Here is a 72,089-nt window from a genome sequence, read left to right on the forward strand (position 1 = left end):
CTTTGGTTTTTCTATTACCTGCTTATTAAATCCAGTAAATTTTACATATCCTTCTCCCCAAAGTGCTAACTCTGTCCCTATGGTAAGTATGGAGCTTCTTGGTAAGTTTTAAGTACAGTTCAGCATTCCAAATAATATTTTAATTTGTGCCAGTTGTTTGCAAAGTTTATTTAGTGCAAAATGAAGAGGATTCAGGAATTTTGCTCTTAAGCCTACAAGTACTCCCAAGGACCTTATTCAACTAGTCCTTGACCTTTTCTTAGTGATGCAGTGAATGCTATCGCGCCAGGCCTGTAGTCAGGAAGACCTGAATTTAAATCCAGTCTCAGACTCTTTAGCTGTGTGACTCTAGGCATGTCATTTATCCCTGTTTGCCTCCCTAAGTTATTTATGAATAGAGAAAATCTTTATTTCTTAAGTGTTACCATTCATCTGATTCCTACAATTTAGTATCCACAAAGACCTCTGTGCCAAGGAACAGTTTATTCAAACCTTTGGATGGAAGACCATTCAAACTAATCCTAGGCTAAAAATTTTCTTGATTCCATCTACATGATGCCATGCTTGCTGGAATGGAGTTTTGCCATTTTGGAATAATGCCAGAGAAGCAATCATCATAATTTGATACAATTAGAGCCTTAAGGGACCTTCAAGAGAGAATGTGGAATTCAAGAAATTTCAATTTTTCTTTTTTTTTCCTTTGCAAAGCAATGGGGTAAAGTGGCTTGCCCAAGGCCACACAGCTAGGGAATTATTAATTGTTTGAGGCTGGATTTGAACTCAGTTACTCCTGACTCCAGGGCCAGTGCTCTATCCACTGGGCCACCTAGCCGCCCCAAAATTTCAATTTTTTCAATGGCTATCTTCTAGATAGGGTGGGGAACCCGAGTCACCCAAATTTATCTCTGCCCAGAGAAGCAGGTTCCTCAGATTTTATAATTTTCAACACATCTGCTAGGGATTAGTGACTTGATGATTTGCCATGATTCCTCCATGGGAGAAGGAAGAGCCAAACCATCTTTCTATGGCATCCTGAATTTTTGGGTAGTTTCCATGATAAGGGGTAAAAGACCCTTGTTATTATAAGGGGTAAAAGTTCCTTATTTCTAGGATAAAGAACAACTTCTTTGGATGCTAGGTGGTTCAATGGATAGAGCCCTGGGCCTGAGATCTGACTTCAGACACTTGTAACTATGTGACCCTGAGCAAGTTATTTAACCTTGTTTACCTAAATTTTCTCAACTATAAAATGAACTGGAGAAGTTAATGGCAAACCTCTCCAGGATCTCTGTCAAGAAAACGCCAAAGGAGGTAATGAAGAATCAGTTACAACTAAAATGACTGAACAACAATAGTCATGTCATATTATTCCACTACCAACACTCTTCATCCTAATCAAACTTGTTTTTTGCTTGTTCCCCAATACAAGTTGTTCCAACTCCTATCCCCATATCTTTACATAAGTGATTCCCAGTATTTAGGGTACACTTCATTTTCAGCATTGTACCATAGATTTTCTATCGCCTTAAAAGCACACCTCAGGTGCCAACTCTTATATGATGCCTTCTGCAATACCTCCCATTATAAATTACTATTTTTTAAAATTTCTTGTGTATGTTATTTCCTCCAATGAAAGCTCTCTGAAAACAGGAGATATTTAGCTTTTGTCTTTGTATTAATAGTGCTTGTTATGGGCTTTTAGATATTGTACATGGAAAAGGTTTAATAAATATTTACTGAACTGATTAAAATGAAGTCTCAAGATGTTATAATAAAAATGCAGTGTCCATAACAAAAAAACAAGCCACCATTTTTACACTGCTTTGGTCAAACCATATCTAGAATATTTTGTTCAGTTTGGAGCAACATAACTTAAGACAGACTTTGTATTTTTTTTCAGGTTTTTTTGTAAGGCAATGGGGTTAAGTGGCTTGTCCAAGGCCACACAGCTAGGTAATTATCAAGTGTCTGAGGTCAAATTTGAACTTAGGTACTCCTGACTCCTAGGCCAGTGCTCTATCCGCTGCGCCACCTAGTCACCCCTAAGACTTTGTATTCATAAATGCATTCAGATAAGGGCAAACAAGATTCCAAACCATGTCTTATGAGGAATGGTTAAAAAAAAATTAGGTATGCGGTTTCTTTTTTTCCTGGAAAAGGCAATGAGGGAATTGACTGGCTTTGAATTTTTCAGAGGGTTTCATGTTTAAGAAGGGTTAGGTTATTAGAGGGGGGAGGGTTTTCAGATATCAAAATCGGGAAAAATGAATGAGTGATATAGAGCAATAGATTTCATCGCAATGGAGAGGGAAAATTCCAATAATCAAAGCCATTTAACAATATATTTGGCTTCCTCATAAGTTACTGAACAAACATTTGTTAAGTGCCTACAAAATGCCAGACACTGGGCAAAGTGCTGGGTATTCAAAGCAAGGTAAAAAATAGTCACTATCCTCTTAGAAGTTCACAGTCTAATGGGTGCGATAATTTGCAAATAATTATTGTACAAACAAGATAAAATATAAGTTGGAGAAATTCAAATAGGGTAATATGATTAAGTGAGATACTGAATTTTCTTTTGCTAGAGTGATACAAGAAGATCTTGTAAGATCACTTTTTTTTGAGGGCTTTGTAGAAAGACTACCACATTGGGAGCCTGGAATAGAAGGTCTCAATGAATCTTTCTAAATCTAAGATTATAGAATTCAATCAATGCTATTAGTGTCCACCATAGGCATAGTATCAACATCAATTTCACAGCTGTATATAGGATTCTCCTGCCAAAACAGCAAGGTGGATTTTTTTTTTGCTTTTCAATTCTATCAACTAACATACATATGGATTGCAACTGGTATTGTCAAAATAAATAAATAAAGGTGAGGGGTGTGGGACAGGGAATACACTAAGCAAAATTAGAGATCCTTGAAGACAATTACTGAAATATGTACTAGCAAACTACTGTACTTGACATTAGGAGAAAATAAACTGTTAAAAAGGAATAATTTCTACCCCACAAATCCGACATAGCATGAGAAATAAGATAAGGAGAATACAAATTAGAATATGCTTGGTGCTTAGGAAAGTGGCTAATAGCAAAATGTTATAGGTCTGAGTAAGGAAATAACAATACTAGCTAGGACATCAGTGAGGGAAGTGTGGGTAGAAGATGTTGAGCCTAAGATAAGTCCTGAAGCAAGGAAAAGATTTTAGTACCAACAAATGAGACCATTCCATTCATTACAATGATGTGTTCAATTTATGGAGATGAGAAATGACAAGTATGAGAAAATTTGCATGGTCCAGTTTGGCAGGAATACTTCAAGTACTTGAAGAGAAGTTAATGAGACATGACTGGAAAGAAAGATCAGAGTCCTGATCATGTTGGACTGTGAATGCTAGGCTAATGAGTTATACTGTATTTGGTGGGCAATGGGAATCTAAAGAAAATTTTTGAGCAAGGAACTGATTAGATCAGAGCAATGCATGGGGAGGATTCACCTGGTAGCATTGCCAAATTGAGGAATGGATCAGGTTAAGACTAGAGCCTAAGGGACGGCTAGGTGGCACAGTGGATAGAGCACCAGCCCTGGAGTCAGGAGTACCTGAGTTCAAATCCAGCCTCAGACACTTAATAATTACCTGGGTGGCCTTGGGCAAGCCACCTAACCCCATTTGCCTTGCCAAAAAAAAACCCTAAGAAAAAGACAAAAGAAAAACAGACTAGAGCCTAGATGAAACAAAGATTTCCCTGATCTCTACTTGCTCTCCTACTGCCCCAGAATTCTTTGGGATCCTAAAGGGAATTTGAGGAGTATTTAGTATTGGTTCAAGCATACAAATACTTGTTCCCCCAATTTTATTGGTCATCTGTATCCCAATTTCATTTATCCACTTCACAACTAGATCAGCATTTTCAAAAGAATATTTCAGAGGTATAGAAGGAAGATGAACATCAGTACCCCCAAACATTTGGAATCCATTTTCCATCCCCCCCTCACACTACACAAATGTCTTGAGGCTGGAAGAGGCTTAGATTAACAGTTCAACTCTTTTTCTATATAATATAGTATCACAAAATTCTAAATCCAAAGTCCAATTTGGGACTTCCTTTCAATCCTGAATCAAAGATCAAAGTTGGCATGGTTTGAATTCCTAGGACTAAGGACTTTACCATCAGCACCAAGAACATTAAAGGACAAATAAAACATATCAAAATCCCAAATCTGATTCTCAATACCAAAGAACCTAAAAGGCATGGGAGGAAGGTGGCATTCCTTCTCAGCCCATTCAATACATAATGACTAAGATTCAAATGAACAGGAATTTCACCTATTAGATGCTGCCAGAAAGACACTGAGATAGTCCTTATACTTAATTTTGTTTTCTTCTGTATTTTAAAATTTAATTCAGCTAATGATTTATCTGTTCTATTTATGTTTTTACTAATTCATTTTTTACTTTTAATTTATCAATATTATCTGTTTTCAATATCAGTATTCAAATAAGGATTTATTGACTCATGAACTCTATAAAAGCTCTATAAAACTCTATAAAAGTTTTTAAATTGCATGCTTAATTCTTTGATCTGCTATTCATCTCTTTTTTTTAATAAATGTGTTGAGAGATAAAAATGTTTTCCTCAGCATTGCTTTTGCTGCATCCCAGGGCTTCTGATATATTGTCCTATTGTTATTATCTTTGGTGAAATTATTGGATTTTCCCCCTGATTTTTCCTTTGATCCACATGTTTCAGTCTCCAATTAATTTTTAATCAGCTTCAAAAGTCCCTTATTGGAATAAGATCTTATTGAATAATCATCTCTAAAATATGTTTAATATTTTCACATTTGTTTACAAAGTTTTATGCTCTAATTTTTTATTTATTTTTGTAAAGGTATCATAGTCAAGAAAATGTATATTTATTTCTATACTAATCAAGTACATTTGAGAAGTCTAAATATCTAACTTTTCCTTCATTTATTTTTTTATTTTGATTATTTTTTGTTAGACTTTCTAGATCTTCTAAGAGGTAAAATTGAGCTTTTTCACTATACTAGTTTTAATGTCTATTTCTCCCTGTAATTCATTTAACTTTTCCTTTAAGAATTTAGATTCTATAATATTTTGTAGATTATATATATATATATATATAGAGAGAGAGAGAGAGAGAGAGAATTGATAGTAACTCATTATCTACAATATATGCTGAAAGAATATTTTGTCCATTAATTTTTTAAATGAGGTTTAATTTTATTGTTGATTTGTCTGAGATCATGATTGATTCCAGTCTTGTTTTTTGGTTTGACCTCAGTTGAAACATAATGAGCTTTGCTTCAATTATGGATCTGTGTATCTTCTTTTCAAATTTATTTCTTAACAATATTGTAGGATTTGACTTTCTTATTCATTCTACTATCTTCTTTTATTTATGAGTGAGCTCATCCCATTAATTTACATAGTTATGAATGTTTCTTATGTATTTATTTCCCATCATCTCATACCCTTATGTTTCTTCCACTTTGTTTGCTACCCCCTTTTTAAGTGTTAGATTTTGCTAAAGACTAATTCCTCCCTTATCTACACTCAAGATTAATCTTTCCTTTCCCCTTTTTTTCCTTTCTCTCCTGTTTTGAGTGAAATGTATTTTTGTACACAGTTGTTTGTTCATATTTGTTCTTACTTTAATTCATCTGAGAATGAGATTTAACTGTCTTCTTCCTCTCCTTTCCTCTTTGGTGGCATAAGCTTCTACTTTTCCACCCTGATTATGAGATAATATTCTGGGGCAGGTAGATGGCACAGGTGATAGCCACCAGTCCTAGAGGCAGGAAGATCTGCAGACACTTTATACTTACTAACCGTGTGATCTTGGGCAAATCACCTAACCATATTCCCCCACAAAAATAAAAAAGAGAGAGAGAATATTCTCTATCTTCCCATTCTCATACCTAAGAGTATTCCTCTTTCCTTCCTTTTCTATTATTCATTTAAGAACCTCAATATATAGTAGACCATTCTCAGATGCAGCTCTAGTTTAAAATTTGGACTTCTACTTGACCTTAGGTATACCTATTCTCCTCTTTTAATCCCTGATCATTGGAATACTACCAGCAATCAAGATATGACCAGATCCCATTCCCAGTGTCCATAGACCTTTCTCTCTACCTATGCTGACCTTAAAAAATGACTCACTGAATTTTTCTTGGATTTACCAATCAAAATTTTCTGGTATGTTTTCTTTGTGGGGAAGTTGTATTGGACTATCTCTGCTACCTTCTTCCTGTTACTCTATCATCTTGGTTTTACCTTCCCAATGATCTTTTCAAGTCACCATACTGCCTTACTATAAATTGAGTTTGACTTGACATTGAATATTTTCTGTAGCCTAAAACAAAGAAGGTTCATTTATTCATACCCACCACAGAAATAAATCTTAGGTAGGAGCTGCCGAGATAATAGTAATTATGTGACACAATGCAGGATTAAGTACATTGTCATATATATATATATGATAAGGGATGATAATTAAAATAGTCAACGGGGATTCAAAAAAGAAACTGTATGATTGTGCCTCACTGTGTGATCTGGTAAGAAAAATATGGCAGAAGATAGTTCTGAAATCTGAAGAAGAAGGTAAAAATGTAAAGCTCAAGGCAGCAGGGTGTTTCTGCTGCTTTTCAAGGAGAGCAGATATAGTAGTATTTTGGATTTAGGTGACTCTTAAAGGTCATGAAAGAAATTTGCATATATTCTCTTTTTAGATATTTACAAAAACCCTGGAAGGTAAGTGCTATTATTACTATACCCATTTGAGGTTGCAAATGTTAAATTATTTATTTGGCTAATATGTACCTGCCTAAGGTAGGATTCAAATTCAGGTCCTTTTGATTTCAAGTTCAGAACTCTAGCCACAGTTCAATCTTATTCAGTGCCTTATGATTGTTCATTCATATTTACCTTTTTTGGCTTCTCTTGACTCCTTGTATTTCAAATTTCTTCTTCAGCTTTTTAAATCAGGAATGCTTGGAAATTTTCTATTTCATTAAAATGCATCCTCTTCTATCTCATGCAGGAATATGCTCAATCTTGTTGTAGATGGTATTGTTGGTTGTAAATCTACATTCTTTGTCTACTAGAATATCATATTCCTTTCTTTCTGTTTCTCTGGAGAGTGGCATCTAAATCTTGTGTACTCCTGATTCTGATTCTTTGGTTCTTGAATTCTTTCTTTCTGGCCACTTTTATTTGATCTGGGAACTCTGGATTTTGACTATTACATTCCTAAGCATTTTTATTCTGATAGTTTTCCCAGGAAATGACTGGTAGAATCTGTCTGTTTGTACTTTGCCCTCTGATTCTCAGAGGTCTGGAAAGGGTTTTTTTTTTTTAATGATTTCTTAAAATATGATATCTAGGTCATTTTTCCTAAAAAAAAACCCAAAGCTTTAAGGTAGATCTATGATTTTTAAATTCTCTTAATCTGGTTTCTAAATTTATTGGTTTTGCTTTGATATTCCATCAATGATTTTTTTTCAGTCTGTTGATTTTGTTTTGATATTTTTGATGACTCATGAAGTTGTTCACTTCTATTTAGTCATTTTAATTTTCAGGGAGTTAATTTATTTGATAGCATGATATATCTCTCAGCTTTAAAAGTAATTTTAGCTCTATTTTTAAAACTTTTTTTCCATCTCTTTCAGAGATTCTGAGTCAAAAAATTTCCAAACTGTTGTTCTTTGATTCTTTGCCTCTACGTGTCTTTGAGTTCTTTTCTGGTTTTTTGTCTTGACATACTTTTCACCATACAAGTTCTTTGTGTTAGAATTTTTTTGTTTGCTCACTCTTCCAGCTTACTTCTTTTCTTTTGACTTTAGATTATACTTGGGCTTTCCATACTTCTGGGAGTTATGGATGGAACTTTGGTTCCCTTTCTGATATTCTTTTGTGAGAATATTGTATTATTTAATTGATCTCAGACTTGGCACCTTCAAGCTTTCAGTTGCTTCCAAAGAGTATAATTGGGGCAGTGAATTACCATAAATTGACTATGGTTTCACACTTGTCTGTTTGGGACAGCTACATCAAAGAGGTTCTTTATTCATGTCAAGCATGTAAATAGATTTTAGGCAGGAGTTGCTGAAGTCATAGTGATAGCTTTCAAAATTATGAAGTCACAGAATTTAAAGCTGGAAGGCAACTTCTAGTCCAACCTCTTCATTTTTCAGATAATGAAATTAAAGCCTAGAAAGGTTAAGTAACCTGTCCAAAGTCACAATACTGCTAAGTGGCATAAGTGGGAATGAAAGCAAGGTCCTCTAATTACAGTGACTATTCTCTTTTCACTATTCCATGTAGCCTTCTTAATTCCTAAGAATTCCCCTTCCAATCCCCCCCACCAACTTCTAGTTAAGCATTAAAAACTCCACAAGTCTTTCTTCCATGGAATCTCTGTGGTCTTTAATTTTGTCCCTCTTTCTTTGAGATTCATTTTGCCCATATCTACCATCCAATTAAAATTCTGATAGCTGTTGTCTCCCAGCCTTTGAGATACTTCTCTTCTTTACTCACTGAAATCAATATATGCCTCACAGTCATTCTCTCTTCCCCAACTCCTGCCCTCATACTAAGAAACTTCAACATATAGATTGATAATCTGAAAACACTCTAAACCTCCAATTTCCTCAAATTACTAAAGTTTCAAGGTGAAACAAAACAAATTTTGTAGGTAAAGACACTATAACATATTAGGTGTTACAGGTCACTGATCTTTTCCTGTTTAACCAGCAGGAATCAACATTGAGCCATGAATATGATGAATGACTGAATAAATTCCAAAATTGATAACCAAAACTATTAAGGGACTGGGGACTTCTATTCTGGATAATGTTTCTTTTCAATCTTTATGAAATAATCTTCATGGTATTATTTTTGCTAAGAGGATAATTTTTATATTGGATACTATGATCTAAAAGGATCCTGAGAATCCTGATGGCTTAGAAAGAGAAAGGACTTAATTTTCTTATTGAAGAGATTATTTTTAAAGTAATAGCAGAAACATATGGAAGAGCACATTACTCTCAGTTATCCACAGCAAAAAAAATATGAGTGATTGAACCATAAGATTATAATCAAGAATTACAATTCACCAGAAAAAAAAACTATAGAACTTACTTTCATAATACCTAGGAGGAAATCCATATAATGTCTGAAATTTTACCTTCTCAATCATATCCTTAGAGTTCAAATCAAGATTAATGAATGTCTTTTGGGGAAAACAAGCCAAAAACACAGAAATAGGAATCAGGAAGCTTGGGTTCTAATAGTCAAAAAAATAACTGAGAACCAAAGGGGAAAAAAATTGGATTTGAAATCAGAGAACCTATCAAACCTTGCCTATCACATCTGGAATCCTAGGTGAATTGTATAAACTCTTTTGGCTTTGTTTTCCTCATCTATAATATAATGGGCTTGGCCTCAATTATCTTTCAAACTTGTTATATTCCAATATTCTTTAGCTATATATGGCACATCTTTTTTTTTTTAGGTTTTTGCAAGGCAAATAGGGTTAAGTGGCTTGCCCAAGGCCACACAGCTAGGCAATTATATTAAGTGTCTGAGGTCAGATTTGAACTCAGGTACTCCTGACTTCAGGGCTGGTGCTCTATGCATTGCACCAACTAGCCGCCCTTATATCTTTTAATATATTCACAGTCTAAGCATGATATATTTAGGAGGGCTCTTTAGAATTCTACTAGATCCCTAGAAAAATGGCAAATTCTGGTAACTGAATAAAAATGAACCTCTTGTTAGGAAAATATTTGTACATCCCAGCCCAGAAAGTTCTAGGGAAAAATGAGAAAAACTTTCTACATTCATTCATTAGCTTGACAAATATTTATTATGTTATATAATTATATTGGTTATGTCACATATCCTAACCCAGTCAGACTTTCTCAAAGATGGATAACTGATGGTAATAGAATACCTTAAGCTTTACGTTTTTCTCTGCATCTTTCTTTTTTTCTTCTCTTGCTTCCTTGAGATTCTTGTGGAATTAAAGGTTCTAAATTACCAAGTCTTAAATCCTTTTTCTAACAAATGTGTTTATAGATTTTTGTCCCCTAGGAAAGAGAGAAATAAAAGACTAAATAAAACAGTCCCTATGCCAAATAAGATTATGATGCATTATAAGTGATAATATGCACATGCACATATATAAGCATAATAGGAACAAGACCGAACTAAGAGAATAATGTAAAGTGACTACTCGACACTGCAATCTGGTGTAATGTAAGTGCTAATATTCTACTCAAACACTGATCTAGTGCACTCTCTAACAACTGAACAGGCATGGATCATTCAATAGCAAAGAATTTAACCAGGGGGAAAAGAGCTAACTAAATAATAGAGTCAAATTAGGAACAGAATCATTTTCAGTCCTTCAATACATGAATGGGAACACTCTCCCACCAATTCATGTTATAGGAAAGCTCATGGGAGAAGAAGGGAGAAGAGGATTGCACTGTGTATGGAACATCTGTCTAGGCTGAGTTTCCATTGCTGTATCTTCCATCTGTGTGTCTGTCTCCTTGTCTCTGCTTCTGCCACCTCCCTTGGTATGATCCCAGAGCCTTGATTATGTTATACTTACATAAGTTACCATTCAGGTATTATCTTCTGAGGCTGCTAATGGTGAGTGAAACTGTCATCTGCTACCATGACTTCTTATTCTTCCTGGTAATCTCCTGGAGCTATCAGGTTGCTGATTATTATTATTATTATTATTATTATTATTATTATTATTATTGCAATCTTATTTCTCTATTACTGAGAAAAACTCACAAATCAAAAAAGGCTTGGTACTAACTAGCACATTTTAAGGTCTTTTGTTAGACACATAGGAACATATCCATTTGATAGAGAAAATATACTAAAAAGTTCACTCAGAGACATTTCTCAAGACCATAATCTTGCCCTACCATGGAAATTTTCTCATTCCTCAACCCATGGCTTGGGCCAGAGTTAGTGATTTAATTGAACATCTTCCCTGCCGAAGGGTGCATGTCTTTGCTCTCCAAGTGATCAGTGTCTCCTACTGAGTCTTCCTAAGTCTTGGTGATAAACACATGCCCTTGCTCCACATTTGAGAAAAATGAAACTGATGAACCCTTAAGATCATAACCAAGAAATTTCTGGCAATTCCCCTTAAAGCACCAAGGCCAGTGTTCTATTCATTGTACACTTTTTTAGGGGTCTTTCCACCTTGTATGAAACCTCTGGCTGGAGCAAGCTAACTGCTTCAAGAAAACCCTATGCCAAGAGGGAAGAGGAATAGTAAAGCTGGTTAACTCTTGCTCTTTGCAAGTATTGCCAAGTATTAGTTTTGAGAGTATGGTATTGCTGCCATGACAATGGTCTTTGGCTTCTTAAAAGAGCAGTACAGAATACTTAGAGTACATAGAGATGTGACAATGGAAAGATCACTTCACTCCAGTGCAGAAGGATTTATGGTATCATTTAGACTTATGAGTATATTTTCAATGGGCAGAGAGTGAGGTATCCTGGAGAATGCTCTTCTAAGAATGAGGAACGGCAAAAGAGAAAAGGAAAGAAGATAGGGGACAACTGAAATGAATTCCATTTTAATCTGTGTTTGGACAGTCAAGCTCAATAGGAACATTAACCTCCAGGGCTACAAGAGTGGCTGGTTTAGAGAAGATTGCCTGCAAGGCAAAGATATTACAAAGAAAAAAAAACACAAGGTCAACATTGTTGAGCTACATTGTCATATAATCTGGGCTCCTTTTCTCTCTGTCTCTCTCTATAGCCTGAGTCCTAGCTATCAAAGGGCTGTTAAGGAAACAGGTTTGGGCATGATATAAACCTGAGGTATCTGTGTGAAGTACCCACCTGGTATAGTAGGGGAACTCTAGAGTACAGGGAAATGCAACCTTTTTGAAACTTTTCTGTACTGTGGGAGATGTTCTCCATTCTATGTAGCCTCTTTGTGATCTTCATTTCCTAAGTTTCCCAGGTTTTTGGTCACACCTTTGGGGCAGGAGAGACAGCTGCTGAGTTCCTTCTTAACCATTCCCTGGGGACTGCACCTGGGGCATGCACATTAGAGAATACCTGGATCAAGGTGCTAAACCACTCATTCCTCAAGCACCACCCTTGTCCCACCCATGAAAATGCATATAAGCAAAAATCTACCCAGACTGAAGTCTTTTTTCTTCTTGGCTCCTGGTCTGTCTGCTTCATCTCTTCTCTTAGCTGTATCAATGTGGTCTGGCGCATGTAGTTGGAATATGTCCCTGGCTCCATGCAACTGATTTATGTTGATCTAAGCCTCTTTTCCTTCCTTTGTTTCCTTTTTCATCATTTTAGCCTTTCTTAACCTCAATGTCTGCTGATCCACCTATCTTTTAAGAAACTCACTATCTTGTTGCTTCTCCAAAGAACTTAACCTGTGAATTGTAGTAAATTGTGTACTTTGTAGTAACTTGTAAATATGTGCAACTGTGAATTAAAGTCTAGACCATTCTTACCTCTCTGCACCAGAGTTGGTGAATTATTCACAAGTATGACCCCACATAGATCAATCTTTAAGCATCATTTCCTGATAAATTCAATTATTTTTTTACAAGGCAATGGGGTTAAGTGACTTGCCCAAGGTCACACAGCTAGGTATTAAGAGTCTGAAGATGGATTTGAACTCAGGTCTTCCTGACTCCAGGGCTGGTGCTCTATTTGCTTGCTCACACCACCTAAGATATGTGGATATATCAGATTTTGAAATCCTTTCCTTCCTTCAAGACCTGACTCAGACTTTACTTCCTTTCCCTATCTTTCCTTCAATGACTGTCCAGCTGATATTATCATTTTCTGCCTAAGATATCTTAGAGCATTATACTCTCAACTACTTCCCTTTTCCCTATAGCATATTCTATTCCTTATTAGGATTCTTGGGGTAAACATCTTATTTTCCCTGCTTTTTATCAGATTCATAAAAACAGAGATTATTCCTTTTTAACAATGTTTCTCCCTCAGAATATAGAGGAGTCTAGAAAATAAGGCATTTTCCTTTCCAATGTATATGTAAATTCATGAAGAATTATGTTCACTAAGATTTGGGGGGGGGGGGGCAGCTAGGTGGCTCAGAGGATAAAGCACTGGCCCTGGAGTCAGGAGTACCTGGGTTCAAATCCGGTCTCAGACACTTAATAATTACCTAGCTGTGTGGCCTTGGGCAAGCCACTTAACCCCATTTGCCTTGCAACCCTCCCCCCAAAAAAAAGATTATTTGGAGGAAAAAATTAATTGTACATGCATATCGTTTTTTTAAAAAATCATTCTTTTACATTCATTTTAAATGTTAGAATTGGTTAAAGGATTAGATGCAGAAACTCTACATTTTACTTGTTAGATTTTGAAGGTCACACATTTGTGAAATAGGTGGTTTTTAGCTTGATTGCAAAAATGGAAATATTTAAGTACAGTAAGTTTAATCATTTAACATGAATAAAAAATGAACAGAATTCTGTTGGGGTATAAGTTGATCATTTTAATGGATAAAGATTTTTTAAGAGGGTATGAGAGTTCATGAATTCATTAGTAAATAACAAGGTTGTTTGGTTAAGTATTAAATATTAAAAAGAAAAAAGTACTTTGTATTTATTCACTTATTTGTAAATGTTTCATATAATTCAAATGTAATGAAAGTTCCTTGAAAGCAAAGAATATTTGTTTCTGTTTTTGTAACCCTAGTATTTGGCAGAGGTTTTATCATCTGAGACATAAAACATGCTTAATAAGAGAAATTAATTGTATGTTATTATGTTAATAATGATATTAATTTAATTAAAATGATAATTATTAATGTTAATAATAATTAATTTGTGATCCACCTTTTTCCTCCTTTTTTGGTTGAGATCCAACTCTTGAAAAGATCACTTAGTCTCTGAAAGGCAGGATTAAATGATGAAATTACCCTAACTCCCAAGGCACATGCTTGTTAACTAAATTGGGCAGGACTTTACCGAGCTGGAAAATCTAATTTCTGCTTATATATAAACAGATGCTAGTCTGGATGAGCCTTTGCTCATGAGCCTAGATCCCCTTTATTAGAATTTAGAGCAACTCTGCTCCAGAAGGAGAAAACTATTCAGAAGGGTTCTGATGGAAAAGGCTTCCCCTTTCCAGATCTCTTGAGGTTGTGGAGGTTTATGCTTAAACTGAGTTCTCAGCTGTAAGAGTTGAGTTTTTTAAATATCCATTAATCAGAGATGAGATTCATTTGTCAGAGGCCTTCCCTGTCAGAAGTTGCATATCTGATTTAAAGCTTTTTAGAATCTCGACCTTGGTGTCTTTGGTTACATGAGAGAAACCATTGACCATTAATTTATTGATTATAAGGTAGCCTAACTGATAAGTTGATTACTAATGACCTAGAAACTCTCCCTCTCAGATCTGAAAAAGTTTCAAGCTGAGGGAATTCCTCTGTAGCTCTTAACAACTAATTTTATAAGGAAATTTCCTGACAACATATTGTAGGCTTTACTGGGTGAAACTGATAGAACAGATAATTGCAGTGATAATTTCTTATTTGTCTTCTGTTTTCAGAGGGGGAAAAAAACTTTTTGACTAGAGTCTGGATATTGTTGTAAATTTCATTGGTCAATGACCAATGCAAAACTGTCAGTGGTTCCCAGTGTTGAATGGAGAGGGAGAAAAAAAATCAAATCTTCAGTATGACCTAACACTTCTTCTGCCTCTTGTCCATTCAATTTTAGACAGGAGTCACAGCCTCGAGATCAGTAGGATTTCACAAGTTGAGTAGCAGATGATGTGCTCCAATTTTTAAAATCCTGAAGATAACACGTTCTTCATCACTCCAATTCATTTTCTAGATCAAGTTCAGATTTTCCTGCTTCCTAACTGTGTGGCCTTGAGCAAAGCAAAATCTCAGTAGCATCAGGTTTTCCAGCCACACGGCTAGCCCCTCAGTCCTCTTCAGGGCCGTGTCTTGAGAAGGTGTACGGGGAGCTGGACCGGGAAGCACATTCGGACCAGAAGTTTACATATGTCTTGGAAGAGCCCACGGTAGCCTGGCAAGAGTGCCGGTATAGAAGCGGGTCGTCCACTCAGAGGAGCTCATCGGGCCCTGCAGGGGGGAGGCGAGGGCAACGAAGAGACCCATGGCCTTGACCCACCCACCCACCCACCCACTCTCGGCTCCATCATCTGCCCGTGGTCCAAGCCGAAGCCCCGCGCTAGGGAGCCCAGCAGCTCCGGCTGCTTGCTCGCCGGTCTAGGCTGCCCTAGAAACGCACCAAGTCAAAGCACTGAGCTTAGGCAGAGGCTAGCTAGCGTCTTCGCTCAGAGTTCCGAGCTCGTACATCCAGACCTGAGGCACAGTGAGACTCAGCATTTTATCCATTCTTCACTCCAGTATTGCTCCCCGGCAACAGGTTGACCTGACCGGAGCCTGAGTAGCCTCTGGGCCGGCTGACTAGGCTCCAGGAGCCGGGGGAAAGCTATTCATTATGAAAAAATTTCAAGAGAGAGAGAGAATTAATAATCGGAGATATAAACAAAGAGTGTCTAAAAGTTGGCACAGGAGTTGTGCTTCAAAGGAGGCAAGGAAGACACAGGACAGAGGTGAGGAAGGAGTGGGTTCCAAACATTGGAGATCACATGCCAAGGCACAGGCTTCATAGAGGGAACACAGAAAAGGGGGCTCAGCCAGCAGACCTGCCTTACTAGAATGAAGAAAAGACTGTGGAAGACATTAAGTGCCAGTTTAAAGAAGTTGTACTATATCCCAGGAGCAAGAAAGAGTCTTTGGCATGCTACAAAGGCCATTTGGCATTTACAGAACCCAAAAGCCTAAAATTTCAGGATGAGGTAGAGACAAAGTTGTGCTCTTCTTGTTCCTGAACCTTGAAAGTTCAGCTACATGGAGAAATCATGTGATGAAAATGTGGAATCCTAAGGGACCTGCTTCATTAGGTGAGCTTATGTTTGGGAAATTCAGTGTTCACACTCTGCCCAGAGTGCAGTTGATGAAAAATATAATGGTCTTGAATTCCACATTCTTATGTTCTTTGAATGTCACTCCCTGTCATAAATCTATTATCATATAGTAATTATCCCACTGGACTCATTCCATGCAAATTATCTGGATCATCCAACTGGAATCAAGGATATTCTACCTAAGGATTCATTTGGTTGTTCTATGACTCAGGTCTAAATGAGCTACCCCTTGGCCCAGAGACCATTAGCAGAAAGTAAATTGGAGAAAGGGGAGGATGATTGGATTAGAACAGCAAAAAAATATAGAACTTCTCTATAGAAAATTTTCTGAGCTAAATTGGTATCTAGAGCCTAGCAAAGGGGACTAGTCCATGGGAAAAACTTGTTAAATATACCATAAAATGAATTTCAATTATCATTTGATTATTAATATTAATTTGTAATACAGTCTTCTGTGTTTAAAATACCTCTTAGTTTTAGCTCATATAGAAAAAACATTTCCAAAATTTTGCTGAAGAATGTGATCACATGTGAGCCCCTCCCTGGGTCTGGTTTGGAACCCACAATTTATGCTATAAACAAAAAAGCTAAATTGAACTGGTTCTAACTACCAAAAGTTACCAAAATCCCTTCATTAGAGTTCATGGCAGCCTAGCTGAAAAAGAACCTGATCAGAATAGCCAGATTGCTAGAGGGAATTCAGAACTTCTGACTAAGTCTCATTTCTTAGCTGACTTCAAATCCCATCCCTATGATTAGGAGAAATTAAAAGCTCTTAACCCACTTCTTCATTCAATATCCACCAATCAAGACTTTCTCTTGTCAGAAGAAAGAGCTGGATTTATACTGCTACATCTTAATGATTTGTTCTTAAGTATCTTTGGTTTCTGAGACCACTGATCATCAATTTATTGATAATTGGTTGCCTTAATTGATTTTTAATACTCAAAACTTTGTCATTCTGATCTTATTCATGACAATACCAAGTTTGGCCTGATGATACAACAATAGTGTAAGAGTGGTAGAGTGGAAAAAAATACTAAATTGGAAGAAAGAAGTAGATTTTAATCCTGACTCCATCAATTCACTGTGTGATTTGAGGAAAGTCATTCATTTCTCAGGTCTTTGGGTTTTTTTCATTTCTAAAATGAAGATGCTGGACTGGATAAACTATGAAGTCCTTTCCAGGTCTAAATATATCTTCTTTTGTTCAAGGAATTATAGTTTTTAGAGTCAAAAAGGACCTCAGTCATCATCAAGTTTTTCTCCTCTTTTATTCTTGAAGAGGACATCACATCAGGGAGTCGATGGCATGGTATGCAGGTAAATTGGATTTAAGTGAGGGAGGGCTGTGCAAAATCGCCAGCCTCATTTTTCTTCTGCAGCCATCTGGGTCCAGTGGTCAGATAAGGGTCTGGATCAGAGTTAACCCTGGAAGCAGTGGGAGTCCTTGGCTTTTCTTAAGCTCAGATCTTTAACACATCTACAAATGGAGCAAAGAATAGTCTCTTTTACCAAATCAAAAATAAGTCAACCTGGGAAAGGAAGACCCTCAGGGTTTCCTGGCCAAAACAGAAACAATTAGTATATACATTCACTCTGAGTAAATGAGGGCCCAAATAACGACTAAGTGGGGCTTGATCTGGAACCTATCGTTGGGCATTCCCATGAGACCCTATTGATTTGGTCTAAGGCATAATCACCCACTGCAACAACCTGATCATCCCATCTTACTGAGAAGGAACTTATGGCTGTCTGAAATAATCTATTCCATTGGTACGGATAATTCTAATTGTTAGGAATTCTTACCTCTTTGATCCTTCCACATGTTCTTCTTTGTTCTGTTTTTCTGAGCTAAAGGGACAAAATCTGATTCCCTTTCCATGTGACAGATATCCACTGTAGAGAAAACTCAAAGAGATTCCATCAAGGACACATTGAAACTTCCTGTAGTGGTGATGGGACTAAGGGAAGTCTTTTATTATCTACATATCTGCTTGAATTTTCTCCATGCCAAAAACAAATTGGCTAATAACTTTATGACTTACTTAATGGTAATTGTATCTTCCAAATGTGAAGGAACTAATGGAATACATGAATCTGATTCTCACAAGGAGTAATAAATTGACCATTGAGGAGGAGATGCTGGAAGGCATGGAGAGAAGTGCCCTCTCCTTCCTAGAGTTTGTCATAGAGAAGGATATGTTTGGACTCTGGATTTGGTGGGAGGTAAAGTTCAATAATTTTAGTATTAAAATTGGTATAAAATTCTATAGAATAAAATGTTTTAGGGGAAGTAGCACAGGAGAGATGCTAAAGAAAGAAATTCTAAGGACACAAAGAAGGAGGAAAATCTCAGTTAGAAAAGATGAGATTTATATAAATAGACCAGACAATTCACCAAACCTATTAAGTATTTTAAAAGAATTCTTTAAAATATGGAAGCAAGATCAGATAACAAAAGATGTGTATAAGTATGAGGTACAATCATATAGTGCAGGAATGTTAAAACTCAGAATGAATTATGGCTGGTGAATAAATCTAAGAATGACAAAATGGGCTTTATCCCACATTGGAAGGAAAAAGAGGATCAAAGAAATAATAGGACATTGTCTTGAGGTGGATGAGATGATAAATGTTGACAATAGAGAGTGAGTAAAGCCATTCAACACATTTTATTTTATTATTTTTATTTTTCTTCTATAAAAGAAAATAATCTTTGCAGCAGAAATGGCAGAACAAAAGTAACTAGGGAGGAGTCATTACTCAAGATGAAAGTGTCCAGTTGTCCTTGATGAGTTTAAGTTACCTGTCCTTAGTGAAATATTACCAGGTCCTGAAGGAACTGACAGATGTAATTTCTGAGCCATAGCCAGTGGTATTGAGAGACTATGGAAAAATGAAAGATACTATAAGACTAGAGGAAAGAAAATGTTACTCCTAATTTTTAAAAATTATATTTGTTGCATTTTAAGTTCCAAAAAGTTTCCCTCCCACTCTTCCCCATCCCACACTAGAAAAAGTCACCATTTGTCACAGAAATAAATATACACACACATATACATTTACATATATATGTAAAACAATACAATGCAAGGATAAATATAAAGTCTTTCACTTGATTACCAAAAAAATCATCCTTACATATATGAAATGCTAGTGACATAGACAAATAGGTGTTCTGAAAGTTATATGGATATCTGGGTGGGATATGAGTCATAAATGTGATATGACAGTAAAAAAAGAAAAAAGTCTTATAACACATGAAGAGAGTCAAGACTTTCAGGAAATGATAATCTTGCTATGCTCTGCTCTTTTCAGACTATCTTGAATATGATTGCAGGGGTCTAGCCTCTGCTGGGTTCTTGGAACCTGACAGGAGGGATAGGGTCAATGAAATGAGTTGAGTCAACAAGTGTTTATAGGCAGGAGCAGGTTGACTGACTGTCAGCTGCTTGGATTTATTTTTATAGTTTCAGAATCATGTATGTTTCAAGCAAGCAAGCTGAGATCATTTCCTTGGTTACAAGAGTGTACAATTTTCATCATCAATCATATAGTTCATATGGTTACAAGTTTTAATCATGTGATTACAAGTTTAAGTAATAATCATATAGTTAATTAATTTCTTATCCCTACTTGGACCATGATGACCTTAACCTGTCTGTTACTATATTTATTGCTACATTGTATAATTGTTAATTCATTTAGGGTTATTAATTAAGCAATTCTTTTAATGGAAAGTTTTTAATATTTTTGTGTAGGTAATGTTTTTTGATACACTTCCTTGACAGTCTGTAGTGAGGGTCTTTATGCTTGTCCACCCATCCGTTAACTCTTACAATAACCAATTTTTCTTTCTAGCCTAGTTGGTAGAAGCCACAGTTTCTGTGACTTTTTTATTCTTTCCCATGGAGTTCACGTATCTGTCACCTCTACTAACTAATTTCTCACCATCTTTTTCATATATTCCTGTGTATGGTAAGGGGGGCAAAACTATTAATTTCCCTGGAATTCTACCTGACCCATCTTGTATCTGTTTTCCCTGTATATATGTTCTGGTATCTCCTTGGAATTCCCAGTGCTGGATTTTCCAGAGATTTCATAATGTTGAAGCCTTTTGTATGCCTCAGGGAGAGGCAGTCCTGTTAAATTTAGACAGAGTTGATAATGTTTTATTCAAGGAATTTTTCTGAGATCCTTCCTTTATAGTCATTCCAGTATTAGGGTGAGTAAATATTGTAATCAATAATAAACCTATAAATATTGGTATGCATGAAATCCCTATATATATTGAAGAAGGAAATGTTCCATTAGGCAGTGTGACTGCCTTGAGTCTTCTTGGTGCGACTGTGTCAAACAGCTTAGAGACCCTGGCTCCCAACATATGATGTTTATTCTTGGATAGTTGAAGGTTATTGCCAGTTTGGAAAATATGGAGAGAAGGGTTACCAGAGTGGAGAAAGTCATAGGGTCTATGATATCTAGAACTGGTTTGAAGATCTGGAAATGTTTGACATAAAGGGAGATTTAGGGGAGACAATATTGCTGGATTTTAACAAGTTGAATTATGGTGGAGAGAAAGGATTCGATTTGTTCTCTTTAGCCCAATAGGCAGAACCAGAAGCAGCAGATAAAAGTTGTAAGGAGGCTGCTAAAGGTTTGATGTAAAGAAAAGTTTAGTAACAAATAAATCTGTCTAAAGTGAGAATGGTCTCTTCCCAGAGAGGGTAGATTGCTTGCCTAGGAGGTCTTCTAGCAAAAGCTAGGAGTCATTTGATGGATATTCATCATAGTGGGGTTTCTTTTCATGCATAGGCTAGACAATTGAAGTCTGTGATTCTGTGACTCACTCAATGTCAGAACACTGATTTTCCTATCATTTTTAAATATTGTTTACCTCTAGCTTATGGGTTGGATTCAATCAATTATGTGACAAAGGAATGGGACTTCGGTCTTAGAAAGGACTTTTTATGAATTGCCCACAGGCAGACAGCTACCCAAGTGAGGTATAAAAAAGAGGAAGATTCTGGAAATGAGTGTATGGTAAATAATTTTTGGAATTGCAGGAGGATTATAATTTGTTGAGATATTTGTCATCTCAAAATCCAGGATTGTCCCCATTTCCTCTGAAGTTAACTTTCCAGTCCTTTAAAGAGGCTCTTGTTGACACCAAAGCCATCTATTGACCACTTGGTTTCTCATCTGTGTTAGAGCATCTGGTGAGTGAGATTCTTTTTTATTTTTGGAAGGCAATGGGGTTAAGTGGCTTGCCCAAGGCCACACAGCTAGGTAATTATTAAGTGTCTGAAGCCCAATTTGAACTCAGGTACTCCTGACCCCAGGGCTGGTGCTCTATCCACTGCACCACCTAGCCACCCTGTGAGTGAGATTCTTAAGGGTTAATCTTGGGTCTGAGATTTCTTTTGGATGCTGAAGGTCAGTAGAGGCAGTTTGGTGGAGCATAGAGAGCCACAGCCTAGGAATCAGAATTTTCTGTGCTTTTCTAGACCCTTTGCCTTTGGGGGGGGGGGGGGATTCATTCCTTCTTCTGAAAAAAAGAGAAATATTGAACTATTGGGGAATTCAAAGGTCCTTTCTGCTTACACATTGGACTATGGTATGAAATAATATAAGTTGCTAATTTCATATTAAATGCATGAGATTTCATTATGGTCATTTTTGAATTTTCTTAACTGCCACTAAAACTACCAATGATGTTTAAAATGCCAGTATCAGAAATTATAAGACCTGAATATAAATCTTAAATCTGTTACTAAACTAAGTGTTCTTTTCTTCTCAGTGCACTTTTCTTCTCAATCTCATACTTTATTTGTAAAATGAAGAGCTTTCAATAGTTAATCTCTAAAGTCTCTTCTGACATCAGAGTAGATCAGACTCCTTATTTTATTTTTGACCTCTAAAATCCTTTCTAAAATTGAATTCTGTGGCATTTAGTATAGAGACAGTATGCATGATTGAACTCAGAGTTAGAAGTACTGGGTTCACTTCTGGCTCAGGTTTACTAACTGTATGAACTCTGGTAAGTTACTGGAACTCAGTTTTCTCATCTGTAAAAAAGGAGTTAGATGACTTCTAAAATCCTTTAAGCTTTGGTGATTAAGTGAGGACCATGTGTGGTGGAAATCAGGAAGGAGTTGTTGAAAGTTGCTAAGGATAAGCTGGTTTTTGTTGGCTTTCATGTGGGTGGTCTTTGAGTCCTGTTTGTTCAGGAAAATAAAGAGCCAGAAGAGGAAGTATAAGAAGGGCCTTGAACTAAAGGATAATGTGAAAGTAACATGTTAGAACTTTCCTTGCTCTATTCTTCTGTAGAAGAATCTAATTGTTGGGCAATGCAAGAAACTATCATGTTGACTGAGGAGCTGCTTAGTCAACATGGTAGCCTCTTGCACTGTTTCTAGTACAACATCTCCCCTTCTTTCCCATTCATTCACCCCAGATTTTAAGGTTTTAATCAGGGTCCAATAGTAGTGGTGATGTGTATTTATTAGAAGATTAATCAGAATTTCAATAATTTTAGCCCTCACACACATTTATAAAACCATGACTCATCTGCAGTGATTGATTAGATCTGGTAATAACTTTTTCAGATCACTTGTTCCAACCCACTTATTTTTCAGATGATGACACAGGTTCATAGAAATTTTTCCCTCTAGGGTTACCTTCCATTAACTTTCCATGTTTCTTATAAGAACCTATTGACATGTTGCCTCCCTCATTAGGATATGAGCTCCTTCAGGGCATGGCTATAGATTTTGCTTTTCCTTTTATTCCCAGTCCTTATTTGTACCATGCTCCCTAAGTAGCAATTTCTTACTCAATACTTGTTGATGATTGATCCAGATTCTAAGAAACCATTGTTTCTTCCTTTATACCTACTTTAACACTATTTTGTAGATGGAGAAATAGATATTCAGATACTTGGAATTATATAAGGAGTCCATCACCCCTTGTTACACGGTATATGTTCCAATCATGAGTTCAGGGTTCCTAAAGTGTCTGTAAAAATGAACTGAAGAAAGAAAAATCTAGCCCCAGAGACCAATGAGTAAATAAGTAGTTGAAATGGAAGGTAGGGGAACCCTAGAAACAAGACAACAACAATAAAAAATCTTCCAAATATCCACAGTATTCTTGATCTGAAGACTCCCTCCAACCTGTCCATGCCTTAGACGTGGTCTTTATGAGTTGCTATGGCCTCCACAATTTATGACCTATTGATCAAACTAGTTTTTTTATTTTAGTTTTTTCCCAATTGCAAACAGTTTTAGCATTCATTCCTTTCCAAGTTTATTAGTTTCACATTTTACTACCACCCTCCTCCTCTCTTCCCATGGCAGCAACCAATCTGGTAAATAATGTTTAACTTATTTCCATTAGATATGTTGTGAAAAAGGAATGAGAATGAAGGGGAAAAAATGAGAAAAAAAACAGAAATTTTAAAAAAGTGAACATAGTGTGTTTGCTCTACAATCAGATTCCATAGTTTATTTTGTTTTGTTTTTTCTTTCTTGATATGGATTATTGATCACTGAACTGTTAAAAGGAGCTATATCATACTACATAGTTTGAGTAAATTAGTTTCAACTTAGTTTTAAATTGTATATTGTTTGCTCTAAATTCGAATCCTTTCCAGTCAAGAAAGGCTTTGTAGAGCTTTGTACTCCACTCTCAGAGGCTCTGAAATCTCATTATCACTCTTCTGTTCTGATGAGATATAAGAGGATGTGAGTGGAGGAACTGTAGCAGCAACTCATATTGATAAAGCCTATTACAGTTTATAGGAATTATTTCTCATATAATAAAGTAGGTATACAAACAGAAAATCTTAAGTTGTACACTGGATAGAATCAGGAAGACTTCTCTTCCTCAATTCAAATCCAGCCTCAGATATCTATTAACTATATGATCCTAGGCAAGTCACTTTAACCTATTTGCCTCAATTTCTTCATCTATCGAATGAGCTAGAGAAGGATATTAGTAACCTACCTCCGGGATCATTGTCAAGAAAACACCCAAATTGGATCAAGGCAAGGCAGACACAGCTGACACAACAAGAAATGAGAAAACAAATCTCAGAGAAGTTAAATGATTTGCAAAAAGTCATAGAGCTAATGAATGTTTTTCACCCAGAATTTGAAACCAGCTTCTCTCACTCTCAGTGCTTTGGTCATTTTGTTAGCCCTGTCTAACCCAAAAGATTTCTAAGATCATGACTTATCTCAAGAGGAAGTCTCAGGCTTTCCTAGTCTTGGAATTTCCTGCCTGGGAACACCGATTTATGTTTCTTTCCGATACACAAAGATCCAGGAAAGATGTCCTACCAGAATCAGCAGCAGTGCAGACAGCTTGCCAGTCACCTCCCAATGGGCTGCAGTCTTGCCAGCCTAAGTGTTCAGAGATATGCCCTCCCAAATGCCCTGAATTATACTTTCTGAGGTTTCCAGAGCCATGCCCTCCTAGGTGTCCACAACCATGATCTCCTAGATGCCAAGAACCATACCTTCCTAGGTGCCCTGAACTATGTCCTCCTTGGTACCTAGAATCATGCCCTCCTAGATGCCAAGAACCATGCCCTCCTAGATTTACTCAGTCATGCCCTCCTTGGTGCCCAGAGCCAGGTCCTCCTAGATACCCTGATTTATGCTCTCTTAGGTATCCTGAATCATACACTCCTAGGTGCCCAGAGCCATGCCCTCCTTGGTATCCTGAACAATACACCCCTAGGTGCCCAAAGCCATGCCCTCTTTGGTGCCTTGAACCATGCCCAAAACAGCAGTGGCAGAAGAAATGTCTCCTATGCTCTTTACCCTGCCAGCAATAATGGTCACTAAAAAAGGAAAGTAGCAGGGCTAGATGCCAGTAGAACCATGAAACTAAGACCTTCAGCATCCCTGTGGGATTTGGGCTCCCTCATCCTCTCTCCGCTCTGCCATAACTCTCTACCCTTCATTCTCCCTTGGATGGGATGAAATCCCATAGGAAGAAACACCTTTGTTGTTAGAGCTGCAATCCTTTCAGAAAGATCTCCAAATAAGTCCTATCTCCCATCTCCATTTCCATACTCCTGGATGAAAGACAGCAGAGAAACCTTCTCCATGCCAGGCTTCCTAGAACTTCCAAGGAAGAACAGCTCTAGGGGTGGCTAGGTTGCACAGTGGATAGAGCACCAGCCATGGAGTCAGGAGTACCTGAGTTCAAATCCGGTCTCAGACACTTAATAATTACCTAGCTATGTGGTCTTGGGCAAGCCATTTAACCCCATTTGCCTTGCAAAAAAAAAAAAACAACTCTGAGAAATCAGACTCCCTGGCTAAGTGAGTCCTCCTTTATCCATTCCCTGGGATGTTGTAACTCTTTCCACTACCTCAAATAAAGCCTCTGTTTCATGATGAGACCCGAATTGGTATTTTTGTTCTCCCTTTTCAGTCCTTAAATCCAATTTGTCAGGGAATCAGCTTTTTTCAGATGAATGCTTTTTGTCCATTTTTCACAGATAAATCTAGACTATCGTTGGGAACAACAGAATCAGTTCACTTTTATATCATACTTCTAGGTTTCCCTAGTACCTTATATCCACTATTATCTCATTTTTCCCCTGAAAAGACTCTCTGAGATGAGCAGGCCTGGTGTTGTCATCTTCATTTGTCTGATAAGAAAACAGGCACTTTCGGGTATATGACTTGCCCAAAGTCACATAGTGGAGAAACTGTTGTTGTGGTATGCAAATCTCTGTTCTTTTCCTCTATGTCCAGTCATCTTTGTTTCATAACTCTCTTTACAACAGATTGAGCTTGGTTTGACAGATCATTCTTGAGTGCCAAAGAGGCCTCCTTCATTCTTATCTGTTGTGGAAAATGGTTATAGGCAGGAGTTATTAAGACTCTAATAATGGTTTTCTAACTTGTGTGAGTGTAGGATTTAACACAGAGAGGGGAAGGGAATTAGTATTTATATCATGCCTACCATTTAGCAGGCATCATGCTAAGTACTTTAAAAAGTGTTTTAATTTGATCCTCACAAAAGCTCTGAAATGTAAGAGCTATTACCCCCCCCCCATTTTATAGATGAAGAAACAAAAGCACACAAAGGTTATATGACCTGTCCAGACTCACACAGTATCTAAGGTCAGATTTGAACTCAGGTCTTTATGATTTCAGATTTTTTGCTTTTTCCACTGTGCAACTTAGCTGACATTTAATCCAGTCTTTTTATTTTTCATATGAATAAACTGAGGTTGAGAGACTAAGTGACTTGCTCAGAGTCACATAGTTAGTAGAGAGTAAATCTGGGTTGCTAAGCCACATCTTATTAAAAAAGCAAAATTTCTTTTGCCCTACCATATGACCTTCTTTATTCCTAGTAATTTCCCTTCCATTTTCCTTTGTCTTTTAGTTGTTGTCAGGACCAACAAGAGACTGGGATCTCTTCAAGTCTCTTTTCCCAATGTAATTCCACTGCCTCAGCTCCAAGCTCTAGTCTTTATTCCCTCCCTTACTGCCTCCAAGCTATACAGTACTTTGTATTTTTAGTTTCTTTGCTCTCTGGGAATCCTGAAACTCCCCCTTTTATTGATACTTTTATTTTGTAGATAAGCTTTATTTTTAAAAAAATCCCTTTCCTCCTCCTCCTTAGTGATACTTCTCTTGTGACAAATAGTAAAAAAGAACAATGATATAGAATCTCAGCAAAACTGACCATCAAATAAATCTCTTCTGATAACATGTACATTTGTTGTATATGCAACATCCCCCACTTCTGTAGAGATTTAAATAGTGCTCAGTTTTTCTCTTGCTATTGTCTTTCCCAGTTACATTGGTTTAATCATTTTTATACCGATTTCTTGCTTACTCTACTTTGCATCAGTTCATGTCAGTCATTGCAAGCTTCTCTATATTATACAGTCTTTATTTCTATCATACAGTAATAATAATACTTTATATTCTTGTGTGATAATTCATTAACCATTCACCAAAGGATGGTTACCTACTTTGTTTCCAAACCTTTGCTAAGACAAAAAAATGCCACTATATATATTTTTGTGTCTATGAATCTGCTCTCCCACTTTCAAATATCCTAGCCTTCATTTCATAGGTCTGGGATCTTAGGAAGATGTTTCCTTCTAGACCCTATAATGTGAGTAGGCTATCATGAGTAGAATGAAAGACATTCTTCTTTAAGGTCTCCTGTTGATCACAACCCCACTATGCTTTCCCTTCTCATGCAATTCTTGGGCAAAAGTACATGATAAAAAAATTTTAAATTAAGGTAGGGCTTTTCCATTGTATCTAAAAGCCCTCTAGTGAATTTATTGACTCTAACTCAACACACCTTTTAATAGAATAATAATTCTACACAACAATCATTATTTACAATCTTTGCTATCTCTCTCTGATCTCTAAAATGGCTATGTAAAAGATCCTAGCCAAGTTTATAAACAATAATCCATTCCCAGACATGGTTCTAAGATCTACTCATTTATTAGGGTACTCAAGTCTCAGAGATGTAAGTAGTCCAGGTTGCCATAGTTCAGAAGTTTTCCTGACAGTACTTTTTTTTTTTAGTTTTTTTGCAAGGCAGTGGGGTTAAGTAGCTTGCCCAATGCCACACAGCTAGGTAATTGTTAAGTGTCTGAGGCCAGAACCAGGTACTCCTGACTATATGGCCAGTGCTTTATCCACTGGGCCACCTAGCCGCTCCATGATAGTACTTTCACTGCCTTTACAATATAGAAACTGAGCTTCAGACATAATTTTCAGTAATAATTAATCTTTAAATTACCTATGACTCCTTTAGGGGATTCATTACTCACACTAACTTATAACTATCTCTTATTCTAATTTGGAAGCTACCAAAAGTCAGATTTCTTCTGACCAATAGACTGGACCACAAGGTAATTTCTCCCTTTCTTTCCTTAGGTGACCCTCATTAGGGCCTTCCTGCTATTTTTCTTTTCTTTTTAAAAATTTTCTTAGTATTTCATTTTTTCCCCACTTATATGTAAAAGCAGTTTTTAACACTTGTTTTTAAAACATTGAGTTCCAAATTCTTTCCCATCCTCCCACCTCATCCCACCTTCATTAAGAAAGCAAGCAACTTGATATAGGTTACAAAGGTTATTTGATACAGGTCATGCAAAACATTTCTATAATAGTCATGTTAGAAAAGAAAATGTAACTCCTCTCCCCCAAAAGAAAACTCAAAAAAATAAAAGTTTTAAAAAGCACACGTCAGTCTGCATTCAGATACCATTAGCCCTCTCTTTCAGGATGAGAGATATTATCCATACATCATTTAATGTTGTCTTGGGTCACTGTATTGCTGAGAAAAGCTGTCATTCACAATATCATCCTACAATATCATTGTTACATTGTACAAAATACATTTAACTTTGTGTCAGCTCATGTCAGGCTTTTCTGAAAGCATCCTGCTCATCATTTCTAATAGCCTAATATTCCATCATAATCACGTATCACAATTTGTCCAACTATTCCCCAACTGGTGGGCATCTTTCAATTCCTTGCCAACAGAAAAGAGATACTTTAAATTATAGGTTCTTTTCCTTTATGTTTTTCAACTCTTTTGGAATATAGACCTAATAGCAACATTGCTGGGTCAAAGAGTAGGCATGCATTTATAACCCTTTGGGAATAATTCCAAATTGCTCTACCGAATAGTTGAATTAGTTCACAACTCCACCAACAATGTATTAATGTCTCTTTTCCTCATACATCCTTTCTAGTACTTGTCATTTTCTTTTTCTGACTTATTTGTCAATTTAGTAGGCTTAAAGCAATACCCCAGAATTGTTTTAATTTTCAGTTCTCTAATCTATAGTGAGTTAGGACATTTTTTAATATGGCTATAGATAGTTTTGATAACTTCAACTAAAACTATAGTCATGCAAAACATTTCCATAATAGTCATATTATAAAAGAAAACATAATACACTCCCCCAAAAATCAATTGGAGAATAGTTCTTACTTTTATAAATTTGGCTCAGATCTCTAAGTTTGATAAATGAGGACTTTATCAGAGAAACTTGCTTCAAAAATGTTTTTCAGTTACAGTTTCTAACTGTATTTCCCTCCATTCTATTTCCTCTGCCCCTATTTAATCTATTCTTTCTCTTCTTTCAACTCTGTCCCTCCTCAAAAATGTTGTGCTTCTGACTAGCTTCTCATCCAATCTGTCCTCCCTTCCATCCCTCTCCACCCTTCTCTTATCCTTTTCCCCTCCTGATTTCCTGTAGGGTAAATTAGATGACCACAGTCAATTGATAGTGTATGCTATTCCCAATTTGAGCCAATTCCAATGAGAGTAAGGTTCACTCACTTCCTCTCCCCTCTTGTTTCTTCCACTTTGCCATAAAAGCTTTATATTGCCTCTTTTATAGGAGATAACTTAGCCCATTCTACTTCTCCCTTTTCCTTTTTTCCCAATGCATGCCTCTCTCACCAGTTAATTTTATTTTTTTTAAGATATCATTCCTTCATATTCATATGAAGTATCCATATATACTTTGTGCATATATACTCCCCAACTGTCCTGACAATGAAAAAGTTTATATAATCTATCATTACCTTCCCATGTAGGAATATAAACAATTCAGCATCATTAAGTCCTTTATGATTTCCCTTTCCTAATTAACTGTCTATATTTCATTTGAGGATTTCATTTGAAGATCAAATTTTCTGTTCAGCTTTGGTCTTTTCATCAGGAAAATTTGAAAGTCACCTATTTCATTGAATGTCCATCTTTTCCCCTGAAAGAGAATGCTCAGTTTCACTGAGTAGTTGATTCAGTTTTACTGAGTAGTTGATTTTTGGTTGCAATGTAAGCTCTTTTCCTTCCAGAATGTCATCCTACAATCCTTTACTATGGAAGCTGATAAATCTTTGACTGTGGCTCCATAATACTTGAATTGTTTCTTTCTGACTACTTGTAACATTTTCTCCTTGACCTGGGAGCTTTGAAGTTTGACTATAATATTCCAGGGAGTTTTCATTTGGGCATCTCTTTCAGTAGGTGATTTGTGGATTCTTTCAATTGATATTTTACCCTTAGATTCTAGAATATAAGATCCGTTTTCCTTGATAACTTCTTGAAAGATGATGTCTAGGATCTTTTTTTAAATCATAACTTTCAGTTAGTTCAAGGATTTTTTTTTAGTTTTTGCAAGACAATGGGGTTAAGTGGCTTGCCCAAGACCACACAGCCAGGTAATTATTAAGTGTCTGAGGCTGGAATTTGAACTCAGGTACTCCTGACTCCAGGGCTGGTGCTCTATCCATTGTGCCACTTAGCTGCCCCCTCAGTCCAAAGATTTTAAAATTATCTCTCCTGAATATATTTTCCAAGTCAGCTGTTTTCAATGAGATATTTCACATTGTCTTCTATTTTTTCTATTCTCTGTTTTGTTTATAGTTTCTTGATTTTTCACAAAGTCATTAACTTCTATTTGCTCAATTCTAATTTTTAAGGAATTATTTTCTTCAGTACTTCCTTATCCTTTTGATCAATTCTGTTTTTAAGGAGTTTTTTCTTTGGTGAATTTTTGTGCCTCTTTTTCCATTTGGCTCATTCTGCTTTTTTTAAGGCATCTTATTCTTTTCTCAATTCTTAAATCACACTGTCTGCTATGCTCAGAATCCTTCCATTTTCTTTTGGCAAAATCTTTTTCTTCTTTCAAAATATCTTTAAAGTATCATATCCTCCCTTTACTGATTCTCCTAACTAAAAGTGTTATCTCCTGTCTCTACCAAACTGCTTGAGGATCTACTTTCAAATGCTTGACCCACAGCTAGCCATATACCCCTGCATAAATCATATTCCTTATTTGAGACTTAATTTCCCCATCTGCAAAATAAGAGGATTGCTCTAGTTTATTTATCAGGTCACTCCTATTGCTAAGTCTTAAGATATTATAGTAAAGGTGTAAAATATAATGAAACTAGTTGAAAGACATATTCTTTGGAAAAGAATAAGAGAAGAAATGTGGAGCTGTTTGATAGAGGACTTAGAATGCAAGTTTTTTCTGACTTAAGAGAAAGGAGCCGCAGGTTCTTAAATGGAAATGGGTATAGGAAAAATTGCCTTGAAGGAAATTCTCTTATAATGAATGAAACTTGGTTATGACATTGTCACAAAATGAAGTATTTGGATATTTAGCTGAATCTTTAACTTATTAATTGGACTAATTCACCTTGTTGAACAAAGATCAGAGTCAGTACCGTAAGGGAAAAGAATCAAAACCAGTGCTGTGGAATGTGCAAATGATGTCCAGTGTGAAGAAATACCTAAGTGGGGGAGATCAGACCTCCAGATGTCCATAGCAAAATGGAAAACTGAGTAGACATTAAATCAGAGATAGAACCTCTGTAGGTATAAACATGGTCCTGTGTGGAGATAGTGGGGTGAGAAAAGGTGGCAACACATTCAGTGTAAGGACTAAGGGACTTGGACAGACAGTCAAAAAAGACAGAATGGGCAGGAAGTCATCCTGGGATTCAGTTAGGAGGAAAGGTAAATTGACCCTGAGTCATCAATCTGGCCTTGTGGCCATGAATGTATGGATTACTTTGTTGGTAGACTCAGTATATCACCATGATTTTAGCAGAAGAAATAATGGACAGAGAAATATGTTTTATAATTAATTTTTTCCCTCTGTGCCAATCATGTCAAATAGCTAACCTCTGAGCTGATCTTTCATTAGCACTGACCCCTGTTCCTCTGTCCAAGCTACTGAGACAATGTTAATGAACTTTAGTAAAGAATTCCTGCTCTACAGCAGAAAAAGCTTAACTCTCTTCCTTTGGGAAGCCAGTCTGCTCTTGGAAAGCATTCTCCCTCAAACAAATTCTCATACCTCTAAACCCTTCTTTACTGTTTCCCTACCCCATGACTGCTATCAGCATAATTGCAATGTCCTTGGAACTGTCCTTCATTTCTCTACTATAGTGCTACTGCTGCTCAGTCTCCTCAGGGGATCAACCTAGCTTCTGCTTAGCACAGTAATAAACTTTTTTTTGGCCCTAAATTCTTCTGGGTCAAGAAGTGAATTCATTCACATTTGTTTGAACCTCTGAAACCTTTGGCCAGTCATAAGTGTCTGGCAACAATTATTTTGGTGCCCACTGTGGGATAGGCATCCACTCTAACACCAGAAAACCTGCTTTTCAGGTAAGTTATTTCTTATTTTGTTTGTAAGGCATCCTCTGCCCAGGTTCATGTCCCAGCTGAATTCACATTCTTTCAGAATTTTTGGAATTTGGGATTTTTTTGTCTCCCCTATGCCCAGGATAGAGTAGAGGAGCAATGTGCTGCTAGCAGCCCAGGGATCACACTCTCTGGAGAACATGGTATATTGCAGGCATCATAGAGATCTCATTCTCAGGAATGCTGTGTGATCAAGCTTTCTACAGCTCCGTGGACATCCTGACTTGAAAGCATCAAGGATGCTCTCTGGGATGCTGTTGGAGGTGATGTTGTTGTGATTAGACCAACACTCAGTTCTATCTCTATCTTGATTAGCTGGTTTAGCTGCTCATTCTGCCTCTGTTGTCTGTCTCTCTGTGTTTTGAACTGTTTTATGTACTCTCCTTTTTTTTCCCCTTTGGGTCTGGGGAGTTGGGGAGATATTGCTGTGCATTCTGGAGTCCTGAAAGGAATAAGGTTGTGAATTGACTAGGACTCACAACTCATCTTTTCTCTCCTATTCCATTTCACTGAATTAAGAGTGATAGCTCCCCATACCACACTCCTGTCCCTTGCCCCACTCCCACTTCCCCATAAATTTGGATAAATTACATTAATTAGGCAGACAGGTATTTTGTTATGGGTTTTTCAAGGTGAACAGAAATCCCACTTACATAATTTTCTCAACAGATTTTTCCTAAGGATTTGTCCCACAAACTTAATTCTAAGTTGGGACTAAGACTACTTAGTAGAACTTTATATGTCTTTCCAAAGATTTTGTAGTGACCTGGAAATAAGGGAATAAGAGACCTGGAACTCTTTGAGAAGAAAATCCCTCTGAGTTTGGAAAAGAGGGATTTAGTAAAACACACACACACACACACACACACACACACACACACACACACACACACACAGTCTTTAAAATGGACTGTGGAGTTCTTCCATTATTATATAAATTAAAATTTTTTAAGACTGTAAAATTTTATATACATTTACTAATATTCTGTAGTTTAAAAGTCTTTGGGGAAAATGCAAATGAGTAAAGATAGAGTAATGGAATCATATTTTTTTTTCTGATAAGTTCCCATATTGAGACAGGTGATCTTAGTGGTGATTTTTTGTTGTTTTTTTGCAAGGCAATGGGTTGACTTGCTCAAGGACACACAACTAGGTTATTATTAAGTATTTGAGGTCAAAGTTGAATTCAGGTCCTCCTGACTCCAGAGTTGGTGCCCCATATGTTTTAAAGGATCAAAATGGATGTGTTCTTGTGGAGAAAAAGGACCTTAGCTTTTAAATTTTTAAGGAAATCGAAATGACTATCACTCAAATAACTCATGCAAAACTAATACTAAAAAAAGAAATTATAAATTGAACAGTTATAATATTTGGGAAAATAGATTCAGGTGTAATTAATTTATTTTGGTTTCATTTCAAATGAAATTTATTGTTATTTTATTATTTTACTTATTATATTTATTATTATTATTATTATTATAATTATTATTTATCACACTATATTAGGAAATTTGTTAGTTGAATGGTTTTTAAGCCAAGTTATATGATTTGCAAAAGGGAATAAAGGAGAATCATCCCCCTGGGTCATAGTGAGGGTCACTTGATGTAATAGTTGTCCTTCGTAATTGAAGAAGACATGTCATCATAACTTGTACATTATGTTTATTATAGTGAGGTAAATGTTGTTCAGAGACACCCTTCTCACTGTCTTTTCCAGAATCCCATTCCATGATTTAATAGGAAACAGGACTTCTGGTAATGGCCTGGATGCTGTGGGAATCCTTGGCTTTATGGATATGGGTTCTCATATCAGCAAAGTACCACAGCACTCTTAACAATGCTGGGAAAAGTGTTAGTATATGATTTTCTATTAACAAATAGGTGACAATATAGTAAATCCAAACCTGTCTCTTGATGGTCTAACTGCCAGTACAATGATTTTATGACAATATTCTTTCCCCAATAAGGTAGAGCTAACCTGTCTCACAATGAATTACTCCACAGTTTTGTTCAAATGTGTCAAGTTTTCAATAGGAAAAAGTCATCTTGTCACTCTATTCCAGGGTAACCCTACCTTCCACAAAGAAAGATAACTCTCCACACGGCTTCCACCTATATGAATGTTAGCTCCTTTGTATTAGCTCTTTAATTAGATGTAATTATTTCATAACTTTACATGGTTTTTTTTTTTATTAGAAAACCCAAGGTTTGTGAGACAATTTTATGTAAAGAAGTCTGGAATAAAATTTAAGCCAGCTGATATAGCAATTTTTTTAAATGAATGAATGGGTTAGTCCTGTGCTGTAATTCTCTAAAATACTGTATTTTCAAAAATTATCAACAATTTTGTCTAAATTTGAAAGGAAATTAATAATATTTTTTGAATTATGAAAATTATGAAATTCTTAACTGAGTTACTGAGTTTAAATGAGTACTGTAACAGAAAATCTAACCTTATGTAAGAGTATCAGTGTTGTAGAATTCCAGTAGAAATGACAAAATAGGGTGTAATTCACAAGTTTGTTTTTATTTCAAGATATATTTGCAAATACAAGCTTGTTTCACCTAAGGATATATTCATATATGGGTTAATTTGGAAATATACTGTGAAATTATTTCTAATGATATAATTAATATAAAAATATGTTAAGTAAATTTTTTGTTTATAATAATATGAGTAATTTAATTAGGTATGTTTCTCTCTGACTTAAAAAAAACTGAGCCTCCTTTCTCTTATAAATACCTTTGACCAAGGGAAGGTAATACTTAGAAACTTTGTACTAAAAGCTTGTAAAAATCCCTTTCTGGGGTGGCTAGGTGGTGCAGTGGATAGAGCACCAGCTAAGTCAGAAGTACCTGAGTTCAAATCCAGCCTCAGAAACTTAATAATTACCTAACTGTGTGGCCTTGGGCAAGCCACTTAACCTCATTTGCCTTGCAAAAAAAAATCCCTTTCTATGTATTTTAAGGTAATCTAGTACAGTAATTTAATATTGACAACAATCTTGATCCATTTATTTTAATTAATAAGATATTGGAACCCTGTATATTTTAGAAGTTTTCATTGTTTGCTCTTTTGATGTAAATTTTGTTTTGAGTTTTGATATATCAGATATATATATATATATATATATATATATATATATATATATATATATACACACACACACACACACACACACACACACAAAACTTATTTCTGTGCTTATTTCCTACATGTGTAGGAAGTCTTCATTTAAACTTCATTTATAGCTTGGTTATATGAGATTTTAAAATGTGAATAGTATATTATAATATACCTATGGTGACAGAAGCCTAAATCCTATGAAAGGAAATTTGGAAATGTCTTTAATTCTATTGAAATTACTTTAAAACAATAAGTTTGTTATATTACACAAATTGGTAAACTTTTGTTCATGTTGAGCAACTTTTTACAACTTGGATGTTATTAGAGTATGAGCTGAAAAAAAAGATTAAAATCTGTGGGAAAATTATTTTAAAATCAGCTATGTTATTTTATCATCCTTGTAAACCCTTTTTCTAAGTATTCTAACCATTTAGAGAACTGAAGTTATCCTCCTTTGGATGAAGTTAAGAGGAAATTATATCTCCAACTATTTGGCTATCACTTATGAAAATGTAGGTTATTTGAAGTTATTATCATAATAAGACCTAAAATTAGTCATTGGTTATTGATTTGTTCTTCACATCAAGACAAACTTAAACCTGAAAAGAAAGACAAGAAAGAAAAAAAATTGGTGAAGTTTCTTGTATATGATTGTATTGGCAAGCTTTCCTTTTTACTTATTGCAGTTCCTTGAGAGGAAAATAACTATCTAGTCCTAAATTGTGATCAATGAAATTTGCAATCTAGGACAAAAAAAAAACTTTGGGAATCTGAGTTTTGGATTCAGGTATAGTTCTTTAATGGATCATTAAGTCAGTAATCCACAAATCTAGAGAAATGCCACAAACCATTCACAGGGAATGTGGTCATGAATTGTTATGAGTGGAGGTCTAAGTCTGAGAAAAGCTGAAAGTACAGCTTTGGCCTCAGTCCAAAGCAAGCACCTTCTAGCTCAGTTTCCCTAATAAACTCCTCTAAAAAATTATGTTTCCAATCTGTTTATTCCTGAGTCTGGCTATGAGGTGGAATTGTTACTGTATGGTTGGTTGTCAGTTGTGACACTTGTATGAACCCAAACAAAGTTAAGAATGTTTTATCTTGCTGTATATGCTTTAAGTCATCAAAGATGATTTTGATATTGTTTTAATCATGTCCCAGCCTTTTCTCTTTATGGCAAATTCCCACAGTCAGAGCGGGTAGTCAATAGGAGACCTGGATTAGGACATTGCTATAGTGTTCTCCTACATACTGAAAAGCCTTGGATTGGAGCACTGATAAAAGAAATAAGATAGATACACTGATTCGGTTTCCAACTGGTCCAAATCTTTGTCAAGATCATGGACTATTATTTTATATTTACTTACACTGTCATTCTTCCCTAAGTGGTTCCTCCAAGTGGGATTCCTGGTTTTTCTCCTTAGTGATTCCTGCACTTATCGCATTCCTAATCATTTTTCTTTTACTCATTTTTTGCCCTTTTGGGATTCTTTCTTTGGCCTGTTTTGTTACTCTTCTTGTAAGATTCATTTCTTCCACATTAGAAGCAGTGAATCTCCAACTAGTGATCCTAAGTGAATATCAACCTCTTTCCAATTCTGTAAGTCAATGCCCTCCAGATGCTGCCTCAGTCTACCTAGAGATGCACCTTGCCTTTCCCTAAAATGGAACCTGCTAGGCAAGGACAGCTCTAAATCTTCTTTTTAGCCTGCTAGAGTGAGAGAAAATTGTACATTTTATTCACAAACCTTGCAAGATACAGATTACAAGATACAGGTACCTCACTCCTAGGTGTGAGGCAACAATTTGTCTTCAAAGTCAGGGAATTTATGGTCTTCAGATACTCTTTCCCCTCTCTCGTGGATGTTCATAGGCTCTCAGAGTTTGAGTTACAATCTAAGAGGTCTACCCATTCCATGACATGCCCCTAATTTAATCCCCCCCCTACATATGCTAAAGAACCCCAATTGTCACAGTGTGTGTGTGGGGGGGTGTTAATATTCAATTACCTAATTGCACAAACTCAGTAGCATTAGGTCAAGATCTCTAGGTCACTCTTGACCAGTTGAGAACTGGTTTGGGGTCTGGTATCCCTGGAATGGGATTAGGAAAACTCTTCCACCCTTGTGATTGGCTGGGCCATTCCCTCTTTGTAATGGATTCCCTAAGGGCTCCCCTCCACACCCTGTGAAGAAGACCAACACCCTACATTTCTCACATTGCTATATTATTTGAGTGGGGAATATAGTAGAGGAAATATTCTACAGAGAAATACATTCTATAACTAATCTGTTCCCTTTGTGCTGACCATGTCAAATAGTTAGTTTCTGAACTGGCCTATCATTAAGACTGACCTCAAACCCATTGTCCAAGCTATTGAGATGAGGTCAATGAACATTAGTAAAGTTCCTTGCCCCTTCCTGGAAAGGACTCAGTAAATTTTTGCCCCCAGGCACAAGTCTAATTCATCTTCTCTTCAGTTGAGTTGAGGACTTACCTTGGGAAACCAGTCTGTTCTTAGAGAGCATCATTTCCCAAATAAACTTTCTCCCCCCTATACCCTTCCTTGCTGCTTATCTACTGCTACTCTCCTAAGAGTATCAGTCACTTCTAACTGTCTCAACTGCAGGCATTTTCTCTTTCTCCCTTAACTTCTGCTAACCACAGTAATATGTAATAAACTTTGGGTTTTTTGTCCCTAAATTCTTCTGGGTCAAGAGTTGGTCTTTTAAGTGAACTCATTCATCTTCACTCAAACCCCTAAAGCCTTTAGGCATCCACATTTTCCACTTTCCCATACAGGATGACAGAGCAATAAACCAGGATGCTACTGTTTAGTTATGAATAACAAATCAGAAACTAGGAGACATTTAGTTAATGGCAGAGTCAAGAGGAGACAGGTGACTTTAAATCTACAAGCTTCAATTTCTTTATAATAATACAAATATACTCTACCTCAAATTGAGGTAGTTGCTTCTTGAGTTCAATCATTGTCTATGATGAATCACAATTCAGACCTAGAAATGTAGGTGTGGAAGAAAATAGAGGTTTATTCAAAGAAGTTCCAACAAAAAGAAAGTGATATGGAAAGAGAGAGTCAGAGATAAAAGAACAGTCAAGCAGAATTGACTGGGCCAGAGAGGGAGAGGTGACTGGCCCTGAGTGGAGGTTCAACTCAGATTTTTATGGTCATGCCTATTATCCAGAGGACAAAAGGTGAATTCCCTTCCCCCGCCCTCCCAATACTGGGTAGGAATTAGGTAGAGGGTTGAAGGCTGAAATCAGGAAATAAATTTTACCTTAAACAATGAAACAATGGGAGTCAATTTACATCTCAAGAATGGGGAACCTCCATCCCTTTAACAAGATTTAACAACATTTAAGATTACAGATTTTGTTTCTACTACATTCATAATTCTGTACATCTAGTCAACTTAAATCTCAAGAGCAGGAAACCTCCACCTATTTAACAAGATTTAAGAGACAGATTTTGTTTCTGTTACATTCATAATTCTCTACATCTTTTCCCTGTATCAATGAGAGCAGTGCTTTGTAAACCTTAAAGGACCTTAACTATAAATATTTGTTGTTGTTAGTAGCTAGAGAACAGTATATAAGGAGACAAGTATAGTTTTTGTTGGATGGAACATTCTATAGGAAGAGCTATAGGAAGAGCAAGGAAGGAGCTGAAAAGAGCAAAAAAATAATAAAAGTAATGGAAACCAGGACTTCTGAAGGGAAGTTTTAAAAAGGAGAAGGAAAACAAAAGGGAGGGCAGCTAGGTGATGCAGTGGATAGACCTCTGGCCCTGAAGTCAGGAGGACCTGAGTTCAGAACCAGCCCCAGACACAGCTCAGATACTTAGTCAATTACTTAGCTCTTCCACCCAAAAAAGGTGGGGGAGAGGGTATATTGTGTGCCAAGAGTGAGAGGGCCAGAGTTTACAGCTTTACCCAGGTATATTGGGGGATGGGATACAGGTAAAGAAGGAACAGGAGATGGAACAGGAGAATAATTAGTGATGGAGTGGTGAGGCTATGGATAAGGAAGCCCAGAAAGTCTACCATTTGTTCCAGCACTTTTAGAATAGGGTTTTATGAGGTGTAGAATGATTGTGACTCCGTTTATTCCAAAAGAATGAAAATGTATTTAAATAGTTATATATGCAAAATGCTATGGTAAGCACTAGAAAAGCAAATAGCAAAATGAGTTGATTTTTGCTTTTATGGAATGCATGTTCTGGGTGTGGGAGAGTGGGAGAGGAGGCAATACATATAAAGGGTTTCTGGGACAAGTCAGATGAAAGAATCCCATAGTCTTCAGCATGCAGTAACAAAGCAGATGGTAATGTCATTTTCAATGATGAAGTCATATAATTTGACCCACTTGACAGTGCCAAGACATTTTGGTAACTGTGGTATCTGCAGAAGTTACCAGAGCACAACTTCATGGAGGTTGCTTTCTGGAAAGATCTAGGTTTAAATTCAAATTCAGACATTTTCCAGTTGTATGACCCTGGACTGATCATTATGTTCTCTGTGACTCAGTGTCCATACATTTAAAATAAAGAGATTGGATCTTAAAGCACCTTGAAAATTACAACATACTTTGACCCTGATAGCTTCATGAGGGAGGTAACATAATTTTCAGTATTTCCATTTGAAAAATGAGGAAATGAAGGATTAGAGGTTGAGTGACTTACTCAATACTATGCAGCTATTAGTTTCAGGGCCAGGATGTGAAACTCAGTTTTTATTAAGCTGAGAACCATTATTTCTATAATGGCACATTAGACTGGCAATATGCAATCTTTTATTACCTTTTTTATCTAGACCTTTTACTGAAAACCCATATTCCTTCCTTGTCTCTCTCCCAGAGTCCTCAGCTGGGCAAAGAGATGCATTTGGCATCAGATAAGGGCAGGAGTGAAATGCCTCCAGGCAGGCAGCTACACCTGGATTCTTGCAAAAGAGGAAGGTTCTGTGGATTGAGGGCAAACAGAGATTAAGTGTCTGAAGCCAAATTAGAACTCAGGACTTTCTGATTCCAGGCCCACAGCTCTATCCCCCATCTAACTGACTATAGCTATAGATAGGAAGTAGAAATTGGAACTTTGGTTCATGATATTAAGATTTAGAGGAGCACTATCTACACCTTCAGTCTTTCAGAAGTAAATATCTTTGCTGAGGACCTATTTCTCAAGAGTGGTAAGTCAAATAGGAAACTATTAAGTACAACTTCTTCACCCCATTACTACATCCAGTGGAACTCCCAGTCCCATACCATACTGTTTCACTGTCTAAGATAATGCATTCCTTAGCAGCTTCAAAACATCCCAAAGTTTCTACTGTCCCATTCCTCAAATAATTGAATTCAAGGTGTGTGGTGAGTGTGATTGTGTGTATGTGTGTGTGTGTGTGTGTGTGTTTGTGTGTGTGTGTGTGTGTGTGTGTGTGTGTGTGTGTGTGTGTGTGTGATGCTTGCTTCAGATTCAAAGTTTGCTCATTATAGTGTCTAATTCAACATAAATTAATGGGTCTAAAAGCATGAATTAATGATTCCTTAAAACAAAGCCTTATGGTTGTTTCTACTCAATTCTCTTAAGGGCTAGAACAGAGGAGGATGTGGAACTCATTAGACCTCTTCCTGAACTGTTCTTCCCCCAGAGGAGTTTGTTTTCGTGAAGACTGTGTTTGTCCCCCCCCCCCAAGCAATGGGGTAAAGTGACTTGCCCAAGGTCACACAGCTAGATAATTAAGTGACTGAGGTCAAATTTGAACTCAGGTCATTCTGACTCCAGGCCAGGGCTCTAGCCCCTAGGACACCTAGCTGCCCCTTCTCTTGAGATGTTAATGAGCTACTGGGAGCCTGCCAAATTATCTGACTCCTACAGTGTCACTCCCTGCTCCTTATTCTTTTTTTTTCATAATTGACTTTGCTGGAGTACAGAGATCATGCCTTAGAGGTTTTAACTCTTTTAATTCCTTAACTTCTGCCCTATTGCCACTTGGTCCTAACTAGGACTACCTCATCTGACCCACTCTGTTAGTCAGATCCCAACCATATTTCACTTTACTCCTCAGTCATTTTCTCACCAACCACCTTGCTGAGAAGTGCATACCTTCTCCCTAAATCCCTCTTAAATTTGAAACCATGCCATTTCTTGGAACTTTGCCATTGGTTCTGGAAGAACCTATTCATCTACCCCAACCTCCTCATTGAACCAGAGTTTCCTTTCTGGACACCAAATCTCAATTTGTGCTATATGATTCTATAAGAATGTAAGGTCCTTGAAGTCAGGGACTGTCTTTGATTTTATATTTATATCCATAGATCATAATATAGTGCTTGGAATATAGTCATCAATATATGCATTTTCTTTCATTCAATGGTAGCATAATTCAGGTATTTAGTTAGTACCCTGAGGTGGTCATAGTAATGAAAAAAAGTGATGGTGATGTGGATTTATCATAGGATAACAGAATTACCCATATTCCTGTGGTTTATAAAAATCAGTTTATAAAATTATAGAGCCCCAAAATATTAGGGCTAGCAGGGCTTAGAGTTCATGTCATTAGATCTCATTTTACCAGAAAATGAGGCTCAGAGAAGTTATGAAACATCTTTTGATTTCCAAACTATTATTTTTCTGTGTCACATGATCAATTTTTTCATGCAATATTTTTATAGATAGTGAAGGACCAGAATGGGGAAAGGAGTTTCCCAAAGATCACTAATCATGTATTCATTATACCACTATAGGGATGTGACTAGGCAATGGTAGCTAAAATGCTTGGGGAATGACTTGAAGAGAGATAAAATTAACCAGAGGAGATCAATGAAAGATGAGAAGTTAAAGAGAAGGGAGGGGAACTCAGATGAATTAGGAATAATTAGAAAAATTCTTTAAATAGTTGTGACTGTATGCTTCAGGAGATAGACTTCCGACATTTCTATAAACCTCCAAATTATCACCTGACATCTAACCTTGGATCAATGATTCTTTGTGAACTTTGATAAGTTCTCAGGTGACAGACAAATTATTTATTACTTTCTTTCCACTCCTGGCTGTGCTTATGACTCTAAATTCTTCTGTCATTATTCAGCTTCTTTCTACTTCCCAGCATTCCCCTCAATGGGGATCTTTTCACCCTGAGACATCCCTTCTTCCTGCTAGATTCCTTTTTCTTCTTCTGGTGAGTTCCTTCCAAGGGCTTCCATTTTGGCAATGAGGCCAGGACAACCATGTTTTATTTGCCTCCCAGTTATGCTTCTGACTCTCTGGACTTAGCCACCATTCTTCTACCTGGCTAGTTTCTCTGAGTTTTAGGGAAGATGCCCTACCAAGAGTAGAAGCAATATAACTGCCTTGCCAACCACTTCTTAAGTGTCCACGTCCTTGTCAGTTCAAGTGCCCATAGTTATACTTCATCAAATTCCCAGAGTCATGCCTAGCCCCCTGATCTCTTCCCTACTTATGGTAGTACCTTTCTAAGAAGTGATACAACTTCTAGGACCTTGAAATATGGAATTTGAGCATCCAACCATCTCCCTCGCTCTGAACTTCCATGCCCTTCTATGCTTTATCTACTCTAAATGGACACCCTGGAAAACAGTTTTTGGTCCTGGAGCTATGATCATTTTAGAAATCAGACCTTCTTTCTCCCCTCCCCCCCCAATACCTTTCTCCCTAGCCCACCACTACCATCTATACACACCTCTGGGATGAGACACAACAGAGAAAGTTTCAACTTACTCACTGTTAAGGCCATCCTGACCTGCTGCTACTGCATGAGCTCTCTCCTTTGCACTATGTGATGTAACCTGAGTGTGTGTTGGGGAGAGGGGTTGCTATCCCCTTGATCCTTGTAGCTCTCTGCTCACTTCCCCAAATAAAACAACTCATGGTGTTGAAATGTTTCATGATGAGACCTGGATTGTTTTTTTCTCCATTCTTCTCAACCAGATCTCAGTTTGTCATTTAGTATCAGCCCTTTCCAGGTCAATGTTTTCCATCTACTTTTTGTAATATTAAATGGTTAAACTAGTCAATGAAGTCTTAACAGGCCTGAATGGCATTTTTGGTCAGCAGAATGCCATTCTAGGACTTCTGACTCCAAGGTCAGTGCTTTAGTATAGCATCTTATATATGTTTATGAACTGAGTTTGGTCTGATATGAGTTTGTTTGAGGAAATTACTCAAAATGTTACTTTAGTGGAATTCAGTCTCAAAAAGAGGTGGTAGATTTTTACAGGTCACAATAATGAGTTCCAAACAGAGAATCATAGAATTTAGAACTGGAAGGCATATTAGAGATCTTCTGACCCAAACTCCTTGTTTTATAGTGGAAGAAACTGAGAATCATAAAAGCTAATTGGCCCATGGGCACTTCTTTGTAAACAACTGAGTAAAAAGCAAACCCAGATCTGGTATTCTTTTTATTAGCCATGTATTCTATTTCTGAACTAGTCTTCAGGTAGATAGATACATAGATGATAGATAGATAGATAGATAGATAGATAGATAGATAGATAGATAGATAATAGAAAGATTAGGATAGAAAGATAGATATAGATATATACATTACATGTATATATATATATATATACATACATATATATATATATATATATATATATATATATATATATATATATATATGCCTGTATTTGTGCATATGTATGTTGCAAGTAGTAAATTGCTGTTGGGAATGTCTGCTGCTCTCATTTTTCCTAATGAAATCCTGGAAGACCCCCATTCTTGGGTGTCCAAGCAGAATAAAAGGAGTTTTTGTTCAAAGTGGAGGAGAATGGATCACCTCACTCCAACTTTAAAGAAATTCTGAGTGAGATAAGGTGGTCCTCAGTCAATCACTTTGAGTGTGTGAGACAAATACCTGTGAAGATGTTTGCCTCTTTCTTGGTCCTATAATTGCCATATGGATAAGCTGCCACCAGGAGGATATCTCAGCTGTGTCCTTGTGAGCATCAAGATTCCTATTTTTTTTTTTTAGATTTTTCAAGGCAATGGGGTTCAGTGACTTGCCCAAGGCCCACAGCTAGGTAATTATTAAGTGTCTGAGGCCGGATTTGAACTCAGGTACTCCTGACTCCAAGACCAGTGCTCTATCTACTGCGCCACCTAGCCACCCCCACTATATTTATTTTTGATATGTGCATTTTTTTCTCCAAAAGAGTATGAAATAGTGCTTGTGGAAATTGAGGTTGTTTCCCTAATCTTTGGTTAGCCCTTAACAGGGAGAATTGGATCTTTCTCAGATCTTCTTGGAACTAGTAATCATCTCCCAGAAATTACTAAACACATGCTTTGGCATTACTCTTATTTTTACCAAGAATGAAGTTGGGAACCCATACCCATCTCTAGACCAGCAGAGCAACTGGGGCTTTATTTCTGTGTATCAAATTCTAGAGGGACCTTGACAGCCCTGACAATCATTCAGCAGCACTGAAACAACTGAACTTAAAACCTAGTAATTAGAAATAATCATTGAAATTAGAAAATCATCACATGACAACTTCTTCCATCATCTACCTACACAGCTGCATCCCAGGGGTAATCCTACCCTGCTCCACCCACCTCTGGCCTTGACCTCCCAAAAGTAGTCTCAAGACATCCTGAGGTCCCAAATATCCCCATACCCAACAACTGAATTCAGGGTGCATTTTGTTGTCTTTTCCATGGGTTCAACAATCATTAATTATGACTATACCAAGACTCCACTTGGATCAAATGGGATAGCATTTGTAAAGCACTTAGCACAGTGTTTGGCAAATAGTAGGTACTATATTCATAATAATTTCTTTTCCCCTTCTTTTGTAGGTCTCAAGAATTTTCTAACAGCTATTTGCTGTTTCTGTACAACAATATTCAGAGTCTTTAGCTTTCCCATTTTAGAAACCACAGCTGGGAAAAAAATAAAGTTTTTACTTGTTTTGATTCAATTCTTTGCATGTTCTTGATTAGTCCACATATTCTTTATTTCTTAAAAAGAGTCAAATTATAATGACATCTAAAGTGCTAATTCAAAGTTAAGGAAATAATTTATACTTTTTTTTTTATCACTTTTCTAAGAAGACCAAAAACTAATGGGTTATATATAAAATAGATTTAGAGGACAGAGAGAAGTATAAAGTTGAATTAGGACCTGTTGGAACATTACAGGAATAAGTGATAGGTTAAGATTTGTTATAGTAACTTGAACAGGAACAAAATGTAGTATGAGAAAGCAAATTCCTTATAGTGCTCTAGCCTCATATTTCTTTACAATAATGACAGGCCTCCTAGAAGCATAACAAAATGGCAGCCCTAGAATTCTGATGCTACTCTAGACACAGGAAACACAGTGAAAACAGAAGACAAGGCCCATAATTCTACTCCCTATAGGTTCCTGTCACCTTCTTTAATCATTTACTGATTTAGGGTAAGAATTTTAGAGCTAGAAGAGATCTTAGATACCACCTGATACCATCTTCTCCTACTTCAACATCTTCCCTTCTTAATCCTTCATCTCTGAGTTGCAATTTCTCCTTTTTCTTTTCACCATTTATTCTTCACATTAGGCTATTTCATGTCCAAGAATAAATTCTAGTATCTTAAAATGAATTACTGATTCATAAAATCACAGGATTTTGAGAGTAGGATACGTTAATCTAATCCATTCTGAAAAGGAATTCCCACTACAACACAGATTGCAAGCATTCATCCAGCTCTGTTGGAAAACTTCAAAAGAGGGAGGAACACAACTCTCTCAGCACAGTCCATTATATTCTGGGACAACCCTATTAGAAGATTTCCTGACATCAAGCCTACCTTTGTTTCTTGCAGTACTGTAACCCATTGCTTCTGGTTCTGTCCTGAATCCAAATAAAGTAAGTCTAATCCATTCTTTAAATGATAGCTCTTTCAATAATTGACAGTACCTTCATGCCTCACCATGAGTTCTTGAGTTAACATCCTCAGTTTCTTTCATCGCTCCTCAGGTCTCAAGATCCTTCTTCATTCTGGTTGTATTCATTTATTCACTTTCTGGCTTATCAGTGTCCTTACATTGTTGTGCCTAGATTTGGACATAATGCTCTAAATGAGATTTGGCAAAGGCAGAACACAGAGGGACTATTACTTTCTTATTTCTGAATGTTGTGCTTCTCTTAGTGTAACCCAAATTTACATTTTGGTCTTTTTTTGAGAGGGGGGGGCGTCTACATAATTGGATTAATACTGTTTGTGGTTCACTGAAATCCCTTTCTTTTTCATATACTGCCTACCTCATGATGAAATTGTTAGGTTCCTCTTGTTGTTTTAGTCCAAGTTTATGACTTTGCAATTAACCTTATTTAATTTCATCTTATTAAATTTAGTTCAGTATTCTAACCTGGTTCAGTGTTCTATCCTGTCAAAGGTCCTGGTGCTGTGATCCATTATGCTAGTTACTTACTGACCTAATATTATCTTTAAATTTTTATGGCATATATACTTTTATCTAGGTAAGTGATAAAAATTAACAGCACTGAGTCAAGAATAAATCCATGGGAATAACCAATGAAAATTACTACCACAGTACCAGTGGATCATGAATGACAGCTCTGAGTCTGCTCAATAAATCTCTGATTGCATTATTATTTAGTCTAAATCTTTTCATGTCCTCCAGAAACATGACACTCTTTATCAAAAACCTTGCTGAGATCTAGATAAACCATATTTATAGAAAAACCCCAAATTCTCCTCCAAAAAAGGTAAAATAAATTATATCTAGCATGATCCATTCTTTTTTGTTGTTGATCTTTGCAAGGCAATGGGGTGAGGTGACTATCCCAAGGTCACACAGCTAGGTAATTATTAAGTGTCTGAGGCTAGATTTGAACTCAGGTCCTCCTGATTCCAGAGATGATCCTCTATACACTACACCAGCCCCTTGGCCTATTCTTCTTTTTTTAAAAAAAACTTTTTATAAAAGATTTTATTTCCATGACATCTTTATTTCTCTTGAAAAACAACTTAAAATGAAAAAAAATACCCAAACCAAAATGATATCTTACAATTCTTAAATTTCTAAAGAATTTCTGGATGGATCAAAAAAAAAATTCATACAACTATTTCCTTTTTTTTAGTATTATGGTTGAAAAGAGTGACAACAATTTCTATAGAGGACAATTTGGTGGAAATATTCGATAAATTCTCACCAATTTTTAGGTCATAAATAAGAAAGAACATACTTTAAATTTTTTCTGTAACCCTTCCAGATTTTAAATTTAATATTTCTCTCAAAAGGTTGGATCCCATTGGATATATAGTACAGATCTGGACAAAATAATTGGGCAATATAAGTAATGGAAGCCAATTAACGCATGGAATCCATTTATACACATATATTCACCCCAATTTTTGAGTTAGAGTTTTATTAAGCTGATCTACAATCTGCCAATTCAAGAAGCCTACTTAAAATAATGTTTCACAAGTTTTGAAATCTACTTTGGAATATATAATGTTCATTCAAAACAAAGAAACTTTAAGTGTACCCAATCATGAGAATTTCCTTTTTTGCTTTCTCCCTGAAAACCCATAAAAATAACTGCACTCTTGCAGAGTACATAAATTGTACTTGTTGTTTTCAAATAATTTTGTTTTCAAAGCTACTGATATTATTATTTTATTCAGTCAGAGTGATTTGATTCAAATATTTTTAAGAATAGAGAATACAAAATTTACGGATTTGATACAGTTCAATACCAGCACATACCAGTTATACATCTTCAGACAACCAAAAACATCAGATCAAGTTGTCACGAAGAACAATTTGATGGATCAAATTTTCAAGGTCTTTTAAAAAAAACACAATTTCTGGCAGTGAAAACAACTGTTTCATTATTAAAGACTTGAGATCCCAATCAATGTAACATAGGAACCATCATTTCACAAATGTTCTAATTAGTTCACTTCATCTTTCAAATGGTTTTTTTTTTTCTTTAGCAGCAGGTATTTGAATAAAAGCTTAAGAAATATGTAGATCCAGACTTGAAAGGGCCCATGGTTCTTTACTTTAACTGAGAACATCTATAAGAATTCATCTTTTTTTTGCAATGGGAACTGAAAACAATACTTTTTTTTAACATTCTTACAATCTCAGCAATTTCTATAATTATGTAGAGCAAAGACTGATTTCATAAAGTTGGAAATACAGTAAACTACAGATAAAATTCAGTACAAATTTAATTGGCTAAGGAAAACATGTTTAAAGCATTATTAGACACAAATGCAATTACTATGAACACTTGCATAATATCCAAACATTTTTCTCAAAAAAATGCTCATTATAGAAATGTTCTCATATAAGAATACAATTTTCCCCTGAATCATACAGAAAGGAACTTCAGCTATCATTTCCCAAGTTTGCTTTCTACAGTATACAATAGAAATACCTCCTGTAGATCAACAGGTGTCATAAAAGAATGGTATTTACAGAATGCCATTGTAGTGGTAGAACTCTAAATTAAGTTGGTCATTATTCAGATATCAATCTATTCTGGTACTAACAGCTGCATCTTAGTTATGTATAGAGAAACTTGGTCCATTAATGATTGGAAGTAGCCAGGAGTCTTTCAGTCAAAGAACACAGCTGAAAGGGTCAATAATCAATCTCCCCATTGTTTTCAGTAGACAAGTCCTTTATCTATAGAAATCTGACAGCAATTAAATTCTGGCATTTTCCAACTACTGGATGAACAAGATAATGAAAGCCATTACTATACAGCATACAGCTACATAGGCACTCTTTTGTTCACCGATTCTGGCACATGTCCAAAATATACCCAACAGTCCAGTTTTATTTTTTGTTCAAGAAGCTAGGAGCCAAGCAGTGGACTATGCACAGGTACATAAAAGCAACAAAAAGTCAGTAGGCTCTGAAAGTTAAAAATGGCAGACATAGTTAGACCTCCACTACTGCACGATCACAACATCCTTCCCCTACCCCACCCCACCTGTTCTTGAGGAAGCCAAACTGACTCTGTGTAGTCATTGCTTTCCTTACTAGATGTTTATCAACCATATCTTTAATGGGCTGTTTTAGAATTTTCCCATGTAATGGCCCACTCAACTGGAGTTTTTCCCATGGAGCTATCTTGGTTGTTTCCTTTGTCCTTAAGACAGAACTGGGAAACTGTCAAAGAGAACTGGTATCAGAGACAGGAAGACATCTACACAGTAGGTTACAATATACATATTTAATGCATGTGAGTTTATGTGTATATATATATATATATATATCTTATCTATAAACATATACATCTGTATCTATCTTTCTTTTTCTTTAAGTTGCTTTTTTTTGCAAGGCAATGGGGTTAAATGGTTTGCCCAAGGTCACACAACTAGGTAATTATTAAGTGTCCCAGGCCAAATTTAAACTCAGGTACTCCTGACTCCAGGGCCGGCCAGTGCTCTATCCACTGCACCACCTAGCTACCCCCATCTTTCTTTTGAACATATTTTTGGGTAAGTCTTTGCCCTAGATTTCTCAATATAGAGAAAGAAAGAAAAATGTTTCTCTTCTGTTTTCCAAAACCAGCTACAGAAATTATTATCACAAAGCACTGAGAATGTTCTATTATGATACTGGACATTTAGTCTAGGGATATCCCTTTCTTTCTCTGGAGATAGGTGGCCAATTATAGATCCTAAAATAGATGTTTTTAGTCTGAATGTCTACTAATGAGCTAGAGAATTCAAGACATCATTAGTTTCTTCTGGTTTTCCAGAGGGAATTTCCATCTCAGAGAAGAAGATTCTCCTCCAGGATAATGCTCTAGATGAAACAAATAATAAAATTGAATCTTTGCTTGTTTGACTAGAGTTCACATTGTGTAGATAGCACAGGTCAAGGGGAAGAATGAAGTTCTTTTTGGTAGTCTTACAAGTAGTCTGGGAGTCTTCCTTCCCTGGGGTGGCATAATTGAAAAGATGAATTACTATTTCAAGTCTTGGTTAACAAATACTTGTGTTTTAAGCATTACTAGTAAGTGAATAAAATAATTAACTGTGCTATCCCTTATTTTTACTTCAGTTGGGTCCTAATTAGTGGGACTAATGATTCCCCTGGTGGTCTAATTATTTCAGTTCATTCTGCATATTTTCATAAAGACTGGAGTCAGTTGCCATATTTTACATAATTAGAACTTAAAACACTGCAACATTGAATACATATGACTATATCAAGGCATTCATTATTTATACTAATCATTATCTAGTTTAAGAAATGGCAGATAAACAAGAAAGTTTCTGTGTTCTACTATCAAAATAAAGCTACAGTTTACTTTTAGTCTGCATTCATTAAATTTTAAGCTTAAATCATCATAAATATTTTCCCCAAAAAACTGTTCTTTTTGGTCTATATAAATTTTCATAGAGAATTTTACTTGAGCTAGCTAGAAATTGCCTTGTTCATTTGATTCTATTAAATAAGATGTTCTTAGCTAGTGAGCAAATTAAAAGGTGTGTAGCATTTCTGGTGCAGTTAGATTCTATTTTATCGGTTACACATACACACATAATCACAAAGTATGTTTTGAAGCTCAGAGGCAGGCAAGTGTTAGAAGAGTTCATCCCATTTCTTTTATGAAAACTTATGTAAAAGAAAACCAAACAGACTTTTATGTTTTCTCCATCTAGATAAAGGCCAATTTCATCTACCATTACTTGAGCAAAAATATCTGTTTGGTTTGTGCTCTTCTCAGCATTTTCTGATCTTTATTATGTTTTCCCTTGGTTGTATTTGGGTGGTCATCATTTCAAAATTATGTTTACATGTATTTATTAAAGTAGATTTCTTCTACAGTTTCATTTTATTCCCTGAATTATTATTGCTAAAATTTGAAATCTCATCTCCATTAGTTCTACAGGGGTACTCATTCTCAAAAAAGTATAATAATAATTGATTTATTTTAAGGTTAAATTTTCAAAAGATATTCTGATTACATTCCTAAGAGAGGAAGTATGGTGCAATATATAAAGTTAGGGAATTCAAAATGTTAAATCCTTGAGCACTGAACAACACACATCCTAGAATTGGGATTTTTAGGATTTTACAGGGGACCTCTAGTGCACATTCTTGACCGTGGACAAAGAATTCTATTCCCTTGACTTTATATTTTGGAAATTGGGCTATATGATTTATAAGGTCCCCACTAGTTACAATATTTTTATAGTCTTTGAGTACTAAGATTTTTCTTAACAATAAAATCCCTTAATATTTGGTAGCAATTGAGGCTCATATTTTGCTTTTTCATAGGAGAGTGACTTGGGAAGAAAACAAGGGAAGGAGGATGCTGTTGTATTGTTTTTGTTTCTGTTGGTTTTTCTGTCAAGTCTTGGAAGTTCACTAGGTACAAGAAAGTAAAGAGTCACAAGAGAAATGTTTTTGTTGTTCAGCCGTTTTTGGTCATGTTCAACTTTTTGTGATTCTTTTTGGGGTTTTCTTGTGAAAGTTATTGTCTTTTACTTCTCCAGCTCATTTTTTACAGATAAGGAAATAGAGGTAAGTAGAGTTAAGTGACTTGTAAAGGAGGTCAGATTTTTAACTCAAAAGATGAAAATTGATCTTTTTAGTACTCTATCCACTGTGCCAGCTAGATATTCAAGAGAAATGTTAGAAGATGTTCAAGGATGCTATGGGATGAATTAGAATTATGGTTTCTAAGTTCTTTAGAGGAATCTCCTGCTTAGAGCAGAATCTCCTTCTGTATCATCAGTCACAAGTTAGAGTATACACTCTTAGAGCAGCACCCTGGCCTCTGGCATCATGTCTATAAACTTACTTTTGGTGCTGATGGCGGTTCTCAATCAAGGCCATGTGTTGATGGTGATCATGAAAAATGATGGTGGTGATGTAGATATATCATAAAATTGATCAGAATTTCAGTAATTTTGATTCTTTTCCTCAAGGTTCCACTAAAGAGTTGCATCATCCCAAAGTGAAAGTCATTCAGAATTAAACCAGATGATATATGTCACCAGAATTAAGGGGAGCTCAGTTTAGCTTCCCCCCACTACTCCACGAGGCATGGTTTTCTGTCCCACCTATTTCTATAACTATTTAAAAAATGGGAAAATTAAGCCCATGACCACAAAGGTAAAGGAATGTCAGGTCTGATGATTCCAATTCCAATGCCAATTCTATTACCACAAAATCTAGCCCTAGAGATCTATTAAGAACATAATTTAGCTTTATGGGCAGACTTATTTTCTTCTACACATAGAAGTATCTACTTCTATCCATTTAACACTGTTCTTGTTTCTTACAGATTCACTAAAATCCAGGAAAGATGTCTACCAGCAAGGCAAAGAGCCTTGGCAGGTACTTCCCAAATAGCCAGAATCGTACCTTCACAAATATCCAAAGATCTGCCTTCCCAAGGATCCTAAACCATTTCTTCCTAAAAGTTCAGAACTTTGTCCTTTAGACCTACCTTCCTAACAATCCTTAGTCTTGCCCTCCTAAAGGCCCAAAAGCACGTCCTTCCAAAATCCATATCCAACTCTGCCAAAATTCCAGAGCTATGACCACAGCATGTGTGCCAGCAGAAATGTCCCTTGTTAGCAGTAATGTTCACCTAAGATGAAGTAAGTGCTAGTCATTGCTGGACCATGAAACAGGGAACTTGAACACACCCCTTCAAAGGTGTGGGCTCCTTCCTTCTCCTATAGAAGCTTTCAAGTTCTTTTTCCATTGATTTACCCTTGATCCATCCATAATCCTGAAAAAAAATCCTTTGTCCTGAAGTTCCAATCATTTGAGAAAATAGACCTTCCCTCTCCAAACCATGTGGGATGAGAGACAGCAGAGAAAGGGTCCAAATAATGTGACCCCTGATTTCCCAGAAGCTCAGAAGAAAGACAGCCCTGAGAGATCATTCTTCTTGATACTTTGTCATTGAATGAGCCCACCTTCTATTGTGTGGGGTGACCTGGGCGATTATTTCCCCAAGACCCGGACCCTCGTAACTCTTCTCTCATTTTCCTAAATAAAACTTCATAATAACACCAGATTTGTCTTATTTTTCTCTTCCCTTCCCAGGTTTATACCCAAACTTCAGGCAGTGTATAACATTTCCAAATAAGTGTTTTCCACCTAAGTTTCATGGTTAAAACTAGGCTTTTATTAATGGAAAGAACAGGAAGAGTTTACTTTTAAATAGCACTTCTTGGTTTATAAAGTCTTTGAAAATGCTATTATCTCATTTCTACCCAATGGAATAGGCAGGGCATATTTTCTAAAAAGGTGGTATGGTGGTAGCAACTTGTTTCTGACCAGATCATATCAGATAAGAATATGTAACATGTGTGACAGACTTTTAAAGCATTATGCAAATTTACCTCAGTTGGAATGTGAGTCCAGGACTCTCCATGCTACCTCACTATGAATTGGACCTGAGTTTTAGGTATTCAATCCAAAAAAGTATTCCTTTAATTAAATTTAACCTGGGAATGGATTATGAGCAGGATTTGAAGAAGGTCACTATCCCCTAACTTAAAGAATCTTAGAATTTAGAGCTGGATGGCACTTTAGGCATCATTAGCTGGTCTAACCTTCAGTTTCAGAAGAAACACTCACAAGAGAGGCTTACTTACTTACTCAAGGTCACACAGGAAGTAATAGAGCTGGAAATCAAAGCCATATCTTTGAATCAGGGCTCCTTCCATTAGTTAGTCAGTCAATAAGCATGTATTAAGCCAAGACCCATTGTGCTAAACCTTGGGGATACAAAGAAAGGAGATAACTCCTATCCTCAAGTAGTTCACTACATAATTGCAGAGTCAACATGTAAAACTATATGCAAACCAGATACATAGTCTAAATAGTAAATAATTAACAGGGGGTTGTTTTCTTCATTCATAAGAGTTTTTCATTATTCTATTATTCATTTTCACTTCTCTTTTTTTCTTTATATTTCTTTTACCAGGAACAAAAATTTGTATCTCTGTCTGCTTCTATGGCCTCCCTGAAGATGTTATATTTTTCATGGAAGATAAAGAAGGAAAATTAACCTTCCCCAAATTGTAAGAAATTATTCCTCCAGATTGTGCTTCCTATTCTTACCACTACAAAGATGAGTAGGATTTTACTGTTCTAGTTTCTTGAATATATATACAACTTTGCCAAAATTCCAGAATCTAAGAATCTAAGAATCTCAATTCTTCATTTTCAGAAACCCTAGATAAGACTAACCATAGGTTTGGGTGGTCAAAGAAAATTTTGTAAGGATATTGGTCCCATGACTGCAACATAGATCAACTGCCACCAGGAAATATGGTGAGTCTTTGACTGTGTCCTCACATATATCAGAATTCCTCCATTCCTTCTCTATCTATATAATTCTTTTCCAAAAGCATATAGTTTATAGGCATTGGAGGGGAAAAGGTCCTAAAGAAGTATTTGAGAAGGTAAAATCATTATGTCTTGACAACTTATGGGGAAATGATAGACAAACGGACAAAAACTTAGTCAGACAGAGGAAGGAAGAAAGTAGGAGGAAGGAAAGGGGGAGAGACAGAGACAGAGAAAAAGAGAGAGACAGAAAGAAAGATAGAGAGACAGAGAGAGAGCCTGAGACAGAGACAGAGAGAAAGAGAGACAGGGAGGGGGAGAGAGAGAGAGAGGATGATGATGATGATGATGATGATGATGATGCCTAAATTGTGAACCACAGCAACTGGGAAGATGGTGATGTTCTTAGCAATAAGAGGAGAGAATGGGGGAAAGTTGTGTTTACTATGGACATGCTAAGTTTAAATTGTCTACAGGAAGCCTAGTCTGAGAATCTGCTAAACTGGACAATTTGTTTACCTGAACTCCCAGATTCTTCTCTTCTCCACAGCTCAATTCTTCATTTTTAGGGCTAGTGCTCTGGTGTAGACCATTTTTCTTTAGCTTATCTTGTTTGGAGGGAATTGGTTCTTTCTCAGGGCATTTTGGAACCAGAGTAATCATTTCCCAGCAATTATTGAATACATATACTTTGACATCTCTGCTATCTCTAAAATGACTTGTAAGAGATCCTGGCCAAGACTGCAATAAGGAATTTATACATGATTTTATCACTAGACTTTCCAACTTAATGTAGCAGGCAAGACTCAGCATATTAACTAGGGCAAGGCAATTGGAGCATTGCTCCCAGGTGGCAAATGTTAGAAAGACATCGAAAGCACTCTCATCCTTTACCAGTTTTGAAACTAGCAGCATAGACTCAGGACTTAATTATCAAAAATAATAAATTAATTAGGATATTACCAGATGATGATGCCTGTTCTACACCCCCCTCCTTCCACTACCAAGGATAAAAGGCCTTCCAAAAGTAATCTAATGGTATCTTAATGTGTCTAATGTCTCCCATACTCAGCAACTGATGACAGAGCAGTACTTGCCATAGGCTCCAAAACCTCTCTGCTAAGACCCCATTAAGCAGGTTTCCCTGCATCAAAAGTTTATCACCTGTTTTCTACCTGCCCCTCTGTGAGCTCAGGAGGTCCTCAGTCTCAAAAACTTCAGTTGCTTATTTGAAATCTCTTACAGTAAAAATCAACTTTTCACTAGCTACAGAAAGCTCATGTAAAGCAGGGAATAATGATTAAGTTAATTCTTCAACAAAGTGAGATGTTCACTGCTCTAGCACACAAAAGAAAATATTAAAGTCTCCCTGAATTCAATGTCATTTTGTCCATGGGTCTTCTGTTTCTCCTTTACTTTCCCAATGGCAATCCCCATGACAGCTCTGGAGACTGATAGTGTTCCCTTCTGTCAGCTACATCTTAAGTTATATGATCAGGTTATAGAAATAAGGAACCAAAGAACTTTACAGGTCATTTAATGTAATGTTTTAATTTTCCTGATAAGGAAACCAGAGTTCAATGCAAGAAGATGAAGAAGACTTGCTAAGTACATTTTACAAATTTTATCTCATTTGATATTTCACAACAATCCTGCACAATAAGTATTATTTTTACTCCCATTTTTCATTTGAAGAAAATGAAGGCAGAGTTTTTAAAGCCGGATTCGTGTTCCACCAACTGTGCTTCCAACTAAAGAGAGCTTCAAAGGAAAATGTGCAGGTTTAAAATGGTTTAGGTAGGTCACTGAGGGGTGGGGAAGGAGTAGATTTCTCTCTCCTTCCCCATAGGCCATAGTGTCTAGTAGTGACTTGCCATCAATTTAAGAGTTTGTTGGTTCAGTAGAATTCAAAATTGAAGAAGCAGAAATATATATTCCAGACAAACACATATGCAGAAAGGCAGTAACTTGAAGGAGGAAGTATATTTGAGGAATGACAGCATTAAGCAGTGGAGAAGAAAAATAATTATGGATTTAAGAGCTAACTGATCCTGAAGAGTGGAACCTTCCCCATCCCCAATCTGCTTCTTTTTGAGAACACCATCATTTTCCCAGTCATCCAAGTTCATAACTTAAGCAACAGCAGCATCAACTCTTTCTGTCTGTCTCTGTCTCTCTGTCTCTGTCTCTGTGTCTGTGTCTGTGTCTCTCTGTCTCTCTTGTTGTTACTCTCTCTACTCTCTCTCTCTCTCTCTCTCTCTCTCTCTCTCTCTCTCTCTCTCTCTCTCTCTCTCTTTCTCTCCCCCCCCCCCTTTCTCCCATCTCTTGTCCTTCCTCCAACTCCCCCCCCCCCCCACATCTCCATCTGTTTTTGTCTCTCTAAATCTCCATCTTTCTCTGCCAGGTATGCATCTGTCTGTCTGTGTGTCTCTCTATCTCTCTGCCACTGGCTCTCTTTTTCTATCTCTGTCTCTCTTCATATCAGTTACCATGTTCTATTGATTTTATCTTCTCAGTATTTCTCTTTTATCTCTCTTCTTCCACTTTCATAGGCACCATCATCTCATATCTGGACTATTACAATAGTCTCCTGGTTCAACTCCTTTAAATCTCTTCCCAGTCCAGTTCAATTTCCATTTATCTGCCAAAGTAATCTTCTGTGGTATGGTCTGAATGTGTCACGTATCTCTTCCCTCCAAAAAATTGCAGTGGACTTCTATTCATTTTAGAAACAAATTTTAAATCCTCTATTTGACTTTTAAAGTACTTCATTACCTGTACCCTTATTTTTCCAATCTTCTTACATTTGATTCCACTTCATGTCTACTACAATCTATTGCTTCTGATCTCTCTTCTGTCCCTTGCAAGTGACATTCCATCTCCTAACTCTGGCTTTCTCATATACCTAGAATGTTTTCTTTCCTTACATGTCCTGGATTCCAAGGTTTCCTTCAAGTCTCAGCTAAAATCCTAACTTTTGGAAAAAAGACTTTCTGGATTCCCTTCAGTGCTAGTGATTTCCTTCTGAGATTATCTTCAATTTACCCTTTATAAATGTGTATGAGGAAGTAAGGTGGCATAGTAGATTGATTGCTGGGCTTGGAGTTCAAAAGACCTGAGTTCAGATTTGGCCTCAGATGCTTGCTAGCTGTGTGACCCAAATAAGTCATTTAGCTTCGGTTTACTTCACTTTCCCGAACTGTAAAATGGCAAAAATAAAAGAACCTTCCTCAAAGGGTAGTTGTGAACATCAAATGAGATATTTGTGTGTGTATGTGTACATATATATATATATCGAGAGAGATACATATGTGTATATATATATGTTTATTCTCACCCTCCAATACAGTATGTATATATTATTTTTATTTTATCCCCCCCCGACTACTGTCCAGTGTTTAATACAATGACTGGTAAAAAATAATAATAATAATAATAATAATAATAATAATAATAATATAAATTTGTTGATTTATTGACTGTTCCCAAGGAAAAGTTTCATGAAGACTATGAAACGAGAAAAGACTTCTTTGTCTTGCAGTTCTAGTGTTATTATTTGCCTTGGTACTTGTGTTTTACTCTAAAGTAGCACCACGTGGGACAACTAGATGGTGCAGTAGATAGAGCACCAGCACTGGAATCAGGAGGACCTGATTTCAAACCTGGCCTCAGACACTTAATAATTACCTAGCTGTGTGGCCTTGGGCAAACCACTTAACCCCACTGCCTTGCCAAAAATAAAAATAAAATAAAATAACATAGCACCACCAACTTTCAAAAGTTTGTGCTCACTCTTCTCATAAATGCTATTAGTGTTTGTGGTATAGTGTTCCCTGCATTTATGGAAGGGATGTTTTGTAGCTGCTGTTTTTATTAGGCCATATTAGGAAAAGCCTTTGCTAAAATATAATCAGTATCAACTGGGGAGGGGGGATTCTTCAAGCTCTAATTTTAGAAGTAGCCACCCAGAGAGAATAGAAGCTGCTTCTCTGAAGTCTCAGATCTCCAATGCAAAGGCAGATTGGAGGATTTGCTCTTGAGGGAATTCCAATAGCATACTCATGGAGGATGGAGAGATTGAAGAGGCTATCTATTCTACTCCTTCCCTCATTATAGAGATGTGGAAACTGGGGCCCATGAAGATTAAATGACTTGTCCAACACCTCTGACAATAAGTATCACAGGTGGTATTTCTCAGCTTATTTTCAGTCATATATCACCCATTCAAATATGCTTTAATTTACAGAGGAAAAACATCTACATTGATTAAAAATTGTCTTGCAAATTCAGTCAATCAACAAGTATTTATTAAGGGCCTACTATGCATCAAACACTGTGCTAGGTGCTGAAGGATATATAATTACAGTTCAAATACCTTTGTGACTCATAATACAAAGTTTTGTTCTGCAATAAAAATTAATTTTTTATGATAAATCTATCAGCAAGGGCAAAACAAAAATATTGAACTTATTCAACTTAGATCTATATATTTACTACAATGTAAAAAGTCATCATATTCTAGTATTTTGTAGATGTAGTAAAGCATCATTTTTTGTTGTTTAGTCACTGGGATTTTCTTGGCAGCAATACTGGAGTGCTTTGCCATTTCCCTCTTCACAACATTTTACAAAGGGGGAAATTGAGGCAAACTGAGTTAAGTGACTTGCCAGGGTCATATAGCAAAGAAGTCTGAGGCCAGATTTGAATTCAGGAAGATGAGTTTTCCTGACTCCAGCACTCTCTACCCACTGCACCATTTCAAATTTCACAGGCACACACTAATTTTAATATATCACAAAGAATGACACTCTTCTTTCAAAGGGGAAGTACATTTGGAGACTTCAGATGTCTTTCCTCATGGGTCCCAACCTGAATAGCTATTCCTGTTCTCCAAACTCATTTGACTCTTCCTTGCTGCCCCCACACATTTAAAACAAAAAATATTTTCAACTCTCAAATGAGTAGAAGATACTTTCTATAATAAACTAAGTTAATCATACCACAAATTTCACCTAGTTATTTAAAACAAGAGAAACTAATTCATGCTTTTAATTACAAATCAGCAGAAAATTTTAACTCTGGGGTTAGTACTAGTCACTTTAAGTTTTTTTGGTGATTATTGTTTTTTAAAGCCAAGTCGGGGAAGGGAAGTGGAGGGAAGATTCATCAGGATACTTTAGGAGATGCAAACTGAACTAGATCAGAATCAGAGTAAGATGAGGTTTGGAAGTAGCAGCTACACTTCTAACTGGACCAGACAGGGAGACTCAGTCTTGAAAAAAAAAATAAAACAAAAACAGCCCCCAAATTATAAGTGAGGGTTTTACCTAAAGGAATTCATAATAGTCTTCTGAGGATGTTTCATCAGAATACATGGTTGGAATTCCTTGCAAATTAACTTTTAAAATTTAGTATAACGGTGGCTAGGTGGATATGCAATGGATAGAGTACCAGCCCTGGAGTCAGGAGTACCTGAGTTCAAACCCAGCCTCAGATACTTAATAATTACCTAGCTGTGTGGCCTTGGGTGAGTCACTTAACCCCATTGCCTTGCAAAAAAGAAACCCTAAAAAAAATTTAGTATGACAAAATACAACCAAAAATAATATGATCTTTTATATATTTTAGTATTTCAGCATCAGAGGATAGGGCACAGGACTTTGAGGGGTAAAGACCTGGATTTAAATCCAATCTCAGATATTTATTAGCTTTGAGACCCTTGGCAAGTCACTTAATCTGTGTTAAATGTTCCCCCAACTGTTAAATAGATTTGATGATCTCTCACTCCCTTCTAGCTTTAAGCATTTGAGTCTATGAATTTAGACAGAAGAATGGAAGTCCAAGTACAGATATGCATTAAAAATAATGAAATAAAAGAATGAACCTTTCCTTCAAATGAAGTAACCTGAGACTTTTTTCTAAAGGCAAAGAAATAAAATGATCTCAGGCAGAGGTGAGTGGGATAAAGTCTGAGATTTCTTCAGTAGAATATTATAGATTGGAGAATAATTAACTATGTGCCCCTCCTCCCTTGACAAAGCAACTTCTGGGATATTGGTGAAGAGTCAACTGACCCCATATTATCTGTTGAAGTCCGGATGACCATTCAATTCCTGGGGCTGAAGAGACAATCTGGTTTCAGCTTGAATTTTATGCTCTTTTCTCTAGATTAGTGTGCATGTCTAGATTGTAAGATTACATTCCTCATCAAGGAGGGTGGGTCAATGGGGGGAGGGGATCAAGTTAGGTTAAATGTGATTCTTGGACCTTTCGCTTTTGCCTCAATCTCTGTAATTGATTGTGGCCTGTTCCTTGAGAAACAAATAAAGCTTTCTCTTTATACCTTGAGAGATCTCCAAAATTTATTTAAGTGGCATTTGACCCACACAGAGGGATGAGACTTTGAAGAGAAAAAAGTCAGAGTTCTGTGTGAAAAATCTGTTGATTTAAGTATAAACTTGGATGGATATGGACTAAAAGCCAACTATAGCCTTGTCTGGAAATGGATGGACAAAGAAGTTTCTGGCTATGTAAGAACAGTAATAGGAGTTTCTTGCCCCACTCATTACCCTCTCCAGTTTGGGGAGTTTTGGAGGGAGTGGGGTAGGATGGGAAAGGAGTTTTGCATAGTCTTGTTTCTTTTGAGCAAGGGTGTCAAAGTAATCCATACATAAGGATCCCTGAGGGTTGCATATTGATTTAGTTTTAAACATAATGTTACCTTTGTTTTATTGTATTTTTATTTATTTTGATAAATATTTCCCAATTAAATTTTATTCTAGTTCAAGAAGAACTTAATGAATGTTTGACCTATTTGCTCTAGAGATAAGAATTTAATTTTGGATTCATCAAGGTGTTCCTTCTCCCAGCAACACTAACATTTGCAACCTCTCTACCCTTTGTTCCCAGAGAAAGGAATCCTGAGCAGCATCAAATGAGGGGGGTGTGTGTTTGTGTGTGTGTGTGTGTGTGTGTATGTGTGTGTGTGTGTGTGTGTATGTGTGTGTGTGTGTGTGTGTCTGTATGTGTGTGTGTGATAAAGACAGAAAGACACTGAGAGAGAGACAGAGTGACAAAAAGAAGCAAAGAAAGGAAAAAAGGAAGTAAAAGAGGAAGGAAGGAAGGAAGGAAGGAAGGAAGGAAGGAAGGAAGGAAGGAAGGAAGGAAGGAAGGAAGGAAGGAAGGAAGGAAGGAAAAGAAGCAGAGGCAGAGAGAGACAGAGATAAAGGTATCAAGCAAAGAACAGAGAAGTTTGGAAGACAGACAAGCCCTTCTAGCTGTCTTTGAAGTCACAAGACATCCTTAGTATTTCCCCAAGGACTCCTACCATGTGTGTGGAAAAAGGTCCCTTAAGGGCAGCTGGATAGAGCACCAGCCCTGGAGTCAGAAGGACCTGAATTCAGATCCAGCCCCAGACACTTAATAATTACCTAGTTGTGTGACCTTGGGCAAATCACTTAACCCCATTGCCTTGCAAAAAACTAAAAAAAAAAAAGTAAAAAAAAGTAAAGGGTCCTTTAGAATCACTGATATTGATCTAGAAGAAAACATAGAAATAATCTTGTCCAACCTGTTCATTTTGAAGATAAGGAAACTGAGCCTGAGAAAGTGATTTGGCAGGTCACAAATTACAGCATCAGAACTCCAATCTAGACTGTCTGACTCCAAAAGCAAGCATTCCTTTTACTGAGCTTTTCCATGACCAAGTCAATGATGCTCTAGTCAACCTTGTAATCTTCTCACAAAGCTAAAATAAACACCTAATGAGGAGTCATAATGGGTTTGAATTCCTACCCAAAAGGTTGGTTTTCTCATCAATAAAACCAGGAAGAGATGCATTAGATTTTCTCAAAGAACACTAAATCCTATGAATCCTTGGCAAGGTTACAAAATCCAATGAGATCAGATAATGTAGAGACCCCTTCCAGAGGGAAGTATCATGTAAAAATACTAGAACTTGTTAGAAAAGGGCCTTCAAGACCAGATTACCTGTATCTTAAGGGTAGCAGGGAGAAACACTATGTTCCTGAGCAGGACTATGGTCTTGAAAGAGATATTCCCCTTGGCATGAATGAACTTTGGGAAGAACAATGGCACAAACAAGTACCATTGGGAAATGTTCATCTCTACTCAGAATTTTCCAAGGGCCCCCTTGATCAATCTGAAATGTGGTTCAGAATCAGAAACCTTTGGAGGGGAAGATGAAGAGAGGGATAGTGAAGATGTAGTTGAAATCAAAACTGAAGAGGAACCCAGAATAAAGGGAGCAAACTTCCAGGTGCCATCAGTACATTTGGAGAAGTAACCAGAAGGAAGATATTTTATATAAGTAGGGTTTGGAGAGAGGTGGTGAGAAATTCAGCCAACAGGAATTCATCATAGAGCTGGATGTCCTCGGGAAGATAAGGGAGGAAGGCTGAGTTGGCAGGAGATGTCTTGAGTTTCTAACAGGGAATAGACAAGTAAGCTCCCATGGTGCTTTTGTGCATTGGTGTGGGTCAATATGTCACCAGGATGAGAGAGGCTAGGGGATAAAATGTTGGACCAGAGAGCAGAAAGATCTGAATTTAAATCTAATCTCAGACATTTCTTAGTGATGTGACCATGGCCATTAACCTCTGAGCAAACCTTGGAGTACTATATAAATATTAACTTTATTATCTTCATCATTATTATCCTTGATGCTGCTGATTTGTTATTCTGAAGTGGTAGAATTTCACAAGCATTAGGCTTAGAGTTGGAGGCCTTCAGTTCCCATCCAGGGTTTGATGCTTATAAGCTGGAGATCAAGGGACAGAGGAAATTTAATGCAACAAACATTAAGCTACCTGATAAAATGACTTCTATGTTTTCTTCTAAGTCAAAATCAGTGATTTTAAAGGACCCCTTTCCCTATAGCATGGAAGGAGTCCTTGATAATCTTTGGAGGGCATGTTCAGGGTCAGTGAAATCAGAGGGAAACACTGTGTTAGGTATGAGGAAGCAAACAAACAAAACAGTCCTTATCTTCAAGAAGGATATGTTCTACTTAGCATATTGACAGAACTTGAATGTAAACATTGGACAAGTCACTTTATTTCTCTGGACCTCAGTTTACTTATCTCCAGATTTGTACAATTTCCAAACTGAGGAGGTCAGGCTAAAACAACACTAAAATTCCCTCTGGCTTTAAAGCTATTACCACAGAAGTTTTGATCCTCTGATCCTTCCAGACCACCTTTAGAGATTACATTTATATGGTCCTAAGTAGTAGAGCAGATCTGATTGAAGAAAGACCTAAGTTCAAATCCAGACTCCAATATTTGCAATGTGACCCTGAGGGAGTCACTTTTAACCTCTCTTTTCTTCAGTTTCCTCATCTATAAGCTGAGGATAATAACTATACCTACCTCCTAGGCTTTTTATGAGGATGAAGTGAGATCATATTTATAAAGTGCTTTGAAAACCTTGAAGTGTCATTGGAAATATCAACTACAATTATTACCTTGAAACTAGCAAAGTTCCTAGCTCACATTGCTTCACAAGGACCCTCTTCATTTGGGACATTATCATCACCTTTTTAGACATGGGGGAAACCAAGGCATAGAGAAAGTAAAGTGATTTGCTCAGTCACCCAGCTGAAAAGAGTCAATTTTTTGCCTTAAAGACCAGCAGTCTTTCCTTATGGCCCTCAGCCTCTCCCACTACTTTATGAGGGTTTTTTTTTTTTGCATCAAACCAATCCACAGCGATAGAATAGGCCTCTCCTAAGCCTTCAGGGAGGGTATCCATCTTGGAGTGAGGATGGATAGGATTCCAACAAGATTTCCACAAGGAAATGCTATTTCATTTCAAGGTGTGGACTCAGTGATATGAATCACTCCCAGGTAGGAAGCTATCCCTAGGAAGATCACCTACTGTAGGGAGGTTCCTGTTGTCCAACTGAATTTTGCAAGACAGATGCAGAATATCACAGGTGGATTGCATTATGGTGGGGGAGATAATTGGGAATGTCTCTGGAAATGTCTCTACTTCATTCTGGGCAGGACTTTCTAGCCCTATAAAGGAGCTCTCACATACTCCAAAGACATCCACATGCAACCTAGACCCAGGTCAACATTGAAGCATCTGGTGAATCTGATCTCCTTTGGGGTTGTCTCTGGGGTAAGAGGTATTAGCTTGTAAACTTATAGATAGTGGGAAGAAATGAAGAGGAATATTGAACTTGAACTTGAGCAAGTCTTCTTTACTTCCTTTTGTCTCAGTTACACTCTTTGCAAAAAGTAAGTAACCCTAATGATGATCCTTAAGGTCTGTCATTGACATTCTGTGAAATTAAGTAGAAGGATAATTCTAAAGCGGGACATAATTTAATAAATAGATAATTTAATAATCATCTTAATTACACTATTTAATCATAATAATTATATTATATTCCATATAATTCTGTACAAAGGAGGATATCGTGAGTCATTTGGGATTAGTCACCAAAGAATCTCTAATATCCCTCCTAATATTGAAATCCTAAGTAACTTGGGTATGAATTGAGACTAATGTGATTGGTTCTATTGGAAGATGAGAGGGTTGAGGAAGTTTGATGAAGGAAGTTGGTAATGTAATATTTTAGCTGTTTATTTCTGTAGATCTTGAAGTTCACTTGGACAAGAAAAATAAATAAGCACAAGATACATCTTGGAAAGGTCTTGAAGTCAAGGTCCTATGGAATTCACTAGGCCATACTTGGCACCATTCTCCTCTAGAGAGGTTTCATGTGTAGAACAGAATCTCCTCATGTGCTAAGAATCACACATTTAAGTATAAACTGTCAAACAATGTCAGAGACACTTAAATAGTCTCTGTATAACTCCAGGCAAAACTCCCTGCAGGGCTTAATAAAGACCTGGTGTTGATAGCAATGGTGATGAGGATGGTGATGGTAAGGTGGCATTATCATAGGCTGATCAGAATTGTCAGTGACTTTGATTCTTTTCTTTAGAGCATTTACTCAGATTTATCCAACAGTTGTAAAATGATGGAACCCTAGACTGTTAGTACTGAGAGTCTTACAGTTCATTCAGTCTAGCTTCCTAACATTACAAAAATATAAAGAAATTGAGGCAAAGAGATACTGTGACTTAACACTTATCTTTCAGACCATGGTTTTGTTCTCTATTCTAGAGGTATTGAGCCAAAGATGGCTGCATATGGCCAGCAATATTCCTGAGTACAGTCCAATCCAAATTACAATGTAATGGGGGTGGCAACTAGGTGGCATGGTGATAGAGTACCAGCCCTGGAGTCAGGAGTACCTGAGTTCAAATCCTGCCACAGACAATGATTCCCTAGCTGTGTGGCCTTAGGCAAGCCACTTAACCCCATTTGCCTTGCAAAAACCTAAAGCCCCCCCAAAAAACCAAAAAAAATGTAATTAGGTAATAGCAAAATAATTTAAAACACAATAGAACACCAATAATGTTAATATGTAGCTTTCTGCATCAGTATACAGTATTTCCACCTTATGGTTTCTTATGGTTCAGCAGCAACCCCCTCATTTCTTTTTAAGTTTGATACTATTGTCTATCCTACATGTATGCATGCCTCTCAGCCCCTAACATTTGACAAATAGACACATTGAGGCCCAAAGAGGTGGTAGGTATAATCCGGGGTCACTTGGCATGTTAGAGGTATTTGTTCCCACCATGTAGGTGGGGTTTGAGGAGTAGTGGCTAAAGTGTTTGGGAGATGACGGGTAGAGAGATTGATTTAGCTAGGGGGCATGAGCAGAAGTGAAGTAGAAAAGAGTGGGATCCATTGGGTATAGAGATAATACTGAATCTTCAAAAAGCTGTGATCTTCACCTTATAGACTTATAAATTTTGGCTTCTCACCCATGGAACTGGTTTTTGACCTCAGTGTTGTATTTCTACCCCCCCCCCCCCCCGCCCAGTAGAATGTGAACCACTAGAGGGCAAGGTTCAAGACCTCTTAGTTTTGAATCCCCAGCACCAAGCAGAATAAGGTGCCAATGAATGCTTGTTGAATCAAGTTCAAAGAAATAAAAGCCTCCTTGATCTTTTTAGGGTAGGGACTTTTCCTCAATAGATCCTCTTCATGAGTTTCCATAACTAGACTCCTACCTCCCAAAACCTTTCACCCTCACCACCAAATTATTTTTTTGAAGACCCATATTCTGGTAATGAGCTGTTTCTGAACTGAGTTTGACTAATTCTCAAGCAGCACAAATGATCTGTTGTTCCTTCTTTAGAAATCTTGCCAGTCTGGAAGGTTCAGCTAAAGTTTGTACTCTTCTCTCCTAGCCATAATAAAATTGACACTCATATCTAGTCCAACAGGACTTATACTCATGAGTTTTTTGATCTTAGGCAGGTCACAATCTCCTTGAGACTGTTTCCCTATATGTGATGATTATTTTGGTCCTTCTTGAAGAAGACCATGGCATCAGGAAGGTGATACCATTGACAAGCACATGAATTGGATTAGAGTAAGGAGGTACTGTACTGTCACCAGTCTCATTTTTTTCTCCTCCAGAGCCATCTAGGTTGGAAAATGAGAAGGTGTTGGGAAAAGGTTTCAGTGGAGTAACAATGATGTCACAGGAACTGATATAATACTAAATCAGTTTGTAGAGAGCTTTCTTTACAACAACCCTATGAAAGAGGTTGATAAATATAAAGCAATGTTATTATCCCTAATTTGCATGTGGTACAGCTTGGTAGTAGATAGAGCACTGACCTTGGAGTCAGAAAGACAAGAGCTCAAATACAACCTCAGTCACTTGACATGTATTAGCTATGTAACTTTGGTCAAGTCACTTAACCCTGATTGCCTCCCATCCAGGGTCATCTCCAGTTTTCTTGATTCAGATCTAGATACTAGAACCAGATGGCTCTAGAGGAGAAAGTGAGACTAATGACTTAGCACAGCAGCCCCTTCACTCAAATCCAATTCATGTGCTTGTCAATGGCATCACCTCTCTGATGTCATGGTCTTCTTCAAGAACGAAGGACAAAAAAAATTCATCATATGGGGAAACAGTCTCTAGGAGGTTGTGACCTGCCTAAGATCTAAAAGCTTATGAGTATCAGTTTGAGGATCCAAAAGTTTTCCTTGTTTGTCCTTCATTCTCTCTCTCTCTCTCTCTCTCTCTCTCTCTCTCTCTCTTTTCTTTTGCAAAGCAGTGGGGTGAAGTGGCTTGGTTGCCCAAGGCCACACAGCTAAGTAATTATTAAGTGTCTGAGGCTGGCTTTGAACTCAGGTACTCCTGACTCCAGGGCTTGGTGCTCTATTCACTGAGCCACCTAGCTGCCCCATCCTTCATTCTCCAAGAAGGCTATAACATCAGGGAGGGAATGCCAAGAGATGCCAGAGAATTGTGGTAGAGACTGCTAAGTCAGTGACCTAGATTGACAAGTGGACTAGGGTTCCTTCTTCCCTTGGAAATGCTTGTCTGTAATAATATTTATTAAGACACTTAGTCTAGTGTCTGGTCCATAATGGTCCATAGTGTTCCCTCTCATTCCTTTCCTTCTCTGCCTGTCCCTCATGTGAACACTGCTTTCTCTATCTTTCAGATTCACAAAGCTCCAGGAAAGATGTTCTGCCAGCAGCAAGAGGAAAAACAGACATGCCAGTCATACCCAAGTGGTCCACAGCTTTGCCAACAAAAATGCCCAGAGGCATGTCTGCCCAAATGCTCAGATCCATGCTGTCCTAAATATCTAGAGCCATGTACTCCCAAATGCAAAGAACCATGTTCTCCTAAGTGCCCAGATCCATGTTCTCCCAGTTGCCCAGAGCCATGCTATCCTAAGTATTCAGAATCATGGTCTTATAAATGCCAAGAACCATGTCCCCTTAAATGTCCAGCATCATGCTATCCTAAGAATCCAGAGCCATGACCTCATAAATGCCCCAAACCATGTCCTCCTAAATGCTCAGATCTATATGCTCCCAGGTACCCAGAGCCATGCTATTCTAAGTATCCAGAGTCATGGCCTCATAAATACCAAGAGTCGTGTCCTCCTAAGCCCAGATCTATGTGCTCCCAGGTACCTGGAGCCATACTATACTAAATATTCAAAGCCATGCCGTCACAAATTCTCAGAACTATGCCCTCCTAAGTGTCCATATCCATGTGCTCCCAGGCACTCAGAGTCATGCTATCCTAAGTATCTAGAGCCATGCTATACTAAATATCCAGAGCCATACTGTTCTAAGTATTCAGAGTCATGCCTTGCCAAGTCTCCAGAACCATGCCCTCATAAATGCCCAGAGCTATTTTCTCCCAAATGTTCAGATCAATTTCCTTCTAAGATTCAAATCCATGCCTTTCTAAATATTCAGAACAATGCTCTCCTAGGTACCCAGAGCCATGCCCTCCTGAGTCCCAAGAGTCATATTTTCCACAGTTTTGCCATCAGAAATGTCCCCTAAGGCAGCTTTCTCAACCCTACCAATATCAAGGTTCACCCAGAAAGAAGTAATAGCACCTGTTACTAGTCAGACCATGAAACTAGGAGTCTGAGAAGCCCACAGTGACCTTGTCTCCTTCCTCTTCCTCTCTGAACCTCCAAGCCTTTTTGCATTAGATCTGCCCTTGATGAAAATACTCAAAAAAGAGTATTTGTTTATTCCTGGAGCTCTAGTTGTTTCAAAATCCAAAGCCACCCTATCACTGCCCACTGCCCATCTATCTCCCCACCACTTGGGATAAGAGACTAAAGAGAAAAGATCAGCCTAGTCAACATCAGCTAAGTGGTGCAGAGGATAGAGTAGGGGCCCTGGACTCTGGAAGACTCATCTTCCTACATTCAAATCCAGGCATCTTGATGTTATAGGCATCTCTGAGCAATCCAGATATCAGACTTAGTAAATTTATGTGGAATTTTGGTCATCACTTCACAGGTCTGAGTTTGCAAGGCAAGTACTTTTAGAGTTATATTTTCTTTTAGACCCTTTGAGTGCAATTTGAGCAAAGCAACCATTGGGATTGATGGTGCCTTGGCTCTGCCTTCATGCATATCCTCAGTGATTTCCTTCCCTCTTCACTCTTCTAATTTCACTCCTTTTGTTTTGCAACAAAATTTTAAATCCCTTAGAATTTTGTCCCTCATCTTTTGTATCTGGTTGGTTCACATTACTCCATTAGGAAGAGAGTTAGGAAAGTGGATGACTAGAGCTAGTGTATGCCCAATGAATGCCCTTTGATATGGAATTTGAACTCCAAATTTCTGACTCTGAGTCCAGAATTATTTTTTTTTTAATATCACACTGCTCTACTTTGATTTCCTGGCTCCTCTATGTCTATAGAATATACCTCACACCCATCCTGAACATATCATTTACCACACAGTTTCTGGAACGTAGCAATTACTCAATAATTATTTGTTGATTGCTTAAATAATTTATTAAAGCATGGTAAACAATGCTTCAACAATCTCTTTCATCACAGTTCCTAACAATTGCTCTCTGCCTATTCTGATCCTACAAATCTTCCTTAGGCTTCCCTGGTCCCAGGTTCTAGCCTTACTCAGCCAGAATCTCTGAAAATTGCTGAGAGAATCTCCTATAACTTGTCCATGACCCTGATACATCTTGAGTATTTTTTTGCTACTAGCTTTAACCAACTTAGCGGTAAATGTTTGAGAATTGGCAATTTAGATAGGAAGGAAATACACCAGAAAGACTAAACTTAAACTTGATTATTGATATTTTCTCCATCATTTTCTTAAGTCTAGACAATTAGCAAAACAATAAATCAAGGTCTGACTTGTAATATTTGTTTCTGAATTATAAATGCTTTGTTGTTGCTCAGTCATTTCTAACTTTTTGTGACACCATTTGAGGTTTCCTTGGCAAAGATACTGGGGTGGTTTGCCATTTTCTTTTTCAACCCCTCTCACAGATGTAAAAGGGAGTTTAGTGACTTGCCCAAGGTCACACAATTAGGAAGTATCTGGGGGCAGATTTGAATTTAGAAAGATGAATCTTCCTGACTCCAGGCCCATCACCTAGCTGCCCCTTATAAACACTTACACAGAAAACTAAATAATCAGAATTGTGCTAGCTCTGGCACATCCCTAATAAGGTACAAAGAATGATAAAAAAAAAAAAGATTATGATGAAGTAGAGGAAAACAATGTGGGTGATGACAAAATCAAGGGAATGACTATTCTGTGCATCACTAGAGTATTATAGAGGCACAGGAGATGGGAACTGAGTAGATAGAATAACTGTGGAGTTAAAATATTTACAAGTATACACAGTATATATGTTGAAGCACTGAGGAGATGATAGACCCCAGGATTTACCTACTCCAGTAGACAAATGTGAACAAAAGAGGAGACGTTGATTAGTGGTGGTGGTAGAGACTGGATGTGGCCATAGGGAACAAGAACTATTTCAACTCTCTCCTTCCCACATTATTATTTTAAGAGTTTGGATAAAAGTTAAACCAGGGATACACAAAGGATCCAGGTCTCATTGAAGGACAGAAGATGGAAAATGTGGGATTGGAAAAGGTTTAAGTTGAATGTTAATTAGTTAATCAGTGAACTGACACATTTCAGGTAGCATGGTGGAAGGAGGTGATTCGATATTGAAGGTGATACAAGGTGACCAGGTAATATTGAAGAGGATGGGAGTGAGGAAGAGTGTCCTCATTCATGGCTGTTTGTCCTGTGGGAATCTGGGAGTCATTTCATTCTCAAGTGGAAGGGAAATGTAATTCTTCCTAGTGGAGCACAAAGTTGGTGCCCCAGGGGAACCTGCCAAACCACAAAGGGACAGCGTGTTGCGGAGGCAGAATTACCCAGCAGCACTGTTCAGCTGCAGCTTTCATCCAATGCAGTAAACCTGATTCCCCAACTCCTGCTCTTGCTTCAGACTCTCTCGACTCACATTTATATAATCCACATAAGAATTCATGGGATCTCTTATATTGTTGTTTTTTTAAAAAATTATTCTTCTATTGGCACCTATTTATAAGAACACCTGGCAGTATTTAGATTAAGAGTACTCCAGAGCCAAAGAATGGTTTGGAAGGGAATAGTTAGGGAGTTTAAATAGCAGAATGAGAGGGCAAAGTTAGGAAGTATTGGACAAAAAGGGTAGATGTAACTGTGCCTGAGACAAACCCTATGATGAGCTATCAAAGGGAGGATGGGAAGAAATTCTTACCACCTTCCAGTTGGCTGATCACTTATGTACCCTACCCCACCCACTAGGGATATTGAAATATCTCAGTCAGAAAATTGTGAATTTAAGTAATGCCTTTATTTACATTAGCTATATAATATTAGAATAGTCACCTTACCTTCAATCATTCAGTACAGAAGCATTTATTGAGTGCCCAC

The 72,089-nt window shown here is 37.0% G+C and overlaps 1 long non-coding RNA gene and 1 pseudogene across 1 annotated transcript; both read right to left on the reverse strand.

Moving 5' to 3' along the window:
• Nucleotides 1–18,762: 18,762 nt before the first annotated feature.
• Nucleotides 18,763–43,584, reverse strand: LOC141511278 (uncharacterized). The gene is made up of 3 exons (XR_012475300.1): nt 43,155–43,584; nt 38,354–38,415; nt 18,763–18,924 (listed from the first exon to the last, which is right to left on the reverse strand). It is a non-coding gene; the product is annotated as an uncharacterized LOC141511278 (long non-coding RNA).
• A 5,543-nt stretch (nt 43,585–49,127) lies between these two features.
• Nucleotides 49,128–49,342, reverse strand: LOC141511279 (protein kish-A pseudogene; annotated as a pseudogene).
• Between the last annotated feature and the right edge of the window lie 22,747 nt (nt 49,343–72,089).

The sequence above is a fragment of the Macrotis lagotis genome, chromosome 2 (genome assembly GCF_037893015.1).
Source record: "Macrotis lagotis isolate mMagLag1 chromosome 2, bilby.v1.9.chrom.fasta, whole genome shotgun sequence".
NCBI classification, from domain to species: domain Eukaryota; kingdom Metazoa; phylum Chordata; class Mammalia; order Peramelemorphia; family Peramelidae; genus Macrotis; species Macrotis lagotis.